Genomic DNA, 72,089 nt, shown 5'->3' with positions numbered 1-72,089 from the left:
ATAGAAAACTTAATTTCTTCTTCCCCTTACAAATGGTAATTCAGTAAAAATATCAATCTTACTTAACTCTAGTTTGTCCAAGGTCATTCCAATAGCATGTGGTAAGTGCCACTTATATCCTCCATGCATAGCACCACTATTGCAATGAGGAAGTTGAGATTTGCAACTATAATTGTAACCCTATAGAGAAGGCCCATCAATTGCACTTGTCATTGGTTGGTCATTCTAATTATAGATGGGGATGGCTCCCATCCAGAGAATCACACTCTTTGACACATTATGTCAGACATAATATTGAAACTTGAGCCCCCATCAAGAAATACGTTGTGAATCGCTTAGCCATTGAGTGTTGTTATGATTACCGTGATGTTGCCATCATAAACTAGTTCTTTTGGACCATCTGGTTGTGCAGCATAGGTAGTCAGCAGAGACTAGCTCCCACTGGACTCAAATCATGAACAAATGGCATTGCATCAATCAAAGCAAGATCCTTTGGGATTGGTATTATCAACTCCACCAGACACAAGCATATTTGCTAGCAAAAGACTGGCACAAGATCCAACAACTGATGTGTTGACAAGTTGATCTACAAATCCTTCAATGCATTCCACAATTTGTAGTTGGAATTTGTTCCATGATTCGTAGCTGGGATTCATAGATGACTCCCCCTCCAAGCTAGGGTTTACTACCACATCTCCTGGCCCACTCAGCCCATCTTGGGGGAGTGTTGGCCCCTGCGCAACCCATCCTAAGAGAGTATTGGCCCACTCAACCCATCCTAGAGGAGTATCGGCACACTCAACTACTCCTAGGAAATAACATTATGCATGTTTGATTGTTATTTATATTGTGTATGTTGGTATTTGAGTAGTGACCCAATTGGAGGCTGCTTACTGCTCCATGACTTGTGCTCAAATATCAGCTTGTGCCTACCAATCCATCAACATCTTATCCTTCTTGCTAGAATGCCTATTGAGAAACTTTGGACCTAGCATAGTATTCATCACCCTTGTCACGACCCAAGCTTCAATAGCATTGTCCATGAAAAACTTGTTTGGCTTGTTAATGGCTACAATATGTACCATATTCACATTGGGAGGAGTAGGCGAGGCCATATGATTTGAGTGCAAAAGTGCTCCTTCTCAAACTAATGTCTCTTAGACATTTCACATTCACTCTTCCTATTACTGATGAGAAGGGCCACAGTAGAAACAAAGAACTTGCTTGGGATACCACCATTGGATGTGTATGGCCGAGGGAAGTAGGGACTCCCCTTAGTAGTGGGTGGCATGTTAGGTGCCACGTTGAGCATCGATACAACAATGAGGGTCGAGATGGTGCTTGGTTCTTTGAGGTGCTAGATGAGCATTTCATTGTTTGGTTGTGTGCATCATAGTCTGAGAGATAGTGCACCAAAGGCAATTGAGTCCACCCATGTCCATGCTTTTGGCGGCACATTGGTGCATTAAATACTTTGCTAGAGCTACAAAGTTGCACCCATGCCATCTTTGAAGAGGCAAACCTTGGCAAGTGACTCCTCTAGAGTCATCTTTTTTTGCCTTCTTCTTTGAGTGTCTCCAATCTTGTCATAGGCCATCTTCAACATCATCCAAATTTTTGTTATCAAAAGCAAAGGAAGACACCTTACTTGATGAGTTTGAATTGCTAGACTCCCCTTTTCAGATTTTATTTCCCTTGTGGATGAAAACTTTCTTAGCCTGTCACACAAATTTGACAATGTGCTCCATTAAAAGATTTGCAATATCTGCAAAAGCTATGACATGTTTTAGTTTTTTGTTAAGACATAGGTGCATAGACACTATCCTCTTTAAATCATTAAATGATTTCTAAAATGGCCTTCTTTAAATCATTAGATGCTTGTTAACACTCATCTATCCAACCAATAAATGATCCTTCTTCATCAACTCGTACATAGGATGAGCCACATCTATGAGATAACAAAGGAACCAACTATGCTAATGTACTTGCCTTAAAAATGTTTGTAGCTATCTTAGATTCTAGCGCAAAATTAATCACTTGATTACCTCAATCTTTTCTAGATCCACTAAAGTTATAGCTCTGAAAATGACATGTTCGAATGGTATGCTACTTTTCCCGACAAAGGCCCACTTTCCCAAGTTTAGACGCGATCTGGAATAGTGGCATTTTGTTAGGCACTTAGTAAAATGGTCTAATTGCTCATTTTTTGTGCCAAATATAAAAAAACACATCTTGAAAGGAGTTCAAGAGGGCCATCAAGTCGTTTTTGAATTTGGATCTAGTTTGGCACTAACATATGCCATCTTTGGGTCCCTTTGATCACCCAAATTAACCTCCACCTAGGTGCTTTCATTCTTCACTTCGATATTATCCATCTCCTCCATAGGAGGAACCTCATCAATATTAAATTCCACTAGGTCTATCTACTCTTCCATGCCATGTGCCACATTGAGTTCCATCTAGGCTTTAAATGATTACATTAGTCTTCTAGGTAGTTTAATAGGGTACGGTGCCATAATCTTTAACATATCAATTTCAAATTTTAGAAATAAGGATGGGTTTGATTGCATAGGAGCACCATCATCATTATCACCAATACATTCTAGCCAATTCAAACCTTTCACATATTCCAACCTTACCACTTAGTTCACTTTGCCTAGAGTTAAGGCTTGAAATTCTCTTTTCTTCTTATCTTACAATGTGGTCATGATTAATTGTGCTTGGATTTTTCTTGACAAAGCCAAGGCCATTCCAAGATCATTGGGCATTACCTAAATATTTACTCTACTATATCCCAATGAAAATTGTGGGAAACATCATCCCCACTACCTAGTTGTCCAACCCTTGAACTAGTTTGGTAAGCTTGACCCTCCTCTGGTCTAATATTTTAATAAACAATCCAATGGTTCCATATTTGTAATCCCCAGTTCTTTTAGGATTGCATCTACTATATATCCACATTAGAACCTCCAATTGAGGACTACTCCCAAAGTATTCTTCCATTGGATCCTTATGCTAACCTTTGGCACCCATGATGGTCTATACTTGGAAATCATTCATGTGTTTTAATTATACTCCTATTGAAGATTCTTGGAACAAATTTCTTGGGATGTTGGAGATGTTGTACCAAATTATGACTACTTATACCTAGGAACTATTGCCAATACTTGCTACAAAATCATGTTGATCTTCTTCTTATGGAGATCTTACCAAAGATCATACTTCATCTCTTTGTCCTTCTAAGATTGGCTCTAGCAAAACTCCCACACAAGCATGTCTTGGCTAACTCTTGGCACTTGAGGATTGAAAATTCTTCTAAGGCTATCTCATCGTTTGGTGCCGATCAATTGTAGAGACATACCACTCTCTTGATGTCCCACTTTATTTCATGCCTATTGTGATGCCAAATATTGATATGTTTGATTGGGCATTAGTATTGCTTTTCTCTATGTTTGATGAGAGTGTGAGTATCAAGTGATAGCCTAGTGGCTCTCACTTATTTCTATTTTCTAAGATATTGTATGGGATTGAGAGGATGAGTGGAATGGATCATTATAAATACCATGTGTATGAATGATAAATACCTTGGTATGGGTGAGAGTTATTTGTGTATGGAATATTATGGGGTTTTTATAAAATAGGAAGACTGAGTCGTATAAAGAGGTGGGTATCATGTCCATGTGTTCCAATAATATAAGAGAGATCACATGCCAAGCATGTGGAAGACATGTGGAGGAGTGTGGAGTCAAGAGGAATCCTTCTAGAATTCTTATGTAGAATAAGGAGGATGTGGACATATGGAAAAGAGAGGGTTTCTATGGGCTCCATGTGGGAGACTCTTGACATTCTTAATATTTTAAGAGTCTTGAGCATCTTTTGATGGGACACAATTTGGATCTTGGTGTTTCCTTTTTATGTTTCATCATGGTGAAGATTCCAGTGTTTTGAGAGACCCAAGGGGAAAACCCGGAGTCTTATCTTTGGGATTTTGTTTGAGGATGCCGGCTTTCCATATGGTCCTTGAAGGATCCTGCGGAGATTTTGGCCGATTTTCTTGAAGGTGTAGCCTTGAGTTGGCATGAGGCCTTGTCGGACTCTACCAAGGAGGACTGGGACCAAGTTGTGGCTACTCTAAAGGAGAGATTTGGATAGTGGAGTCACCAAATGTTTTGATGTTGTAGTTGAACCGGTTCTATCAAGGAGAGGGTGAGATGGTCTTTGCTTTGGCAATCCAATATGAAACTTTATGGACAAAATATGAAAGGGCAGCTTTGTGAGCTATGGCATCTGCATCATCGGGTCTCTCAAGGATAGAGCACTTAAAGATGAACAAATTTGTGATGGCTTTGGAGCCTCGTCTTTGCTCAAAAGTAATGAGTAAAGATCCAATCACACGTGGAGGCACTTTGCATTGTGACCAAGAAAGAAGCTTCTCTATAGTTTGAATCCTCTTTTGTGTCTTTAGCAGCTTCAACTTCTAAGGTGGAGGTAATGGGCACTCCTCATGTACCAAAGTCCTTTGAGTTAGATCATAATATCTCCCAATTGATGGCAAAGTTTGCTGATTTGAAATTGCATTCGGTTAATGCATGACAACCTAGAGTACCCAAGAGTGAGGATAGGCCTTGAGATAAGAGTGGGGTCACTTGCTATTAATGTAATGAAAAAGGTCACTATTGCCCTGAGTGTCGTAGATTGAGAAAGAAAGAAGAAAAACAAGTATCCTTGACACTAGAAGCTTCTTCAAGGGATGAGGAAAGAGAGGTAATGATGGCTAAACAGGGGGGTGGTAAAGCAAAAGAAGAAGAAGAAAGCAAGGAATAACTAGATGAGGAATGTCAGGAAGAGAAACTCCGTAGTAAGAAAAAGAAGGCATATAGAAGGAGAATTAGCCAGTTAGACTTTCCTTTAGGACAAGGCATTGGAAGCTATGACTTGTTGTCTGAATGTAAAGAAAAGGAAGCTCATATCACCTTTGGTCAATTACTTGCTTTGTCTCCAAAACTATGGAAAGAATGGGGAAAGCTAGCAAGCACAAGAGTGTCAGAAGAAAAAGAAGAAAAGTGCCAAAGGTAGATATAGATGTTGGTGATGATGTACCTATGGTTGATGTGATCATTGATGGTCAAGTGATTTCTAATGTTTACATTGATGGAGGTGCATCGATTAATGTCATGAGTGATAAGACCATGATAGATGTTGATTTAAAATACACTAGTACTACCTCTCCTTATCGCATCAAATTGGTTGACAACACTAGGGTAAAGACCTTGGGAGTTGTGAAGAATCTAGAAGTGGTTGCATAAGGAATTTTTGTGCCGACTACTTTTGAAGTGATCCCTACCAAGCCAAATGCAGGTGCCTATCCATTGATTTTGGGAAGGCCTTGGCTATGCAAGGTGAAATGTTGTTCAAAACTGGGATACTGGAGAATTGATTTTGTAGGGAAATGATAAGAAGGTGCGCTACAACATTAGAAGCCACAAAAAGGAAGTTGTCAAGGAGGAGTCTTCAACATCAGAGAGTTTGAGCTTTGACTTAACCAATGAAGAAGAAGAGATAGGGTGTAGCTCCAAGGAGAGTAGCTCAGAGGGAAGATCCCGTAGAGATGCTTCATGTGGAGGATGTACTAAATGATGCCAACGCAATGAAGAGATTTTTGGTGATTCTCTATCAGGTAGTGAGAAGCTCTAGTACTTGGATATGTTAGATGATTTCCCATATCTCTTTGCATCAAGCTATTCACAAGTTTGACCAATCTCTCTTGTGGAGCACCAAGATTGAGTTGAAGCTAAAAAGCAAGCCAGTTGTGCAACGCTTAAGGGGATTGTGGGTGATCCAATCTGAGGCACTAAAGAAAGAGGTAACACAACTACTTGAGGATGGATTCATCTTTCCTGCTGATGATTCAGAATGGATATCTCCTATAGTTGTTACACCAAAGAAAGGAAATAGGTGGCGGGTTTATGTGGACTTTCATCCTTTGAATGCATGCACGAAGAGGGATCATTTTTCTTTTCCATTCCAAGATGAAATACTAGACCAAGTAGTAGGGCATGAGATGTATTCTATATGTGATGGGTATCTAGGTACTTTCAAATTTGTATGCAGGAGGAAGATCAAAAGAAGACATCATTTGTCACACCTTGGAGAGTTTTTGCTTATAGAGTGATGCCTTTTGGGTTGACCAATGCACCAGCTACATTTCAAAGGTTGATGAGTCAAGTGCTTGAGCCTTACTTGGGAAAGTTCATAAGGGTGTTTTTGGACGATTTCTGCATTTATTCTCGATGAATAGATCACATGGAGAAGTTAAAGATGGTCTTAGCTAGGATTGATGAAGCAAAAGTGTGTCTAAATCCTAGCAAGTGTCATTTGGCTCAAACAAAAATAGTCTTGTTGAGGCATATTGTGTATGAAGAAGGCTTGCAAATGGATCCTGACAAGGTTCAAGCAATCATGTCATTGCCAAGTCTTGGTAGTGTGACTGGTGTTCACAAAATTCTAGGAAAGAGCAAGTATTATCAACGCTTTTGTGATGATGTCACAGAGATAGTGCATCCCATGAACTTGTTGACAAGAAAAGGATTTTCTTTCCAATGGCTGAGGAGCAATAGGAATCTTTTCAGCAACTTAAGGAGGCCATGAGTAAGGGTCCAATATTGAGGCCCCCTGATTAGTCTCAAGACTTTTATGTAAATCCAAGTGTATCTTTGCATTCTATTGGTGCTATATTGCCACAAAAAGGAGACGCAGGTAGAATGCAACCCATCTATTATGCCAGCCGACAGCTTACGGAGGTGGAAAAAAGGTATGAAAAAATGGAGCAGCAAGCTCTCTCTTTGGTGTTTTCAGTCAGAAAGTTTTGCTCCTATTTATTACCTCGACCATTTTTATTCCTTACCTCTCAGTCTGTATTAGCATATTTACTTGGCAAGCCTAATCCTGGGTGGAGATTCACAAAATGGTTGTCAGATCTTCAAGAGTTCTCTTTCTCTTTTGTCATTGAAAATACCACTAGGTCCACTATGGCAGATTTGCTTATAGGACGAGAGGATCTAGGAGAAGAAAATAAATGTAAGGAGAACATTAAAGATGAAAGGGAGACACCACCAACACCTTTTGTTTTGTATTTTAATGGGGCTTTTAGTCCTTTACGCCAACAAGGAGTCGGGGGAATGGTCTTGGTGAATTTTGAAGGTCAAGAGGTATGGGCAAGAGGACAAGAGCTTCCAGGTATCACAACTAATAATGTAGATGAGTATAATGCTTTGATTCTTGGTTGGGAGGGTTGTCTTCAAAGTCAAGTTAAAGAATTAGAGTAAGAGGAGATTCTCAGCTTATTATAAAGAAAATGCAAGGGCATTACAAGACAAGAAGTCCTAATTTGAAGGAACTTAATCAGAAGGCTATGGCACTATGTAGTCAGTGTGATTTTTGCAAGTTTGTTCATATAAACAGAAAAGAAAATCAAAGGGCAAATGAGTTAGCTACTCAAGCCATTGTAGTACAACATGGGGGGGTGGTTTCTCTAGTAGACACTGGATGGCCAGAACTGCAAAATGCTCAGCAATATGTGGAAGAAGGCATGTTTCCTCAAGGGTTAACTCCACAGCAAAAACATAGATTGGTAAGGAAGGCTTGCCCCTATACTATTGTTGATGACATTCTTTAGAAATTGGAAAAAGATAAGGTGCTCTGTTGGGTGATATATCCCATGAAAACTAGGAGAATCCTAGAAATGTGTCATGAATGCTCCGGTCATTTTGCTTCAGTTAAGTTTAATGGCTGATGGGAGGGACCATATTGAGTCAAGAAGAAGTTCACCAATGGAACCTATCATCTTGAGGATGTTGATGGCATGGTGATACCTGGACGCACCAATGAGTATCACCTTAAATTCTTCTATCATTGACCACCTTGAGGGCCAGCAAACCCTCTCTATTACTAGAGAGGATCTGCTAGGGGGAAAGATGTGACACCAAAAATTGACATGTTTTATTGGGCATTAGTATTGCTTTTCTCTATGTTTGATGATAGTGTGAGTATCAAGTGATAGCCTAGTGGCTCTCACTTATTTCTATTTTCTAAGATATTGTATGGGATTGAGAGGATGAGTGGAATGGATCATTGTAAATACCATGCGTATGAATGATAAATACATTGGTATAGTAAACTAAGCATGAGGTTGCTAAAATTTTGTAATACTTACAAATTTTATAATAATATATACACATTTCTCTTTTCTCATATTCTCTCAGCATGTGCCACATGGTGAATTTTCTTAGATTGTTGTAATAAAAATTTCATAGTAGACTAGGACCATAAATTTTGTGATAATACAAACATGTTTTTTCTTTTCTCATATTCTCTCAATTAGTGCCAAATTTGGACAGTTGTAATAAAAGTTTTATAGTAGAATAGGCCCAAGACTACCAAAATTTATAGTAATACAAGCATGTTTCTTTTTTATCATATTCTCTCAACAAGTGCCAAATGGTGAATCTGCTTAGACCAGAGTTAGAATAATTTTTTTATAGAAGACTATGATTTTGTAGCAGAGTATGTTGCTATTGGGTTGCTAAGGGATATCTAATAAACCCTTGAATGCACATGATAGTCTATAAAATATGAGTCTCTCTGTGCAATCAATTATTTTACTTTGTGTCAATCTTTGTGCAATCATGAGCATGCTATAAAAGAGATAATGATTGCTATAAAAAGTGTCTAAACTGATCAAATATTGCTAAAAGTGTATTCCAGCCACTGCCATGGTTGGGGTTGCTACTTGCGCTACTAGGTTGGCATATTTTCTATCCCTCCAGGTGGTTAGTGAGAGCTATTTCCATATTTAGCTACTATGCCAGTTTGGAGGCTGGAGGACCTCAAGGCATCATTCAAATTTAGAATTATTGTTTAATGTAAAGGGGCACACAAATTCTTGTTTTGGGTAATGGATTTTTGGGGATGTTTGGTACATCATAAGATAAAATGGTTGATTTACTTCTTACCCAAAATAGCTATAATAAAAGCTCCCAAGACCACCGTGTTGGTATTAAATAGCCTTAAAAATTCTAAAGTAGCTCTCTTGTTGAATAGGCACAATGGTTGTAGAACTATAAGCGAGTGCAGTGGTGGCACATAGAACTAGTATCTTGGTCCCACTATTTTGTAGATTGCCCCATGTCATACACTATATTGCTATCTAGTAAAGGCATGTATGGCATGTGTCATCCATGTTTAAAAATGGCTATATGCCTATGGAGTAAAGAACCTTGTGGAGTAAAGGTGTGGAATGGCACATGTCAAGCTCTACACTATGTTCAAAATGGCTATATGCCCATGGAGTAAAGGTCTAGAGTGCCATGTGTTGAGGTCTACACAATGTTTAGAATCATTATGCCAACAAGCTCAAGTTCATTACATTAGTGTGGCGATAAATACATTAGGAAAGTTCATTACAAATTCAAGGCAAGTTTTGACAAGTCATCTTTGATCATTACATTAGTGTGGTAATCAATAAGCTGGGAAAAACTCAACAAGACTCCTTGAATTTTAAATCACCTACTAGCATGTTGCATCATGGCTCGTAAAATGCCCCAAAATAATCCCACGATTGGCTACAATCAATTGTGCATTGACCCTCCAACTGCCCTAGTAGCCTAGCTTGCATATAACATCGATAGGGAGGTGATCGATGGTTCAGTTCTTTAACTATGTGAGGGTGTTGTAGAAGGTATAGCACCCAACATGTTTTAGGGATCTTTTGAACATGATGCTGACCTCGATTAGTTATAGGTGTTGATATATAGAGCTTTGCATAGGGCAACATGACCTCTTGTGGTGCCGTTAGTGGTCGTGCCCTATGCTCCATGCAGTAAGAGCTCAAACATAGCTCACAAACCCCATTGGTCTCCTTTCCAACTGGCACTATTGTTCGGGATATTCAACCAAAGGGGGGCATTATTTGAAGCTATTTTCAACTCAGTATTAACATTGTTTGCATCATTTGGGTTCTCGACCCCAACACTTGTTAGATATCAATGCTCCACTCTCGTGTAACTACGCGGGAACCAGCTAACTCTACTTGCAAGCCCCCCATATGAGGAGAAGGCATTTGAGTAGCTCGGTTATCTGGTAGGTCCTAGTTTGGACACCAGATGGGGGCCATGTGTGGCTTGATGGCTGGACGGCTTCAGATAGAGTTGGCACACTGCCAACTAGGCTACATGGAAGTGTGGGAAGGCATCCCATGACTGACCGCATTGAGGGTAGATGGAGCATTTCTCGGGGCAGCCCATTCTCGGGTTGCAGGGCTCGTTTGGAGCCCCAGATGATCCCGGATGGCTCTGTTCTGAACGAAAATCCTAGGTTAGTTGCTCTATTCTACGCACCGGTTCTATCGTGTGGTCGGTGGCCTATTTCGGGACCGACCTCCAGTTGGCCGGTTTGGGCAGACTGGGTCGGTCACCCAATTGGGTCTAACCGACTACGACCAGTGGGTATATAAGAGCAAGCCCATGAAGCCCATTAAAAGTGGAATGATTGCAGACCTACCAGAAATTACAGATCTGCCCGATGTATGTGAAGCTTGCATGATGGGCAAGCAGCATCGGCATCCCTTTCCTAAAGAGGCCAGCAGGGCAAAGGCTCCTCTAGAGCTCGTTCACACGGACCTCTGCGGAAAGATGGAGACGGAAGCTTTGGGTGGTTCCTACTACTTCGTGACGCTGATTGACGACTATAGTAGAAGGATATGGATATACTTCCTGAAGACTAAAGATGAGGCTTTTAGTAAGTTCAAAGAATGGCATGTAATGGTCGAGAAAGAAACGGGGAGGAAGGTGAAGAAGTTGAGATCAGATAGAGGTGGTGAGTTCACATCAAGTGAATTCGAAAGTTACTGCAAAAGTCACGGATCAAGAGGCAGAAACCCCCGCCACATACACCATAGCAAAATGGAGTAGCAGAGTGCAAGATGCGCGTCATCTGCGAAATGGGCAGGAGTATGATGAAAGGGAAAGATTTGCCAAAGACTTTCTAGCTGAAGCATGTAACACGGCAGTTTACATTCTGAATCGTAGCTACATGAAGGCTGTGAACGGGATGACTCCACTGTAGAAAAAACTCTAGATCTCTCTCTCAAAACATTACAAAAACACTCTTGAACATAAGGAATCAAAAAACATAATCACTCAAAAGAGGAAGTTAAACGTGCCCCCCTCCCCTCCTCCCTCTCTCTAAAAAAGAAGAAGAAGAAAAAGAAGCTCCCCCACTAGGTTACTATCCCATGGAGTCCGCTTCAAAAAGACACATTGACAGATTATGGGTGATATAGCCAAGGCACACGAGGTGTTTCTTAATAAGATAGGATTCACACATTGGACACCTAGGCTAGGAAATGGTGTTTGAGAGTTGAAGCATTTACAACATGATCAAAACATTATAGCAGCCTCTACCCATTTGATTGGATCAACATGAGATGGGGCTCTCAAACTTTCACTTTTTTGGGGTTGTGCACACCCTACAAAGGTTGAGTGAAAACAAACAGGGCTAACATGAATTTCATCCAATTATTTTGTCAAAACGATCCCCTTTACCCCCCCTTTTGTCCAGCGATGTGTGAATCTACCCTGTTGATCGGATCGACATAATAGAGCTCTCAAACTTTGATTTCTTTTGGGTTGTGCACACCCTACAAAGGCTGAACGGAAATAGATATGGCCGGCATGAATTTCATCCGATTATGAACTTCCACTTTTTCAGGTGGTGCATATCCTACAAAGGCGGAATGAAAACAAACACGATTGACATGGATGTCAACTACATTACGTTGCAGGAAGGGACTCCTTGAACCCTCTTTTTGTGGAGACGTGTGAATCTTGCCTAAAATGCCACTTTTGTTTTGGAGCTAGCTTTGCTATGTGAGAGGCACTTACACCCACCTGGCATCTCATGGGAGAACTCATTCCCCCCACCTTATTTATTATTAACCCTAATTGCTCCAAAAACTAAAATGCATTAATTAGTTTTGCCGTGCACTCCGCGCCTCCCTCAGTATAGGTAAATTGCATTATTTAAGCCTCAATCTCCCTCTTCAGACTTGGGCTCCTCAATCTCCCCTCCCTCTACAACCTTGCACTCCTCGATCTCCCCTCCAAGCTACCGCTGCAAAAGGTTGTTGCAGCCCCCCTCCAAGCTCCTATGCTCTCATTCTGAAGTCCTGTCCTACCTTTTATAGGGACCAGGATGTCGGTGAATGGAAGAATCTAGATGCTCGCAAGTCTATAGATGCTATAATTCGGGCATCCAAGCTTGCCTTAAATACCTTCATTCGAACCGCGCGGCCACTTATCAATCGAGTTTCTGATTTTTTCATGTTGGGGGGACCTATTCGATGCCACCTCAAGTGTGGACTCTCTGGTGGGATGAATTGAAACACAGAGAGTTGGAGAAGGTATGAAGACCCTGACAGAGGGAGGCAAGCGGGGCGTGCCTCAGACCCAAGGACTACAGGTCACTGCGCGAAAACGCAGGGGGGCAGCGGTTGGGAGAGAGGAGAGATCCAAAGGGAACGTGCAAGCAAGAGGGTGGCTCTCAAAGGGAATGGGAGAAAAGGGCATGGAAAAGGCATGCATAGCCTTTTGCACTTAAATTTGAAGAGAGTTTTTTAATGTGTAGGAGGGACGATCTTTTCATTGCACAGATCTCTCCTCTTCTCTTTTCTCATGTCGATCTCAATGTAGCTATGGTGAAACCTCCATTCCTTCCCTCCCTCCCATCATGATTGCCACAGCTTTTTCCCTCCCATTTTTGCTTTCTCCATCCGTCAACGGCTAGGGTCGATGGAAGATCAATCCTAACCATTGGATCTAACTACTTCTTGAATTGTAATGCACATACTAAAAAGTGACCGGCTAAATTCCATGGAATACGAACATCAAATTAAAAACTAAATATTAAAACATAATTATCATTCCAACCGAACACAAACTGACACATCACCATAAAAATGCAAATAACTACACAACAAAAAGGCCACAACTTAAATTTTTTATTTCAGAGTTGTCTGATATATACAAAACCGGCCCAACTGGTAGCAAAATCTTGGCAGTGCCGAAAAAATAATCAGACTTTCAAGCCACCATAGCGACCATCTGAACATCAATTTTTGTTAATGAATTAGACGCAACAATTTTTGAACACGGCGCCATGAAGAGCTGCCACAGGAGAACCGTGATACTTCAAACCAAGAGTGCCACAAGCAGCAGGAGACACCCGACTGAGCTCTTCTAAAATTTTCGCATCATCTTTCCCGGCATATAGCGTGCCATAATCAATTGCAACTTTACGACCATCAGAAAAATCCGCAAAAGCTCCCGATAGACCAAGAACAACGCCAATACTAGAAGACCCATTAGCAACAAAATTACCATCCAAACCCGCAAGATTACCACCAACAGACTACCTTCCACCAGAACCTGCAACATTATCAACTCCATAATCCTGTCCAACAAGATCACCAACAGTAATGGTCAAACCACCATCAGCAGACACCTTAGTTAAAACAGGAGTTGAAGTAGAGATACCTACAAATAAACACATAACAATATATCAACAACAAAATCAACAATTACACACAAAACCTAATTTAAAAAATCAAGAAAGTTTACAAGAAGACACAACGATAGAAACGCCTCCAACACCACCCGAATCACATGAAATAAGGACACCAGAACCAATAATGACGCCAACAGAACCCCCGACATCACCAACTCCACAAATTCCTTTAGCAGATTCAACATCACCTGCGAAAACAAAACAACAAACATTAAAATAGAATGCAAAATCAAAACAAAAACATTACAAAAAACAAGAAAACTCACCTGAAGGCACACCAACAGAACCACCCGCTTCATTACAGGAAACAACACCATCAACCTTATTACTAAAAACCCTCACCTAAAAAGGCACACCAACAGAACCACCCGCTTCATTATAGGAAACAACACCATCAACCTTATTACTAAAAACCCTCACATTCTCCTGCAGGACATTGGCATAATTCTTCAAGTTCCCTAACTTATCATACAAATTTGATAAAATGGACTGAGCAGCAACAAGTTTAATTAGACTACTCTTATCATATTTTTGGTAAGGAGACGCCTTGTGATGTCCAGTCACCAGTTGCCCTACCTCCTCTGGAACCTCCAGCAACCGAAATCATCTCTGAAACTCCCACAACGACAAAAGGACAAACCCCTTGTGAAAAACCAAGACTAAAAGGCGGCCCCTTCGACATCCTCTATCCAGAAACAACAAACTAGGCCTAGGCATCACCACGCGCACAGATGCGAACTTATACAAAACTCTAAATACAAATCCAGCGTCATGTCCATCACCGCAGGCGACGACAGAATCCTCCTACTTAGCACCATTCGAAGACTTAACAACTCCTCCGAAACCTAGCTATGAAATGTCATCTCCATACACCACTCCAACACCTCCCTGTGGCAAACACCCTGAACGAATCACGGCGGACCATAGCTCAGAAGTCGACTGAATGAACACAATGAAACCAAAGAAGAGAAGCAAAACCAAAAAAACCAAATAACCAAAATCCCACCGTCGAAAGCCAGACAATCTAACAGCATACATCCATAATCCGCCGCTAAAACATGCAGCCAATCACAACAAGACACCCAGACTACACATGGCACAAAACAATTGGACAATCACATCAACCACAAAGCACACAACACACGTACACGCTCCACAATAACACACCCAAAAACGTTAAAAAATCCACCAACACAAAAAACGCCACGTGTACTGTCGTAGCCAACATACCGCCACTCGTAACTGCCTCCACGTGTATTGCCAATCAAAAACCTCTCCCGCCTGCCTCTCCTATGCCTCCATGTCTATCGCCGCCCGCCTCCCCTATGCCATTGATGACCGGGAATCGGGTCCAGGAGGAAAACGGGGCACTCGGCAACCTTAAATACCTTCGCGCGGAAACTAATCAATCGAGTTTCTGATTTTTTCATGCAGGGGGGACCTATTCGGTGTCGGACTTTGTGGTGGGACGAATCGAAACGTAGAGAGGAGAGAAGGTATGAGGACGTTGACAGAGTAGGGAAAGGGAGGGGGGACGCGTTTCTCCCTCTTAAAAGAGCGAGCGGGCGAGGGGGAAAGGTGGACCCCTCCCCTTTCCCTTCCATCATAGGCATGGGGAGCATGCCACCGGTCCATCTTAGAAAATCGGCAGCTGTTCCGAGCAGGGTGCATATTACCATTCTGCAGATATGTTAATCCAACGACTGAGATCGCATGAAGTGCGACCCCAGGCTTTGAAGGAGGGAGGCAAGCGGGGCGTGCCGCAGACCCGAGGACTACAAGTCGCTTCGCGAAAATGCAGGGGCGGGGGGGCAAAAGGGAAAGTGGAAGCAAGAGGGCGGTTCTCAAAGGGAATGGGAGTCTGGAAAGGGCACGGAAAAGGCGTGGAAAGCCTTTTTGTGTTGCACTTAAATTCGAAGAGAGTTTCCTTTTTGTTGTGTTATAGAAGGGAAAATCTCTTTTCATTTACACAAATCTCTCTTCACTTCTCTTTTCTCCTGTCGATCTCAATGTTGCAGCTATGGTGAAACCTCCATTCCTTCCCTCCCTCCCATCGTGATTGCCGTAGCTTTTCCCCTCCCATCGTGATTACCATAGCTTTCTCCTTCCTTCTCCCCTTCCTTCCTCGCTTCCCTCCCCTCCCTGCCTCGTAGATTTGCTCTCAGCAGTGCTTTTCTTCTCTTAATTTAGACTGGCGGAAGCCATTTCACTGCAGATCAACGTGACCTCCCGTTCTTGGCGCTTCCGCCTTTCGCATCCCATGCCTGCCTCTGGCTCTCGCTCCCCTGCACGATGCTCTCGACGGATGGATTTTTGAGCTAATTTAACTGTCACTCTGCGACGACATGGATCGCGATCGCTATGGCAGTCCCCTTATGTCGAGGCAGCGAAGCAATAGCAGCAGCGGTTCGGAATCTCCTGGGCATCCGGCTGTTCATCATGTGCGATCGGCTTCTACAGGCCTCAATGCGACCAGGAAAACTCAGAATTACACTGCGAGGGCAGCCGCACAGCGCCTTGCGCAGGCAATGGCGACTCAGCCAAACGAAGATGAGGACGAGGATGATCTTCCCTTCGCTTTTCCCAACAGATTTGCGACGGCAGCACGGCCTCCATCTCCCCAAGTAAGCCTATGCGGATGACTTTTTTGTGAGCATTTGCTAATACCGTGTCTCAGGTGTATCCATCTTCAGAGAAGCTTTTTGGATCTCACTAAACTCATCACCTCTCCGACCCCTAAACTTGAAAGTCTTGCGCTGGGAAATTTCAATAATAGTGATGACGATAACGATGATGATGGTCATGATAAAAGTAGTACTACTAATAGTAGTAGTAATAGTGAGCAATTGTAATAGCGGCATATATACCTTAGTTTGTCATTAGCTTCCGAAAAAGTACTACTAGTAGTAATAGCAAACAATTGTATATACTTTTGTTGTCATCACGCTTCCGGAAAAGCTACCAGTTGCCATTAGAAAAACCTACGTGCGATGTTTTTGACGTCGTTCGTTTATTGGAAAATTATTGATATTTAAACCGAGCTGGTCATAGCTATGCATCTGCAGATGCTCACATATACTGTGAGGGGCAAGGAAAAGAAAATTTAGGTGTCTACAATTGCGCATAAGACAATCAGCGTCACACAGCCACAGAGAGCGAGAAAGAGAGAGAGAGATACGTTAACGTCGTAGTATCACATCCCTGGTAAATTGGGATTCGGGGTGACTATGGATGGAAATAACCTGACTTCAGAAAGCTGAATTGGCAAAAGGTCATTCTGGATTAAACAGAATGGTTTACAAGGCCTTTGTAGGCGATGCCTGCGTTAAGGATAAGCTACGGCGTTGCTCAGCACAGGACAAGAGAATGTACTTTTCTACGGTAATTCGTGTACCCCTTGGATAAACAAAAGTACTCAACATCAGTGTTGAAGAGGTAAAATTGAATGAGATAGCTCCTTCAGATTCAAAGGTTGAATTTTGAAGTATCTATGGCAGTCTGTTAGAGTCTGCCATGTGTCTGATTGCAGGACTTATCAATAAAGCATCACAGAATCTTAAAATTTGATGACAGAGTACTTCTAATTGCAGACGAATCAGTGCTAGATTGGAAAATGGTTTGAAGTAATTCTATAATGATAACACAATGTGTGTGAAACTGGAATGCTCAAATAGCATGGCACCAATTGGGACAGAGTAAAGGCTCTTCGTAGTAGGTGAACTGTTGTCAATGTCTATATCGTAGGAGAACGAGGTCTTGTGGTGTTGAGTTTAGTTGTAGAACATTATTTGACCAGGCAATTCAGGTTCAGCCTCATGCAAAGTAAACTGATTTGGAAAGGGTCATATTCCCCACTGAGCATACCATTCTGTAGTCCCTCCCTCCTGGTGTTATGATGACATAAGCGCCAACTTGGATGCAATTACTATTTTTACCACTTCTTAAAGCACGCCTCCAACTGAAAAGGAGTGGCAAACTTTGTTAGCATGATATGATTTGTATTGGTGCCAGGTGGTCTCTCCGCTATGTGAGGATGAGAATCTGTAGGCACTCAAAATGGGACCTCATCATCTAAGTCAGTACTGATGGGTGGGGCGAGAGTAAACTTGCATGTATGCTACCTGTTTTGTGGTTTGAAGCCTCAAGCTGGTCAAGCAACAAGGTGGCAAACTGTGATGGCTATAAGAGGGTAAATGTAAGCAGCCAGCCGCTCTATCAGGCTCCACCAATATTTATTGACTTCAAGCTAGGATTTTATTATCGCCACCCACCCAAAGTAAGGCAACAATCATTTGAGAAGTAATTGATCTCCAGGCTTGCCCATATTCTTGATGGTCCAAAAACCAATTGTCTTACATGATTTCAATTTTGCTACTTCTTAGCTAAAAGAATTATGCTCACATTCTTCTTCTAATTGTTCTTTTCTCTACAAGGCTTATGCCAAGATTTGTTTTGTAGTGATCGCATCATCTATGGAAGGCTTGACTCAACATATCCATTGGTTGTACTACATTATAGTGTTGATTGTGACTCTTACAAAGGTGAATTTCTCGTGAACACCAAAATAAAATTCTCATAACCACTTGTCACTAGTATGTACCCCCTCGGCATTGAAAAGTATATAAGTCTCGCATCAAGAATGAGTGATGATTGGTAGTCAATGTATAGTTGTTGACAATAATTCAAGTTGGAGACATTAGTAAGGCATATTTCCATAATAAACTTTTACGATCTTTGCTTGAAAATAATTTGCAGCTATTGTAATAAATCTTCATTGATAAAAACATTACCAATTGTTGACCCTATACATGGGCAATCAAACAAGCAATTAGCAAAGCTGCATGTGTGTGTTGTGGTGTAGCTCTGTTGTAATAATATAAGTCTTGTAATAATATAAGTCTATAGGCATTCTTTGGATTACCTTTGGATACTTTTTCCAAATTTCCATAATTGAGGTTCGAAGGAGAGAAGCTAGGCTCCACATACATTTTGCACTCTCTAAGTAGAGTCTATAGACCCTCTCACCAGAGCTCCATGTTCACTTTTTCATATTGGAGACTCCAATTTGTATTAAGATCTTCAAGATCCTTTTGAGGTTAGAGAGAGAAAGCCCACAAAGATGCTTTTGAGGTTAGAGAGAGAAGGCCCATAAGAACATGGGCCTTCTCTCTCTAACCTCATGTTCAATCACTTTAATGTACTATGTAGGTGGTTATAAACTGGTAGAGCTTTATGAGTGTTCTTTCTTCGGACTAATAACGACAGGCTTCAGATCCTCCCAATTGAACATGTATTACTAAGTGGAAAATGAGGAAGGGAGGGGTACAAAGGCAAGTGGAGGGATAAAGAGGAGAGTGAATAGTGAGGAAGCCCCTCTATTTATGGGGGGAGGGTCCCCTTGCCCTCTTAGCATACCTATACTTCTGCCACAACATCTTCATTTAGCCACGTGCCAGCCTGCCCACGAGGGTAGTGGCCCACGCTCAAGCCTCGTTGCGTGCAAAGTAGGGCCAAAGCAGGTGCCCCTCGAGAGCGCCAAATGGATGGGTGAGTTTTTATTTTGATCTTAAAAAAACATCTTCATTTAGCGTAGTGGAAAGACCTTGAGAGTGCAAAGAGAATTCTTGAGTTCTAGACCTCCATTTGAATGAAGTTTTGGGGTACTCCACTTAGGCCTTTTCAATACCTTCCTTACGTGGAGTATATGTATGGAATAATTTGTTGAGATTAAGAGCCTTTAGAATAGGTAGGTGGAAAGTGCATGAGTGACCTAATGGAGGAATGAGGGGAGAGCCATTAGGAGGGCACTGGCATGTTCTATCCTTGCCAGTATTACATCTAAACCCTTGCAATCTTCTTACTGCGACTCCCTTGCAATTGCAATCACTGCTCCTCTCCTACTCACTCTACCCCTTTTCTACTCGACAAACTCCATTTTAAACTATAAAGCCTTTGTAAACCCAAATGCTATCCCAACTCTTCTAAACTTAGATGTACTTTTACCCTAATCTCCAAATCCTACTTTCTAAACCTCGGCAGAGGATATGGAACTTATGCAGATGGATGTCAAGACAGCTTTCTTGCATGGGGATATGCATGAGGAAATTTACATGGTGCAGCCGGAAGGCTTTGAAGAAAAGGACAAAGAGCATTTAGTTTGCAAGTTGAAGAAGAGCCTCTATGGTCTGCCCTTTAGTGGGTCTAAATTTCTAAACCCCCTCTGAAAAATACTTGCTTTCATTTCCCCTTTCCTAACTTCAACCCCTTTTCAACCCGAACCTTTTCTAAACCTTGAAATCCCTTTTTAAATCTTAAACCCCATTTAGACACTTCTTTACTACTCACTGATTCACTTATTCAAGATCAAAAGTGGCACTTAATGGTATATCAAATCATTTTAGTTTGGAAGCCAATAATTTTTTTTCCAAACTAGCTATAGAAAATCTTGAAAATTGCATGCTCAAATTGAATCAAGTGCAATCAACTAAAGGCCAAAGTGCCTACAAGTTCAATAAGGGGCCTTCAACAACGTTTTGATTGCATTGGCAAGGTAAGGTTGAATAGGATGGTTTTGGGCTTCCTTGACAATGTGGATGTTATAGGCATATAATTGGTGAGTGTGCATTGATGAGAAACAAGTTTACCTTTGCACACTTTAGCTCTCTAGGAAGTTCATGGCTATTGACTTTAAATGGAAACATGTGCATGGGTGTCTAGGGTCTCGATCAAGCACTTCGACTTGGTAGCTCTTAAGCTTCCATGTGTTTTTTCCAAAGTGCATGGATAATACATTATCCAAATACATGGATATGAGGCAAGTAGTTTCCACTTTGAAGCCAAATCCGATTGAAATGGCCACCCTAGGCAAGTAGTTTCCACTTTGAAGCCAAATCCAGCAGAAATAACCATAGATTAGGAAGATTGAACTGGGGGAGTTGGCAAGCTCACCTTTTAGCCATGGATCACCTTCCGAGCTTGATGGCAGCTGAGCATTGTGCCATGTGTCCCATGCTGGTCAAAGGCCCTTGGATCCCAAGGAGTGGGCTTCAAAAAGACACATGGAACGATTCATGAGAATTGTTTAACCCCGATTCTTCTCAAAACCTGGATCCATGTGGCCGTTCTCCAAGGGGATGAGAATGGGAATGGGAGTGGGATGGGCATGGCCTGAAAAGGTTGAATCTCCTCATTGGACAAGAGCCCATTTCATCTCTCGATCCCAATGCAGCTGTGCTGAAAGCATCGTTTTTCTTCCTTCCCTCCCTTCCATCGTGATAGTCTCCGAGTTTTCCCCCGGATTTTTGCTTCTTCCATCCTTCCTTGCAGCTCCTAGTCTCGTAGACTTACTCCTGCCTGCTTGTGGATTCGTTTGAGTCGTTTTTTATTAGGCGCAAGCTCAAACAACTGGTTTTCGCTTTGATCTCTGATTTCTCGAACACCCTACAGTCGGGGGAAGGCACTCTCTTTGGGACTTGCTTCGGAGCACGATGCACACGACGGATGGATGGTTGCGCTTTTAACGGTCACTCTGCATTTCCAACTTGGTCATGTTCGCAAGGATTTGACGACATGGATCGCGATCGCTATGGAAGTCCTCTTATGTCGAGGCGGAGAAGCAATAGCAGCAGCGGTTCGGAATCTCCAGGGCATCCGGCCGCTTACCATGTGCGCTCGGATTCTACAAGGAGAAGTCAGAATTACACTGCAAGGGCAAAAGCACAGCGCATTGCGCAGGCAATGGCGGCTAAGTTAAACGAAGTTGAGGACGAGGATGATCTTCCGTTCGCTTTCCCCAACAGATTTGCGACCGCAGCACGGCCTCCATCGCCGCCCCAAGTAAGCTAAGGCGGAGGACTTTTTTGTAAACGTTTGCTAATACGTATGACTTATCTCCAATAATATCGTGTGTCAGGTGTATGTATCTTTAGAGACGCTTTTTGGATCTTACTTCTCCGAATCCTAAACTTCAAAGTCTTGGGCTGGGCAATTCCAATGATAACGATGGCGATAACGATGATGATGGTGATGAGTAATATTTAGTAATAGTAAACAATTGTAGTAGCGGTTAGTTTGTCGTTACGCTTCTGGAATAAGTATTAGTAATAGTAATAGTAAACAATTGTAGCAGCGGTGTATGTTGCAGGTCTTTTCAATAAGGTACAGAGAAAGGTTTGAAGCTTTCTGCAAAGCTTTAGGCTTGATACCTTCTGGTGATATTGATCTACTTAGTTATAAGCCTCATTTTGTAAACAACTCTTGCATTCTCCATAGATCTCCACATTTTCGCCATTCCGAACACACAGTACGTGGACAGCCGAGTTTTTTTGAGATAATTGCTGTATCTATGAGTTCGTTAACCACTACGTGAATCCTTTCACGTAAGTGGATATCCGTTACAGGAGCAGGCAATGAAGAAGGTAGGCAAGTGTCTTCATGGCCTTAATACGATATTTGGTGGCCTTTTTGGGCTTCAGGCTAGCTCTATTCTCACATGAAATAATGAAAGTACTTTAGTTTTCCAAGTCTTTGTCTATGTGCAAAGTTTGGACCCAACAACCCCAAGAGGTTCCAAGCCAAATCGTACTTCTAAAAGCAAAGTATCCCACAGATGGTAAGCATGGTGGTTTTCTCAATGCAGAGGAGAAGTAGAGGCATGGTAAGAGTGTATCTGTTATCGTTGCCACAAGCACAGCCATGATAAGAGATTCATCTAAACCGCCAGATAGCACAACAAGCATAGCCTTGCCATTGGCAGGGTCTTTTTTAGCTCTAGGTCTAGTATTCCCAATCAAAATGGGGGCAGAAACTCAGCAGAAAGGAGGACTAGCAGGGCGCATATCTAATTGTGGTTGAGCCAACGATTACTTTTTACTAAAGAGAACCTCCAGCATGGGATGGGATATGGCGGCACCAACCATATAAAGATGCACGTTCAGTCACGTGTCTGTCATCCAGTGACATGTACCCGCTGAAGAGCGGAGGATATTGTACAAGTTCCAGCAGACTCATGTTCTTCTTCACCTTCAGCAAAATGGATGCCATGGGCATCTATCAACCCGTAGCCATGTGCCTAATCCTAGGGCAGCCACAAGGGCTGCGAAGCCCTGAGAAGGGCAGCAGACAATCAGCAGGCCACTTGGACAGCCACACAGGGATGTCAAACCATCTGAGCAGCAGATCCAGCCACTTAGAAGGTACTGACTACCATTCAGGCAGCCGCACAATATGATGGCATCAGAAGGTGCCAGCACTGAGCAGCAACAGGCACAGCAGCAGACTTCGACGTGGCAGTCAGCGTCACATCAGCCCCAGGTCGGCTGACTGCAACAAGTCGGCCATCTTAGTCTGCAGTTGGCCCCCACAACCAGGTTGGTAATGTCAGCTTGTCTGGTCAAATCTGGGAGAGTGGGGGCCTATAAAAGCAGCCATTCACCCTTGTTCTGGAGCATCAGCGGCGGCAGCAGGTCCTAGCCCTTCAACCTCGAGCAACAGCCTCTACAGCAGCCCCCCCTCCAGTGCTCCCTCAGTGGCTTGAGTTGGTACAGCCTCAGCAAGACTCCGCCATGGAGGATCCCTTTCTGTCAGCTCGCCACAGCCAACCCTAGCTTCAGTGCTTCATTGAGGAATAGCCCAGATGTATGCGGCCCCTTCAGTGAGGGATCTTTACAGATGTATTTTTTGAGCTGTTGGTGATTGCCATGGCCACAAGTAATAATGTAGTACGCAGAATAATCTGCTGTGTGCCAGTCTGTGTGGATCTTATGCGTGCACATGGGTTTGTTTATATCTCTATCCAGTTAACATTCATGTGTCTGCACTCAGTAGACAGCACATGAAAGTAGTGAGAAGATGTTGCAGTCTTCATGCTTGATACAATCACGTTCATTTTGTGACTCTTTCACAAATCAGTCTCTAATTCGAGATGTGCAGCATATATAATGAAGATTTCTAAATGTGCCACTAATAGTGAAGTCTGTGTTTTGTTGACTTGACTGACAAATACTTCTAAATATGCTACTGAAAGAAGAAGCTGGCATTACAATCAAATTTTTGTTTGTGTGGTGTTACATGTACATGTACTGTGTTACAACATAACATGACCATAATCTGATTGGCTTCTATTGTTTTAATGCCGTACTTCCACTGTAGATGTTGTGAAAAATGATGTACTTATTCGTCTGACTCAAAGTGCAAAGTACCTATGCACATCTTTTAACTTTTGTGCCTCAAAAGGGGGTCTTACAATAACTGTCTGTGTGTTAAGAGTTTTGTGAACACCTTATTTGCTTACTTAACTCTTCTTTTGGTGTGTCACAATTCAGTTGGCGAGAAACTCAAGTGATAATTCCACAGGGATGGTGCATTCTACCTCTACCGGACGCCCAGCTGTATCCAAGCCACCTACTGTATCTTTGGCACAACCACATCGGTCTAAAACTCCTACACTTCCAGCCACAATGCAAGCAGCTCCTGGAAGGTATTTCTTTTACTTCTAGTGTATTCTCCAGAATATTATATAACGTGAACTCAGTTTTGAGAAAACTTATTTGTTTCATTAACAGGCGTAGTTGGAACTTTTCCCTGCCCCAAAGCTATTCTGTAACATATGTTACCTTTTGTTATGGTTCCTTTCTGCTATTGAATGCTATTTGTTTTTCCATTAGATCACAGTACTTTCTTTAAGCTGTAATCTGATGTACAAGGTGAACAGATTTTCTATCCCTTCACATGATGATAAGCGCGAGACTGCTTCACTTCATGACAAGGTAAAAGTGCACCAATCTGATGATTACTGGTGTTGTCAGGGGTATACTGTGTGAAAACCTGACTATGCTGTTACTTTGTTTAATGAAGCTGCTTTTAATGAAGCTGTATGTGTTGCTTTTTGAAATTTGATAATTTTCTTCAAGATTGGAAAATTGTTTTATACTTTGATCTATGGGATCTGTGACAGATTGATCAACTTGAGGAGGAGAAAGAAGACCTTACCGATCAGGTGTGAATGATGAAATCTCCATGTTGCACTATGGGCCTTTATTGGATTAAGTGATATACATGGTTTTGTAGCAATGGAAGCCAATTTTTCTTGTTTGCCCTCTATGGGCTTCTAATTGGCTGTTTTTTGAGTCCAGCTACGTGCTGTGGAAGACAAATGTAAAGAAGCTGAGGCTAGGGCAAGACAGCTGGAGAAGCAGGTAAGTGCTGGAGCAAAACATTTGTAGTCCTTATTGAGCATCCTCATTTGGCTGCTAAGGGACATTGTGCGTGCCCTCTCATTTAATAAGGACATACATACATACGTAAGTACGTACGTAAGACAGATATATATATATATAGATGCATGCACGTGTGTGTGTGTGTGTAGCCCACTTTTCTTTAGACTATTCTCATTGTAAAAACTTTTCTTGATATAAATACAGTGGTTTCACAAACAAAAAAAAGTGTGTGCTTGTAGCTGATTGTCCCTTCCTTTGGGACTGTTTTAAAATTTTCCTCTGTCCTTTTGCTTGTTCTATAAAAAATTAATTGGTAAGATTGGATATATTCTAGACTTATGAAGGTATATATATGTTTTTTGTAATATAATGAGAAATGGATTTCACCCAAAAAAAAGTATGTGTGTGCATGTATATCTACATATATCCACATACATGTATATCTACGTACATATACATGTATGTAGATAGACATACATGCATATCTACAAACACCTTCACACACACGTGCGCGCGCACACGCACACGCACACGCACATGCACACTCATGTGCGCACACACTGTGTGTGTAGTATGCGTGTGGTGGTGTTAATGCTCAAATGTACTTGGAAAGCCTCAAAAACCTGTGAACTACATGTTAGGTGGAATCTAAATTGTTGTGAGTGGACAGCTATTTTGTTTTGCTCATGTACTATTGTGAGCATAGTTTATTGACTTGAAGGTTTTGTTGTTTTCTATTGTATTTGAGGAACACATCACATCTCCCACACACTCTTTGGCTATGATATCTCCCACCCCCCCCCTTCAGAGCAAAAAGTGTGAGATCCAACACGTAAGGAGTAGACCGATCCCCCCTCCATCGCAATACTGCAAAGAGCAAGTCCAACTATCCAACACCTTTCGTGTGATAGTGACTTCTCAGTCAGCTTGCGACCGGCAAGGGCAAACCATCACTCATCACCCCCGCAAGGGCAAACCATCACTCGTCACCCCCCTTACTCTGAACTAGGTGGTCAATACAATCAAACCAAAGTAAAAGACAATACATTCATTTTTGGGGGAAAACCCAGGGCAGAGTACCTCTTATTGACTCCAAATACATTCAGTTTAGAGGGACAACTCAAGACTGAGAACCTTTATTGACTCAACATAAACACACCTAGAACTAAGCATCATCTACCACCTCAGGGAGGGATAGATCACGCAATATAGCTGATAAAGCTTGCTGTTCAGGTCCAATAGATGTGGCACAAATGTTCTTGAGCTTGTCCTGGGTCTCCTTGGCTGAAGTGGTGAGGTCAAGTTGATGAAGCAGTTTGTTGGCCAACCTCACACCAATAAATGTTATTGCTTCGTCATTCTGCTCATCCCTAGCTGAGAATGGTGCTGATGGGTCTTCACCACGAGGACGAGGCTCCATAGTATCAATCTGAGGTAGTAAAGCTAGCAAGCTGAACTAGATAACCAGCAAATGAAGAGGCTGGTTTAGGGCTCTAAAATGGGGCAGCAGCTTTAGAAATGTGTGAATAAGCGTGTCCAGCTATTGGTGAATGGCCTCGGAGCTTCCTAAAAGCAAACCTTAATGGAAAAGCAGCAAGAATACACCTGGAAATGTAGAACTGAGTGAACCTGAATCAAAGAGCAGCAAGTAGATGCCTCAAAATGCAAAAATGAGCCAAGAGATGTGCACTAGTGGGTGTGCAAACCACTCCAAGTGCTGTAGCAGGTCCGAATCCTCAAGAAGGTAGCTGTAGGGGCGCCGAATGCAATGATATATCTCGAAATTTGTAAGCGCCTCAACCAGCCCCAAACTACACCGAGATGCTGCAGTAGACGTGTAGATGTACCAAAAAGTCAACAGCAGATCCAAAACTGATGTAGCAGGCCTCTAGAGTATTCCCAAATGTTGCGCAGGTCACTGGTCCAAAAATCGGCTGTTCTAGATGAGCTGGAGGCTAGGAGCAACTGAGAAAATGCTTCTGGAAGAGGCGGTTCTGCAGCAGCTACCCTAAGATGACCCGAAAATGCAAGAGCAGCTCCAAACTAGGTGAAAAAAACCTCCAAAAGTCACGAAATTCTGCAACCAGTGCGTAGGTGGACAGCTCTGCTGCAGCGGCCTGGAAATTCTAGAATTGGTGTTGAAATTCTCAAAAACAGCTTCGAAGATCCACACATGCAGGCGTGCCTTGAACAGTGTGCCGACCAGCAGATAATAGGGCCACCTATAGCTCCAAAAAGACCTGAATAGAAGTGAAAAGAGGAGGGGAATAGAGGCGGCAGGGTTTGAAAATTGTAGACAGGCAGAAACGAAAGTGAAGTGGCTATGGAGGAGGCTGAATGAAGGCAGCAATGAAGGTGGCTGTGCAGAAACCCTAATCGGGTAGGAGCAGCTGAAAGGAGGTGGCAGCTAGAGAGAAATTGGGGTTAGGGTTAGGGTTAGGGCAGAGATGATGTGGCAGGATGGCTATGACAGATTGACCTACTATAATACCATGTGAGAAACATGGTGTGAGTGAGAGAGAGAGATAGGCTAAGGAGTGAAGACATGGTAGACAAATGTAGAATCCATGAAGGCTTTCATTCATTCATCATCACTAAATGAGACAAGTGAAGTACAAGCCTTATAGGCTACACACTTGCATCAAGTGCATATGGGATAAGTCCCATAGTGACACGTGGCACTCACACGTGACTCACATGAACTAGTACTAGATGTCCTAGTACTACACACCAACACATCACATCTCCCCCACTCTTTGACTATGATATCTCGAACACGCACACAATCATGCATACATGCACACACTTCTTTGTTGAGAGGTTTGTACATATAGATCTGTGAAAAGATTTATGCAATATATACATAGCTTCTTCGAGTGCTATCATCTTTTGAGCTTTACAATTATGTGGTACATGGGATGCTTATATTTAAAGTGCCTTTGAATTTGTAGGTCGCAGACTTCGGAGAAGGCATCTCATATGAGGCACGCTCGTTAAAGATGTAAGATATTTCAATGGCGTCCTTACAAATGAAATATTAAAATCTCTCTATTGAGATAGCCAAACTAAGATATGGGGTTGCCATTTTGCAGAAAGGAAGCAGCTCTCAAGAAGCGTGAGGTAAAAATTGTTTTGTTGTCCATTGATTCTTGCTATTGGTCTCTTTCTCAGGGTTCTGTTCTCATCTTTTTCTTGAAGTATGGATTCAAGTGTTAAAAGTTATTTGGAAGAAACTAGTTTATAGTGCCGCCCTATAGGACCAACGGTCATGGAGTCCTTCCTCTACCATTTTTTGTTTAAAAAATTCACCAATTCTTGCGTGTCACCTAAGAAGGTTAGAATTGTCAGTGGCTTACTTTGGGTAGTTCATTTGAAATCCCTAATGAAGGTTTGAAGCGTATCCCCCATCATGCCAAAGAGTCCCTATTCCGAAGTCCACGAAATGGCCCATTGGGTATAAAGATTACGGAGGCCACGCCCCCACCACAGCGAGAGACGACCCGATTGAGGCAGATATGAGATATCCTTAATATCCCATCCGAGGATTGCTGAGGCCCCAAGATCATCTTTGGCTACATTTGTCATTTTTCTCTAGATCTTTTAGTTTTAAATTTTAGGTTTTTGGTATAGCACTCAAGAAAGGCCCTAATGAGCGCTTGCCCCATGGTAGTTTGTATGAGAGACTATTTGAGTATACTTTGTCTCATAGGATGTGAGGCCTCCAGAAGACTTCAATATATTTTTCTTTCTCTTCCTCTGCGTTCCAGCCTACTGCTGGTCTGGGGCGTCTCTCTTGTACCTTCCTCCTCTTTCTTTTCCTTCTTCCCAATCCTCTCGAGCCTCTTTCTCATGCTATGCTATTTTCTCTTTTCATTCTTGTCTACCGCCAAGTTGGTTGGATACCTCGATCTCGTGTGTCACGAGGGCATGAGTTTTGGAACTTGCATGTGGGTAGGACCCTAGCAAAACCAATTGAGCAGGGCCATTGGATGTGGGTGTGCAAAATTTCCCCTAGGGATTTGTGCCTTGGGGGTGAACTAGTGAATTGCTCCAAAGACGGGGCAAAGGGCCCTAAGGTTCTTAAGTTGGGCCATTGGTTGGGCCCTTAAAATTGCCCCTCTAGAGGGGAAAATGGAGGCAAATGAAGAGGGGGACGCCATGTGGCATTGATGGAACTAGCAAGGTTGGCTGTGGAAGGATCTAAGAATTTTCACGTAAGGCGTAGGTGACAATGCGAGCTAAGGGAAGGAATTTTTCGTGCGACGCCGAGGATGAGCAGAAAAGCTTCACGCGAGGGCTGATGGTATTGAGCAGCTTGACAGGTTTTAGAAGCCGGCCATTTGGATAACAGCCTTGGAGTACGGACGCTACGTACGGCCAATCTTTTAGGCGTTAAGGTCCGTACATTGCTCATAGGGCCACGGGCCTTGGGCTGGTCAAGATAGGCATACAAGAGCATGGGCTGGTCACGAGTGTTTGAATGCTGGTCAGATCTTCATGCTCATGGGCTGGTGACTGCGTGGACACAATACATACGGCTACGTACGGATTGCTCTTACCACGGGTATACGGGTTCACTATAAACTGTCCTTGTATGGCCAAGAGAAGATTTGTACGGGCTGCTGCCAACATAGCAGTGTTGAGACGTGGTTCTCCTGCAAGGTATGCATTGGCTTGTGAATGAGCTGGGTATGAGCTTCTGGATTGGTTAAGAGTTCTGCCTCTTAGTGAAGGCTCTTGGCTGTGAGCTGCTTTGGAGAGGCTTAGTTGGCATGGTGGTTCACAATGGATGCTTGCAGTTTAGGTTCTTATTCCCGAGGTTGCGGGCAGACTAGTTATGCTCACCCATTGCTTGGGTATTGCTGTTAGGGGAGTTGTGCAACCCCGCATGGGCTGCTAGCAACAACTCCAAGTTTATGCAGGTGTTTGAAACAGAGATGGATGCCTAATGCCTTTGGGGTGTGAGAGCAGAGCCCATTAGGGTCATTGCTTGGGATACTGATGCCTATTGAGAGTGAGAAATAAATTGAATGCAAGTGAGATTGAATTCAATGTGCATCTTATTTGCCGGTTTCTCCAATCCATAAAGAAATACCGAAAGGGGCGCCAAGGTTTAGAGCCATTCTGTGTCCTTGTTCTTGAGCAAGAGCACTCTAGCTCCTAAGCTTTGGATATATGCTGAAATTTTTAATGTGAAAACATTGGCTGGTTAGTTGTGTATTACTGTCCTCTAGTTGGCCTTGAGGCCGATTTCATGGTTCCGTTGCTGAGACATCACCATCTTTCTTAAGGGGGTGAGCCGTGATTGTCTTTGGTGAAGAATTGCCTATTGTAATTGGATTACATCAAAGAAAAATTCAGCAAATATGTCTCTAATGGATGATGATTGGGATATGGAGGAGTTCCTCTCAGGATGAGCAAGATGCACTGCCAATGAATGCGGGAACTTCTCAGGATTCTCAAAATGCTGATGGACAGCGAGCTGTAAGTGCTCTTGGTGTGAATGAAACACAGCTTGGAGGGTCTAATGATGCTGAGGATGTAGTGGAGGCTGATGCATTGTTTAAAGCACAACTGTTAACTGCAGTGACAGCATTTGCTCATCTCACCCACGCAGGACCCAATGTTTGCTAAGTTTATGCAAACTCCTTTTAAGTCTAAAAAGAAAAAGGGTCATCCACATCTAGGGGAAACTGATGGGGCTCAGAAGCAGCCCGATGGTTCCATGCCATTCTATGGACAAATGCCAAATAGACAGGGTGCTCCATTGCAGCAATCTATTTATGGCCCTGGTGGGGAGTTGCATGCTCAAGGGAATAATTTTCAGAATGCAAATCAGGGACAACAAGATTTCCCCCGATCCTTATTTTGGTGGTGGTTCGGTGTTCCAAGGTATGGCTGGTCAAGCTGTAGATATAGCTGGAATGCTTGGAAATTACCCAATGGGTTCTCAGCCTGGTATGCCGGGTACACAAGGGAATATGTTTGTGGGGTATGCAGCCCGAAATGCATAATATAATGTATGGGAATATTGGCATGCAATCAGGAATGCAAGGTGGAATGCCAAGAATTTTGGAGCTCCCACGGGTATGTTTGGAATGCGTGGGGCTGGTTTGGCAAACCCTCCAATGAGTAGTGGCAGTGTAGGACAGGCTGGAGGTCATGCTATGCATCCTAACACCCAAAAGTAAGGTAAAGGATTACAAGGAAGGTGGGGCAGTAGTGAAGTTTGAGACCTTCAATGGGGCTCAAGATAGGTTGAAGGCTCGAACTTTTGTGCAACAGTTTGATGCAGTGTTCTCAAGAGGGAAATTCACTGAGTCTTCTAAAATGCGAAGGCAGCCACTTTCCTGAAGAGAGATGCTTTACAGTGGTGGACCAATTTGTTGCTATAGAACAAAGCACTGACCAATTGGGTTTAGATCAAAAAGGTATTCTCATCTACTTGGTTGATCACTACGTTGGAAGCATGACACAAGTTAGATGCTGTCAACTGCCATAACTTGAAAGACTATACTAAAAAGTTTTAGGAAGCCCTATTGCCATTTAGCTCTTATTGGCATGTGCCTTTGTCGGAGCAAAGTGGAAGATACAGCTGTGGGCTGCCCAAGGAAATCAGAGACTACTGCACAAAGACAAGGGTAACCAACAAGTCTCAGCTAATTGAAAATGGTATCACAGCTGATTCACCACGGTATAAGAGCAGTAAGTCTGATAGCTCTAAGAAAGCAGGGAATGCTTTCAAGGCTCCATTCAACAAAGAGGAAGAAGCGGGATAGGCCATGCTCTAATTGGCTGTCACGTGAGGAAAGGAAAGCGTTGATGGAGGCCAATAAATGCTTTCACTGCAAGGAAAAGGGGCACGTGGCACGAGAATGCCCAAAACACAAGCTTGAAGGGAAAATGGATGATAGGTATGAGCAGAAAGGCAAGAAGCCTAAGCCTTCTGCAAGATTAATGCTTGATGTTATCAGTCAGCAGCCCAATGGGGATGCTACGGAGTTCTGCAGGGCATGGGGCAAAGTGAGAGATTATATGTCATTGATCGTCTTTGACCCAGAGGCTCGTGCAAACTTTATGTCTCCGGAGTTGGCAGGCAAACTTGGAATCCATGTAGAGGAGATGGGGCCTATGAGCGAGGTGGGCTTGGCTTGTCTGGGTTTAGGACTCTTGTCACCCCTATCATTAGAAAGCTCCGCTTGCACATCTAGAGCTTTGTGGACAGCGATGAATGTTATATTATGCCTCTTGAGGGCTGTGATGTTTTGCTGGGTATGACTTGGTGTCACAGTTGCCACAGGTGTACGGGTGCAAAGGCTTGTGTATGAACTGCCCTTGTATGGCTAGGAGAAGATTTGTATGGGCTGCTGCCAATATGGCAGCCTTGAGATGTGGTTCTTCTGCAGGGTATGCATTGGCTCGTGAATGAGTTTGGTCTAAGCTTCAGGAGTTCAAACATGCCTCTTAGTGAAGGCTTTTGGCTGTGAGCTTCTTTGGAGAGACTTTATTGGCAGGGTGGTTCAGAGTGGATGCTTGTAGTTCAGGTTCTTATTCCCAAGGTTGCGGGCAGACTAGTTATGCTCTCACCCATTGCTTGGGTATTTCAGTGAACCAGTGGACACCTGTGGCAATGAGGGGAGTTGTGCAACCCCGCATGTGCTGCTAGCAACAACTCCAAGTTTTATGCGGTGTTTGAAACAGAGATGGATCCCTATTGCCTTTGGGGGGTGAGAGCAGAGCCCAGCAAGGTTATTGCTTGGGATACTGATGCCTATAGGGAGTGAGAAATGCATTGAATGCAAGTGAGTTTGAGTTCATTGTGTATTTTCTTTGCTGATTTCTCCAATTAATAAAGAAATGCTGAAAGGGGTGCCAAGGTTTGGGGCTGTTCTGTGTCCTTATTCTTGAGCAGGAGCACTCTAGCTCCCAATTTGTGCTTGGGATATTTGCTGAATATTTTAATGTGGAGGCATTGGCTGGTTAGTTGTCTATTACTGTCCTCTAGTTGGCCTTGAGGCTGGTTTCATTGTCTATGTGCTCTGCGCAGTTGGTCTTTGTCGTATGGCATCATGAATGAAAGTCGCCAAACATCTTGGATCTGGGTGCGACAGGCGGTTGGAAAGTTGTCCGAGATCGTCCTTGAAAAGACAACTGTAACGACCTCATATATTAAAGTACATATAGCATCTGAAAGTAAAGTCCTCGTGTCTATCTCTTGTACCTCTGCCCATCTACTCGTTGGTGTGACAAAACACGGAGTTTCCTGATCGATATCCTCAAAGAATGGGGGTTGGATCCATGTGCAGCTTGGTGGTTCGAGGAAGCCCTCCTCTGATATCTGCAAGCAATTATCCCTATAGGCGATGAGCTCTACTAGAAGCTGGCTCGAGGCTAACCGGGTCTTGAATGTGTGTCATTGTACGAGATCCTCCTAGATAACTAAGCAAGCTGGTTAGCCTCATGGTAAGTGAGTGGAACACACACACACGCGCGTGTAGAGAGAGAGAGAGAGAGTTTCGGAAGACCGATGGGTCTATGAGACTGTGAAACCCTGGTACAATCAAGCTGTGAGGGTGGAGCTACTAAACGAGCAACCACACCAATGCATAATGTAAAAATAATGCAGAATGATAGTTGTAAGTACTAAGTACAAAATAGTCATGTCGGTGATCGAACTACAAATCAGTCACATCATGATCATCATCCTCATCCTCATCAGGACATCAGAGGTGGATGAGGCACTGGAGGCAGGAAATCGGCAATAGAGTTCTGTTTGCCACTCGAGGGTGCGGTCCTACGACGTCTCCTGGTCATAGCTCTACGCCTAACAAGGGCTACAGTAACCCTTGTTGGACGGGCTCTGATGGTGAACATGGAGGCGATATCCCTGAGTGTAATCTGTGCGTCTACCCTCTATGTGAGCTGGAGAGAGAGAGAGAGAGAGAGAGAGAGAGAGAGAGAGAGAAAGAGAGAGAGAGATGCAGTTCATAATTTATTTTCTTGGTGCTGTGCTCTTTAGGATGCTTTAAAAGCTGCTACACAAACAAAAGGTGTGAAAGATGATGAAATCTCTGCACTTCGTTTAGAAGTTGAGGTACTTTACAGCTCTTTTTGTAGTGTGATAGGCATGCTTTAATATTTTGCATAGTTTGATTTTTTGTGAGGATAATGAAGTGGAATCTGGGTAATTGGTTCAGGCTGCAAGAGAGGAGGCAAGTGCTGCAATTGAACAAGCTAACAAAGCAGATTCGGAGACACGTTCTTTACGTACTATGACACAACGAATGATCTTGACACAGGAAGACATGGTCGGTCTGTTCTTCTTTCTTTGTTTGGTTTTCACCGAAGACCTCGACGTGGACTTCACATCTAGCATTCAAACCTATCGTGTCCATTTCTGGTCTCTTTGCTCCTGCGGATCTAGATTTTCCCTTCTTAGTTTGGTCTTTCATGTGTAGAGCATGTTGGACTTTATATCTGGTATTTGAACCTTTGATAGTTAACTTTGAAAAGATATTTACTTCTAAAGAGTGAATATTTTTGCTGTTGCTAGGAAGAGGTGGTTTTGAAGCGCTGCTGGCTTGCCAGATATTGGGGTTTGTCTGTGCGATATGGTATCCTTCTTCCCTTGTTGTTGCTTGTGCTTACTTAAGTCGAGGCATTTAAATGTCGTGTTTGGAAGATTTTCTACATATACTTCTACAATTTAAAGTTGTCGATTGGCGGTCCTTTTTCCTGCATTTGATTAAGGGTATTTGAAAGTTAGTGTCTTAGTAGTATTAGGGCATTCAGTGTAGTTACACATCTAAGGTAACAACACAGTAAGCAGTTCTGTAATTGTCAAGCGGTCTTCCAAACTTAGTCACTGTGATCTGGGTTTCACAGTTATGAATCTCTTTTACCAATTCCTATATATATTTAGAGAGATATTGCAGACTTTATGTACATATTCTCTAGATGCACAAATACTATGTTTCAGAAACTGTGATATTCATTCCATTGCAGTACTTCAAAATATTACACATGAACTATTCTCCCAACCTAGAATATCTCTGCTAGGCTTTGGTGAATATTCAGTCGATCTCTTTTATTATAGGGCTTTACAGCTCACTGATACTTTGCAAATGCCCCACTTTAAACATTGAACTCTTGCAGTATTGAATGAGAAGGGTGGGGGCAGAGAGAGAGAGAGAGAGAGTCGTGGGCCAGGATCTAGTAAGGTTTTCATTTAATTTTGTCTGGGTGTGTATTTTTAGGTATACATGCGGAAATTGCAGGTCCAAAACAGGAGTATTGGTCATCCTTTGCACCTCTTCCGCTAGAAGTTGTCTTATCAGCTGGCCAGAAGGCAAAGGAGGACCCTTTGCGAGATGAGCGAAATGGTACCGTAGATATTAACTTTAATGTGGTTTGGATGAATTTCTTTAACCTGGCATGCATTTGCGGAAGTTTAAGAAAAGTGCTTGGTGGTAATGAATGAGGCATGGCACACAAGAAAGTCCTTTTATTGCCTGAAAGCCCTAGGCTAAGTTTATTTGTCTTGCATTTTGCGTGAGATGCTGTAGTAGATATATAATAGCTGCCTTTTGTAGCTAAATAATGCAATATTGTGAACATCGATATGCATTCTTCTTTCCCATAATCTATGATTAGTTTATGAAGGTTTTGAGTTCCACAATAGATCCCCCTTCCCTGTTTTGCCCCTGTAATGCTGATAGTAGATATATAATAGGTAGCTGCATTTGTTGCCATCTGTAGATAAATAATGCAATATTGGTGTTTTATGCTTGCGCATTGACAGGCATTTACTTTTTGCTATAATCTATTATTAGAATTTGAGTAGCAGTTATGCAGTTTTTGCTGGATTAAGGTTGGTCACCTGCCCACCTTTGAGCCCCCAAATGAGGAGTGCATCGGGGGGGTTGACCATAGGACAAAAGGATTAGTCATGGGGTTGCCACATGGGCTGCCATGTGGGCAGCAGACAAAAGGAAGTACCTGGCAGGGGAAAGCCACCATGGAGGACAACAAAGGCATTAAAATGCCACGAGGTTGTCTGCAGATAGAAGGGCCCTGTTTGCGCAGGGATTCCAGCAACGAAAAGAGGATGGAGCAGGGCGCCTGCATGGCGGGTGACATCAGCATGTGTACGGGCTGTCACCACCACTTGGGTACAGACTGGTACGGAAGGCCTGAGTGCACAGTACGGAGAATGGGGAGGTGTATCTAAGGCTAGAAGGAGGCTGAACAGAGGTGAGGTGCAACAGATGGGCAGGTTTTGGGCAGCAAAGTAGACCCACAGCAGATAGGGATAAAGGGCTGCATAGTGTGGGCTAGTGGCTGGATGCCACGTGGCCAAACATTGCACATGCGGAAGTGTAAAACACAAGATAGCAAGAGAGAGAGCTCAGGTCTAAGGCAAGAAACTAAGTTGCATCAGGGAAACTGCCCAAACTGTGTGTGTGTGTGTGTGTGTGTGTGTGTAGAATAGGACACCTCCAATGGGGAGGGAAGGCCCTTATAAGTAATCTGCCAAGTGACCGACCCAGGTTCGGTCAGCCAACCCAGATATAAGGTCGGTTGACCCAACGCAGGTCAGGTCGGCTGACCTGGCCTTGGTCAGCCAACTAACCTGACCAGCGCTTGCTCCAAGACCTGGGTAAACCAGCCCATATTCAGCCTCAAACAGGCCCAAATTCAGAGAAAATCCTACTCCAAGTATAGGTGGGCACACCCACATGGAAGCCCTAAATTTTAACACCCTCGCTGCAGCTCATAGTGTGCACATAGTCTGAACGGCCGCGAATGCTGGAATTAACCTCAGAGGGCACTTGACAACCCAGGATCCCCTAAACATAATGCCACCACGAAAAGTAAAGAGATCTGCTTGGCTGTGATTTCCCATACCAATGTGCATGGAATTCCACGTGAAGAATGCTGAGCTGTAGAACACCACGCCCAAGATCCTCTAGTGAGCACGTCACGCCCAGGAACCCTGAAGAATGATCTAGGCACACATCCTGTCTATAGTTGGTATGGATTTCCAAGTGAAGAATGCTGAGCTGTAGAACACATCATGCCCAAGATCCTCTGGTGAACACGTCACGTCCAGGAACCCCGAACAATGAACTAGGAACACATCCCGTCCATAGTCTTTGCAACTTATACGTGTCATGGGCATCGTCAGCCCGTGGCATGCTGAGCTGCCACATGAGCTGCCCAGTCAGCACACAGCAACCACTTGGATCGCCATGTCAACCTGCTGCCACGTGGACTGCCACGCAAGCAGCAGCCAGCTCAGAGCAGACAGCACAACTCAGGTGCTGCATCAGCAATGACATCAGCAGGCGGGCACCCAGAAGCAGGTCGGTGGACAGGAGCAGCCCAGTCGGTCAGCAATAGGCTGCTGGTCGGTCAGTTTGAGGCCCAAGGGGGCCTATAAAAGCAGCTCCCTTGGCTTTTATTTCTCATCCACTCCTCAGGCCTTAATGCATTCAGAGCAGCGGTAGCCAGGATTCCCCGCAGCAGACCAGCAGGGTGCCTCAGCTTCTGTAGGGATCTAGTGAGGATTCGCCTCCTCTAGTTAGCTTAGTCTTTTCAGTTTTGTAGTTGAGGGTTTCAGCCCCTTTATACAGTTGTATTCAGCCCTTTGGGCATTCATACATTTCAGTTATATATTCCTCTTCGAAGGTCCACTACATTTCTCTCCCTCTGATTCTCAGTATCACTTTGTGTATTGAGTGCATCATCTTGCAGTCACAGTTAGTATTGAGCAGGTTAGAGTGGGGATAGTCTATCTTCTGCTACATTGGTATCGGAGCTTCACATTCTTTCCTGAGACAGAGGGGTTTGTAGGGGTATTTCTTTTTATATTTTGTCCCTACCCTAGACTAGTTAGCTTAGTCTTTTCAGTTCTGCAGTTGAGGGTTTCAGCCCCTCTATACAATTCTATTCAGGCCTTTGGGCATTCATACATTTCAGTTATATATTCCTCTTCGGGTCCACTACATTTCTCTCCCTCTGATTCTCTCACTCACATCCACAGTATCACTATGTGTATTTGGTGCATCATCTTGCAATTGCAGTTAGTATTAAGTAGGAGAGAGAGTTAGGATAGTCTATCTCCCGCTACATTGGTATCAGGGCTTCAGATTCTTTCCTGAGATAGAGGGTTTTTTAGGGGTATCTATTTTTCTGTTTTGTCCCTACCTTGGACTAGTGGTAGTACCATACTCCATTATCCACTCACTCCCTTACTCCATCGTGCATTGGGCCAGCTCCTATCTTCACCTGTAGGTCTTTACACCTTGCGGTGTGCAGTAAAGAGAGGAATTTTTTTTCCGCGAATCAAGAGGCTCAGGTCAATAAGGGACTGCCCCCATCGTTAATGGTCTAGACATGAGCACAACATGAGCACTAGTGAGCAGTCCAACATAGGGGGGAGGGTTCAGTGCCTCAACCACCACCACCGTAGAATCGTGCAGGCACTTCCATGCTTGCCATGACAGCCATGTGGCAGGCTCTGATGCAAATGCAGCAACAACAGTCCGAGGCTCTCTTCACTCACATGACCTAGCTTAAGGAGATGCGGGAAGATCCTAAGGAGGCCGCCAGAGAGCGCGAAAAGCTTGCTTAGGAGGCAAAAGAAGAACATGATCAAGAGGCTCGAGAAGCAAAAGACGGACGTGATTGAGAGGCTCGGGAAGCCAAGGAACTCCGGGACCGCAAGGCTCAGAGGCCAAGGAGCTCCGAGAACGTACCGCTCGAGAAGAGAAGGAAGAACGGGACCGGCAGCTTCTCATTTCTTTGCTCCGACCAGCAGGGGGAGAAAAGGAGAGACTTCCATCCCCAGCCAAGCCTTCCTTTCCGGGGAAACTTAACTTCACACGTTACGATGGTAAGTAGGGACCTTTAGTGTTGTCTTCGTGGTTCAATCACTTCGATTGCCTACGAAGGATGAGCGGTGCATCCTAGCATCCATGCATCTCATAGGTGAGACAGTCACCTGCTGGCTCAAGTGACAGAAGGACCACTATGATGCTAACAAGGAGACACATAGAATTCATGAAAGATCTTCGATCACGGGTCTTGCCACCACAATACTTGGACAAGCTCCAGAGTTAGCTCTATGAGCTACGGCAGGGAGACAGCGAGACGGTGCATGATTATGCCAATAAATTCACTCTAGTGTTAATATAGTTGCAGCTGGAGGACAGTTAGAAGCTGAGTAAATTTCTCCATGGGCTGCCCATAGACATCCAGTGGTATGTCGAAAATTTCAGGCCATGGGATTATGAGTGCGCATACGAGCTTGCTCAGAATTTTGAGCTCATGCACAAGGGTCAAGGATCCAAGGAGGTCAATAGTAAGAAGTCCAGGATCCGACACCAGGTGATGGTGGGAATAGGCAGCAAAAGAAGAGCTGGATGGCAAAGGATAGCAATGGCTATGGTGGGTACTTGGATAAAGCGACACGAGCACTCTATGCCAAAGAGAACCGATGCTTCCATTGTCATGTGTCGGGCCATATTAAGGAAGATTGCCCGCATTACCAGAAGCTTCTCAACGCAGGAGCCGCGTCAAGTGGTTCAGCAACAGTTTCAAAAACCTTAGTAGTCATTGAGGAGCTTGATGACCAGCAGACTACAGGGATAACCACAATAGTCATTTAGGAGCTTGAAGCTCAGGAGAAGGGGGAGCCTCGTCAATTTCCCAATATGTTTCAATTTTATGGACAGGTTGGCGGTCAAAAGGTCCATATCCTGGCAGATTTAGGCAGTTCGTAGGACATCATCTCGACCAAAGCAGCTCAGAAGGCTCAATGGCCTCTTACGCCAACGAAAGCAATGACCTCGAATGGTTCAATTCCAGAGCACTAGATAGAGAGCAACGTGCAGGTAGCTTCAACCACTCCGGAGATCTTAGGGTGGGTACAGAGTTGGCCACTCAGGGTTGCACCTACTTAGGCAACTGATGCCATCTTGGGAGCACGATGGTGGCACCAGTTCGAAGTCCAACCAGAATATCAACACCAAGGCTTGGATGTCAAAATCTCAGGTCATAGGTCCAAGTTCATCTACTAGATTAACAGTGCTCTGCCTCGACATTTGATATCAATCATTCAAGGGACTCGAGACCGGCACCAACGAAACACTAACACATCCCTAGCACTCCTGAAACCTCTGATCTGCAAGGAAACACAAGAACACACCTAACGTGAGGAATCTGAGCAGGCTGCTCACCACTCAACCATGACATCTATGGGATGCGATCTCAAAATAGGAGATGTCCCCTCTGAGCCACGAGCTGAGCTACTGGTACGATCTCCCAACCAGATCCTAACCAGCATGGTGTCCCATACCACCAGGTGGCCCCTAGAGGCCTGGGATCTGATGCTGGGCCTTGAGCTGCGCTGAGATGCAAGCGCGCATCCGCAACTCAATCCAGGATCAGACCTAGCACCTGGGAACGAGACTTGCTCCCATCGGCTCATTGAGAATTGAACCTCTGGGCCCCTTATATAGACTCGGGCCCAATGTGCCAAAAATAGCGAAGAACCCTAACTGGTTCGTACCCTTGTCCTTCAACTCGAGAATCAAGCCTGCCTAGCCCTAAGCCTTCCCAGGCTACCTGAGCTAGCCTTGTGTACCCGTGGACACGTCAGATACCAATCCATGCACTTGACATACTTCCCCTCCTCTAAGAACTCACTCTTGAGTTCGCTAAAAAACCCAGGAATGTCCTCTAGAGGTTCGGTAATGTCTCCCAGAAGTCACATTTACTCATCTTGGCATAGAGGTTATGTTGTCTTAGAATAACTAAGACAATCCAAAGGTGTCCAATGTGATCCTCGAGCATTCGGCTATATATCAAGATGTCATCTAAGAACATGACAACGAATTTGCCCAGAAAATCTCGGAACAAATCGTTCATCATTTGTTGGAAGATAGCAGGAGCATTGGTCAGACCAAAAGATAATACGAGAAACTTGTATTGGCCATAATGCGGTTCTATCTATGTGTTTAGCATAGATACGGATTTGGTAATAACCTGTACGCAAATCAATCTTAGTGAAGTACTTCGCTTCAGTTAAATAGTCTATCAAATCATTGGAACGAGGAAGAGGGTATTGATTCTTAATTGTCACTTTATTTAATCGTTTATAATCTACACATTCTCCACGAACCATCTTTCTTCTTTCTTAAGAGGACAGGTGCACCCCAAGGTGATTTACTTGGGCGAATATAGCCCATATTGGGATAATCTTGTAGCTGTGAAGCTAACTCATCCTCCTTAAGCTAGCTCATCCTATAAGGTGGAATACGAATAGGTTGAGCCCCAGGTACTAAATCTATGCGATGATCTACTGCTCGTTTTGGAGGTAAACCTTCTGGCACTTGAGCATGGAATATATCCATGAAATCATCTAACAACGTTCTCAATTCACGGTGTTCAAACACTTAAATCATTTTTGTTATTAACAGAGACAACAAATGAAGAAAGTGGAATTAAAACACACTGTTACACATCATAATGAGAAGTGTTTATTATATTTTGAAGCTACATCGCAAATACAATAGGTCCCTGAGAAGAGGGAATATTATCACATTGAATACAAAATTGGGTGCCCTTATCCAAAAAAGACAGTGTATGCTCTTTTCATCCAATCTGAATATCGTGGGTTTTAAACCACTCTATTCCGATTAACAAGTCCACATGTTCCATGTGCATAACATAGCACGTAAGAGTAGCTGTGTAGTCTTGAATACGGATAGAAAGTGCGTCGAGCTTACGATCCCAAAACTGCTTTCCAGCTGTAAGCTGCACCTCGTAGGTGTGATCGCTAGGTATCGTGGACAGTCCCATCCTCTGCACAAGTTTGTAATTAAGAAAATTTTGAGAGCTGCCCGAGTCAAAGAGAATGCGAACTCTTTGGTCCCTTACTTCTCCATAAACTCAGAGCAGGTCATGGGAGCCAAATAACGAATTATTAAAAGTGCAATTACAAGAAAGTGGGCAGGTAATGACATTTATAGAAATACCTGTCATCGAAACTTGGTTAGCTCCCTTAGCTTTGGTACCTTGTCCCGCATGGAGCTTCAGGTCCGGCGCTTGCATCGGGTTCTTGCGCGTAGGATAATCATTTCGAGTGTGGTCCGGCTCCTCGCATATGAAGCAACATGCTTCTTTCTTTAACTTCAAGGTGCGTAGGAAACGGGCACGATCATTCTTTGTCTAAGTCGAGTTCTTCTTGGAGGCGTTGTCGATTGACTTCGACTCCCTGGTACCAGTTGTTGACTGGAAGCACTTCCTCGCATGGAGCTTTGGTCCCGGCGCTTGCATCTGGTTCTTGCGCATAGGACAATCATTTCGAGTGTGGCCTCACTCCTCACATATGAAGCAATGTGCTTCTTTCTTTAACTTTAAGATGCGTAGGAAACGGACACGATCATTCTTTATCTGAGTTGAGTTCTTCTTGGAGGCGGCGTTGATTGACTTCGGCTCCTTGGTATCAGTTGTCGACTGGAAGAACTTCCTCTTGTTTTTTTCACTCGTGTCGGCAATAGCGATTCCCTTTGCACTGGCCATGGTATCATCATAGATGCACGCATAGTTCATGGCCTCTTGCAAAGTGGTACACTTGTTATTCTTAATCTGTAGCTTGTACGAGTTAGGCAAACCATCCACAAAGAAACCTAACAAGGTAACTGGGTCCATCTTTGTAGCTCTGGTCTGCAAATCATGAAACCTCTGAAGATAGACCTCAAAAGTCAAATTCAGCTTGGACATATCGAGGGCCTTGAGGTTGCCTACGATATCATAATCTTCCTCCCTCTTCAGAAACTCTTTCTTGAAGACCTCTTCGAATTCAATCCATGTTGTGGGCTTTGGTTGGAGTTCCTTCCACCACAATAAAGCCTTCCTTGACATATACCATACTGCAAGCTGCATTTTCTTTTCATCTGGGTAAGGGTGAAACTGGAAGTATACTTGCCACCTGTGCAACCAAGTGTCAACCACCTCCTTGGTTTTGGATTTTTGATCTCTGGGATAAGGATCTGGAGTGATATTTGGACCTAACACTGAAGCCAAAGCATCCACCTGTGTGAGCGCTTGAACAATGCTAGTCAAAAGTGAGAGTGAAGTTTGAATCCCTTGGAGTTGCTGTGTCAACCCCGTTTGATTCGCATTAACCTGCTCAAACTTTTCATCGAGAGTAGTGGTGAATTCACTAATGGCAGTCTTCGTAATCAAATCATCGTAGAGGCTCTGGTCATCATCTGTCTGATAGCTCATATCTTGATCATCCATCGCAAGTACGGGATCTACGGAATCAGCCATAACTGAAATTTGATCTGATGAAGAAAGTAGACTAGAGAAGAGAAGCAACAGGTGGGCTCGGAGCTAGGAGACAGGAACGAAGTGAAAGCTGGTCAGATAGAAGGTGACGAAAGAAAGGAAAGGTTGGCCGATGAAAAAGGTAGACTGGTACGAGCTGACGATCACCTCAAATCTCTTAACCTGAATACTCCCGCTCTTGGCTGTGCCATACGGACGTCTGCAGCGGGTCGCACAACATATCTGGCTTCCTAACAAGATGGCGTAGAGTAGCTTGAAGCATGCGCATTCCACAGGCTTGGAGTAAGAGACAAAGTGGCCAAGTTATAAGGTGGGTAAGCAGGCTCTTAGAAAGCCCTGCATTCAAAAGCCCACCCTCCAAACTTGGAGGAGATGGTGCTTTTCTTAGCCTCCAGGCCCCCCCGAATAGCACCCGGCCGAGATCGCGATCTGACTCCAGCCTGCTGGGCATCCCTCCGCGATCCTCTTTTGCATGCCAATGCGTTCCCTAAGCAGCCAGCCCGTACACGAGATCCTCTCGGTACGCCTCAGCACTACGCTTGCCTTACGGCTCCCTTCGCACTTCTCTACCCGGACCTCACTGCTTCCTCCTAACTACACCTCTGTCTCTCTCTCTCTCAGCCCTTCACATCTAGCAACGAATTCACCCTTCTCTCACTCTCTCTCTTTCCTTCTTTCCCAGATGAACCAGCTCACACTTGCAGAGCATGAACATGAATTTCGAAATTGAGGCATACCTGGAGAATATCACGTCCAAAAGTACTCGTAACAGAGATTCCTATCTCAGGAGTTGGCTCTGATACCAACTGACACATCCCCAGCACTCCTGAAACCTCTGATCTGCAAACAAACTCAAGAATACACCCAACGTGAGGAAGCTGAGCGGGCTGCTCACCTCTTAACTATGACATCTACGGGATGTGATCCCGAATCAGGAGATGTCTCCTTCGAGCCACGAGCTGAGCTACTGGCACGAACTTCCAACCATATCCTAACCAGCCTAGTGTCCCATACCACTAGGTGGCGCCTAGAGGCCTAGGATCTGCTGCTGGGCCTTGGGCTACGCTAACATGCAGGCGCGCGTCCATGACTCAATCCAAGATCAGACCTAGCATCTGGGAACGAGACTTGCTCCCATCTACGCCTTGAGAACTGAACCTCTGAGCCCCTTATATAGACTCGGTCCCAATGCGCCAAAAATAACAAAGAACCCTAACTGGTTCGTACCCTTGCCACTCAACCCAAAAATCAAGCTTGCCTAGTCCTAAGCCTCCCCAGGCTACCTGGGCTAGTCTTGTGTACCCCAGGACACATCAGATACACATGACATGCCTAGTCAGCACACAACATCCACGTGGGCTGCCACGCAAGCAGCAGCCATCATAGCTCAGGCGCCACATCAGCAAAGTGTCATGTGGCGAGTCAATTGCCATGTAAGCAGGTTGGTGGACAAGAGCAGCCCAGTCGGTCAGTAATAGGCTATTGGTCGGTCAGTTTGAGGCGGCCTTGTTTGACTGCTTATGTCGAAACTCAAGAGGCACATGGGCATATGCAACACATCCAAAGACACGAAAATGTTCCGTTATCTGACCAAGTACTTATCGAATGGGTGTGCCTCTTTGAGAACATTTCAATACCACCTAGGTTGCGGTGTAACATAAGGATAGCTGTCATCCAGCTATTATTTGTGGGCGGTGTACCAACCGCATCTGCAGCTAACAAGTCGGTGACATAAATGCACAACGGTCACCCTGGCATATCACGAGTGGAGCTCGATATCTCAACACTCTCCCTCGAGCTCAATCCCAATTCCTACACACCAAGCAGGTCTCTGAACTTGCGCAGCTTCTCTGCGCCCAATGCCTTCGTGAATATGTCAGCTACCTGATCCTCTGTGCTGACATAAACTAGATCAATAAGACTTAGTAAAACCTTCTCCCGCACATAGTGATAATGCACCTCAATGTGCTTTGTTCTAGCATGATAGACTGGGTTATTTGCCAAGTGTATACTGCTCATGTTGTCACAATAAATGACAATTGGTCCATCTGTAGACTGATGCATATCATAAAGTAGCTTATGCAACCAAGCTACCTCACATGCAGCCATTGCTGCACCCCTGTACTCAGCCTCTGTGCTCGACAAGGCAACTGTAGGCTGTTTCTTGCTGCTCCAAGTGACTGCAGCACTCCCAAAAGAGAACACATATCCACTGGTAGATCGTCTATCAGAAATACTACCAGCCCAATCAGCATCAATGTATCCATGCAACTGTATCTGAACCTGAGCCTCATAAAATAGTCCATACTGCAATGTGGACTTCACATACCTGAGTATGCGTCTAGCCGCATCCAAATGCGGTTTCCTTGGAGTCTGCATAAACTGACTTACCAATTTAACAACATAGCTCAAATCTGGTCTGGTAATAGTCATATAAATCAAACTTCCTACTATGTGTCTGTACATAGTAGGGTCTTTCAAAAGCTCACCTGCATCTGCGCTCAGCTTCACATTTTGCTCCAAAGGAACTGAAATAGGCTTACAGCCTGTCATCCCATATTTGGACAGCATGTCCAATCCATACTGCCTATGTAAGAGCTGTATCCCACTTGGTGATCTAATCACCTCAATGCCCAAGAAATAACGTAGCTCTCTCAAATCCTTCATCTCAAACTTTTGCTTCAATAGCATTTTCATGTGAAGGATATCTTCATCACTATCACCTGTGATGATCAAATCATCAACATAAATGACAAGCAGCATAATACCTTTCTCTGTTTTTCTCACATAAAGTGAGAAATCTGCCTTGGAAATCTGAAAGCCAATAGTGACAAGATACTGTCCTATGTTGTCAGACCATGCTCTAGGTGCTTGCTTCAAGCCATACAAGGCTTTCTTCAACCTGCAAACAAACTCAGGATGAACAGCATGAACATAACTTGGTGGCTGCTTCATAAAGACCTCTTCTTGCAAATCACCATGCAAGAAGGCATTCTTTACATCCATCTGATGTAAAGACCATCCCTTTGATGCAGCCATAGCAATGACTACTCTTACGATTGCCATCCTTGCAATCGGACTGAATGTTTCTTCATAATCAATGCCATATGTCTGTGCATACCCCTTGACAACTAATCTTGCCTTGTATCTGTTCACAGAACCATCTGCATTGTGCTTGACCTTATAAACCCACTTACAGCCAATTGCATTCTTATCTTTAGGCAAAGGCACCAATTCCCATGTAGCATTTGCTTCCAAGGAATCCATTTCTTCATCCTTATAAACCCACTTACAGCCAATTGCATTCTTGTCTTTAGGCAAAGTACCAATTCCCATGTAGCATTTGCTTCCAAGGCATCCATTTCTTCAACCATGGCTTTCTCCCATTTTTCTTTTCCCATGGCTTGCTTAAAAGAAGTGGGTTCTGGTTCATTTATCACTTTGACCATATAGGCGTAGTGAATGGCTGTAAATCCATCATATTTCAGCCTATCCACATGATATCTAGCTCTGGTAGACTTGCGCAAAATAGGCTCACTTTCAGGTGCTCTCAAAACATCCATGGTCTTCCTTACTCCAGGTGTAACAACAGAAGGAATACCCAACTCATCATCAATGCTCTGTTCTGAGCCACTGGATTCACCATCCACATAAGAGTGACCTGCATTCACATCAAACATGGGTTGATCTACCTTCTCTTTTCGTGATACGGGCATACCACTATCTGCATTGCTTTGCGGAGATTCTCCTGATCTCAATCTGCCTGTCCATAGCGAAGTATGTGAACCACTGCTAGAGGACACTGCAGGTCGACTAATATTTTGTGATTGCTGCTGTGAACTCTGTGCAGCATTACCATTTTGTGCATGTACATCATCAATCACATTTACTGGTTTATACCAGCTGCTCATCTCATCAAAAACATCTCTGCTCACTGTAAACTTACGAGTAGAAGGGTTATAACATCTATACCCTTTCTGCTGCAGAGAATAACCAATAAAGATGCACTTCTCAGCTTTTGGATCCAACTTGGACCTCAACTCATCTGGCACATGAACATAGGCAATGCAACAAAAAATTTTCAAATGAGAAATATCTGGTTTCCTATCAATATACATCTCCTCTGGCGTCATGTCATGTATTGCTGCAGTGGGAGTCCTGTTCATTATGTAAACTGCTATAGCAACTGCTTCAGCCCAATAATAATCTGGAAGGTCTTTTTCATTTAGCATGGCCCGAGATACCTCTCCAATATGCCTGTTTTTCCTTTTGCAAGTCCATTTTGCTGTGGGGTATGACTGCATGAATATTGCTGCTTTATGCCATGCTCATGCAGGAATCTTGCAAACTCATTTGAGAGGTACTCTCTCTCTCCATCTGACCTTAGGCATTTTATTTGCAGGCCTGTTTCTTTTTCAACCATAGCTTTAAAAGCTTTGAAGTGCCCAAACACTTCACTTTTCTTTTTCATAAAATACACCCAAACTTTTTTGCTGTAGTCATCAATAAAAGTGACAAAATAATGACAGCCTCCAATAGATGCAGCTTTAGTAGTCCACACATCGGAGTGGATTAATTCCAATGGCTTCTTACTCTCTTGAACATGCCTAGGAAATGGTTTCCTTGCCTGTTTTCCAAATTGACAAGCTTCACATATCTTATGCATTTCTGCAACCTTGAATTTAGGCAATCCTGCAACAATATTTTGGGCGTGCATTGATTTAAGTCGTACATTAACATGACCAATGCGTTTATGCCAGATATCAATATCTGCAACTACATCGGTCCCATGTGCAAACATTGCTGCACTCAATTCAGGCATGTCCGCATCCAACGTAAACATCCTGTCCTTCTTCTTTTCTTTTGCTATCAAGCGACCATTATTTGTCATATTCTCAACAAAGCATCCATGAGGATTAAACCTGACCTGCAAGCCCTGCGCAACCATTTGACCAACAGAAACTAGGTTCTTGGTGATGTTCGGGACATGAAATACATCAGACAGGTATTTCTTTTTCCCATCCTGCATAGACAAAGGAATTTTACCAATTTGCACAATAGGATGTGCAGTATCATCACCAGTCTCCACAAATCCTAGTCTTTTCATTTTCCTTGCATCCTGCATCCATTTTGCATGACCTGTCATGTGGTTTGACGCACCTGAGTTAACATACCACACATCATTGCTTTCTTCTGTACTTGTCACAGAATTGGTCATGTGCTGCACCATAAACAGATGCTCATTTTTGTCATCACCCTGTCTACTAGAAGATGCATAATTCCCTTGCTACAATTTTCCATTCATGATGTCATTCTGCTTTTTGTAGCAGTCTTTAGCCATATGATCCATTTTACCACAATAGTAGCATTCAACATTGCTGTTTGCATTTTGACCTCTCTGCCATTCACCACGACCTCTTTGGCTCCCCCTGCCTCTAGAGTTACCACGTCCTCCTCCAAAGGACTGGTTTTCTTGAGTTTGTTGCATATTCTGATTTCTACCACGGCCTCCAGATCGGCCTCCTCTGCCTTTGCCTCTGCCTCTTCCAGCATTTGAGTAGACAGTTTCTTTTGAAGTTCCTCATGAAGAAGATGCACCACCATTTCTCTGCTCTTCAAAAATTAGAAGAGCAAACAACTCCTCAAAATCAGGAAATTTTTCACGGACGGCAATGGATGTCCGGAACTGTGCATAATCCTTTCCTAGACTATTCAAGGTCACAGAAACTAGATCATCATCTTCCACAGGCGACCCAATGGAAGCAAGTGCATCTGCAATTTTCTTCACCTTCATGTGGTAGTCATTTATGCTCATATTTTCTCTCTGCACATTGTGCAACTCCTGCTTGAGCTGCATTTTCCTAGCTTGCGTATTTGTGCTGTACATTTTTGCCAAAGTATCCCATGCCTCCTTTGGCGTACTTGCATCCTGAATATGCACAATCATAGAATTCGAAATACTGATAGACAGCCAGTACATAACTTTTCTGGCTCTCTCATGCCATCCTTTAAATGCCTGCATTTCCTGTTGATTGGGAATATCAGGAAGAACTGGTTCTTCTTCATTTCCTGTAATGAACTCCCAATAGCCTTTTCCCATAAGGAAATTCGTCATTCTAAACTTCCATGCTTGGAAGTTGTTCTTGTCAAGCTTTTCAGTGACAATCTGTGAAAGAGAATCAGACGCCATTACAGAACACTGTAAAAAATTATGTCACTGCAAAAAACACAGCTTCTGCCTCACACGGGCAAATCTGCAAAACTGACGAAAGTGGTATTTTGACCACACAGTCACTTCCTAGTGACGATTTTGCATCAACAGGCAATAAGGATGATTATGTAACTCCCAGTATCTCTGTGCACAGGCATACGATGCAATTTCTACGGCAACTTTTCACCGATCTACAGAGCAGTGGTCGCACAGCAAAAACAAGGCCTTTTTCTGAGTGCCTGCGAAGAACTTCCGCCTTCAAAATGGGTCCCAAAACGGCCTCGAATCAGAAAAATAAAGTCACTAAGGGCTTCGCCCATCTCCCGCAGCATATAATGCCCTCTCGCCACACCGCGAAGGGCGTCTCAATCTGAGACAGTGCACTCTTGCACTTCCGGTTGTGCTACTTGCAGAGATTTGCTCCCAAACTCGAAAAAGGAAAGCAACATTAGTCCTCTTACCAGGACACTGCGAACTTGGTTTACTTTCTTGAGCTCCTTACCATGAACCAGGCTCTGATACCATGTGAAGATAGTGGGAGAAGGAGTCTCACTTGCGGCTTTCTCACATACACAATGGGGGAATACACACAAAGGTGGAGGCTGAAAACAGTTTTCCTCTTCTTAGTTGTGTAAGCCAAAAGAACTCTAGTACAAAGAAATAGAAGAATCCTATATGTGGGTCTCAAACCAAACTCAGCTAACTAAGGTGGCATACTAACTGAGCTACGAACTAGAGTACATAAGGATAGCTGTCATCTAGCTATTATTCGTGGGCGGTGTATCAACCGCATCTGCAGCTAACAGTCGGTGACATAAATGCACAACGGTCACCCTGGCATATCACGAGTGGAGCTCAATATCTCAACACAAATTCGATGCCGTCTGAAGTAGTAGCTCCAACTCGACTAGTCCTATCTACTCAGATGATCCACCGCCATAACAAATCGGTCGGTGTCCATCATAAATACAAATACATGTTATACCATTGGCGTATAACATAATAATAATGTTTTAATGTCTACTAATCATAGGTTAGTGATTTCTCTTGTCATGACACTCCCTCCTGCTTGAATGGGCAGAAGTCCTCTTCTGGATCCCCTCTTGTCTCTTTCTCTTGCGTACGCTTCTCTTTTACTTCTGCATTTGCATCTCCTCTTCATAATCTGCAAATAATCTTCTCCTGGTAGTACACGATCTCTTCTGAATCCGAACTTAAATCTCATCTTCAAGTTCTGGTTCCTCTTGATGCTGAATATTCAAAATCCAGAAGTACCACTGCAATGCCTCTTCAGTATCTCTTCATGCTCAGAATCCTCTTATGAATACTTAGCTGCTGAAATCTCTTTACAGTAACCTGCTCAATAAGCTTAAACACATTCTCAACAAATTGGTCAGTATTAAAACGATTCTCTCACCCAAATGTTTTCATTGAACTAGGTAGACCTTGGCTATGGATGATTTTGCGATGGAGAGCTACTTAGTCTATAGAAACTATAGACCTTCAATCCCTTTTTCCAACTCTTCTATTTCAGCCCTATTTATCTTATCAAATGCTCTACACGGAGGAGAAAAATATTTATTCTCTGTCCATACTCTACAATGAATATGCCTACTCTCTATTCAGTTCACACATCCATACACCAGTGTTGGCTGAATGGATAGCATTTACTCTTGGTTCTATGTTCATCGTAGAGTCTTGGGATGAGGAGGTAGAAGCCGCACCCTCCTGCTTGGATGCTTTGCCTTTCCCTTTTACAGAATTGGTTTTGACAATTTTTGCTAATAGAGTAGAACATTTATGCCATGGATGCCCTGGCTTATGTTTCTTACATCCGAAACATTTTCCCTCCTTAATTAGCTTTTTCTTCTCATCGTGAGTCATGAAAGGAAATGGTATCCATCTAGGACGTGATTGGCTGTTAACATTTTGTACAATAGTTTTCTCATTTCCTTTGTTGAAGGGTTTACACGGATTCAATTTCCTCTCGGCTATTTCAGCCAGCTTAGTGAGGTCCTTAAGTGTGGTGGGGACAAACATTTCAACCTCGTACCTTACTTTTGGGCTGCTAAATACTTCTTTCTGCTATCTTTCTCACTCTTTTCGGGTAACTCTAGAGAGAGTTTTCAAAATCTGGCTGTAAAATCTGCATTATTCTCATTATCGAACTGCCTAAACCTCTCCCAACGAAAGGTTAGGTTCTCTTCATGCCTCGGTGGCATGAAAGTGGCTTTCAGTTGCTCCACGAACTTAGCCCATTCATGAATAGGCTCTTTTTCTGTTTGTGACAAGGACCACCACATTAGAGCATCCTTCTGCAGATGCAATGTGGCAAGAGCAAGCTTCTCTTGCTTGGTCTTGTTTTGATGGGCAAAGTATAGCTCAAAATGACGAATCCAATTGAGGATTTTGTCAGACTCCCTTGCCCCATCATATTTGGGGAACTCAATTCTCTCTCGCGGTTGGAATTTGGACCTCTTAGAAGGGGTACTCAACTCTTCATCCCTGAAGTTTAAAGTCCTCTTAGTCCCTAATCTTGTCATAATGGACTACTCAATCATATTGCTAAGATGGAAAATCAGCTTATCAACAGGAGTCTCCTCTCTTCCTCTTGCACTTGGATTATAATCCATGTGTACTGGGTTTTGAGTTGAAGGCGTGAACTCACCACCTTATTCTTGGTTGGTCTCATTTCTTCTTTCATTACGAAAGGAGAACTCCCTATCAAGAGGTTCTTGAAGGAGAGATTGCTGTAAATCTATTTGTGGGTTATCATACTCAAGATGTGTATAACTCTCACCTAATCCATCCTCTTCAAGAGGGGGTGAAGGTGTTCTTTCTCTCTCTCCTTGGGGTAATGGAGGAAAAGGAATAAGTTCATTGTTATATGTCCCTTCCCCTTCCATTCTTAATACAAGAGAGAAAATGTCTTGCTGTAATTTCAAAAAAGAGAGGTTTATTTTACAGCAAAAGTCAAGTGTTGTAGAGTTGGTGGTACTTATCTGACTCCTGCTTCGTTTGTGTTGAGAAGACACTTAAAATGACCTCCTTTCCCTTCTCTTTCAAGCTTTTCTTCTTGTATTTCTGCTGTAAACTGGTACGCTCCGTTTGGGCTACTTGTTTTGAGCGGATTGGAGCTCTAGATACCGTTATAGGGGGTACCTGATGGGCGGATCACCCCCTTAAAGTCTTATTCCGATCGGACTTTCCGTTGGGGAGAATGGGGGATCCCTCTTCCTCACGATTTAAGGCTTTTAAGGGTACATTCACATGGGGGGAGGGGGCAAATTCACCCCATGAGGACACCCCGTTCACCGTTTAAGACCAGGAATTTTCAGAAAAATCCCTTGTCTTAGAACCTCAGAGATCGGTCGGTCGTGATCCTCGTCCGCAACTTCTCTTGTGACTTCAGTCGTCCACAACTGTCGCCCTCTTCTCGTCCCGCTCGTGGATCGTCACCGCTCTGATACCAAATGTGAAAATCCACACTTTTAGAGAATGTAAATGTGTGCAATGCATGCAGAATTTGAATGCCGATTGGCCCTCCAATGGAGAAGAGTACCCTCGTGAGAGTACTTGTTTCTATTTCGACCTACATGCAAGGTGGGAGAGAGATGACGGATGAATGCCATGTGGTAGAGAGAATGCAACGTGAGATTCACAATGAAAGGGTGATACCCTTTCATTAATGTCCCTTGAGATCACTCAAGTTCCATCTTCCCATTTACACCTACCCTTAGCCTATGGCCCATGCATCTACCATTGGCGTATAACATAATAATAATGTTTTAATGTCTACTAATCACATATTAGTGATTTCTCTTGTCATGACAAGGACGACAGAGGCAGTGGTAAGGTGACTCCAGTTAGACCCGGGAGGATGGCTGACTAAGAGGGAGAGGTGAGAGGAAGGATGAGGAGTAGAGTAGGCCTTTGCGAGTCACCTCCAATGGTTGTGACCTGAGTGATGCCTCTGGTGACAAGTCCGTACTATCAAAGGAAGAGATCAACATCAAACTTCTTGTTGTAGACGCTCTGGATGTGGACCCTACGGATATAGTAGAGGTAGGTGTTGCTGATGTGGAATTCTTGTGGACCCCTGTGCTATCGACCCCAAGTCCGCTTCGGTTAAAACATTTATTGACCTCCTTGAGCTTTAATTACTTCTGATGAGCCTTGTCTTCCTTCTTGTTTTCTTTCTCTCTCTCTCTCTCTCTCTCTCTCTCTCTCTCCTTTGCCCATCTTAGATCCATGTTGACTCATTTATTGTTTTGTTGTTTGTTGTTTTTTGTAGGTGGCACCTAAGTTGGAGAGCACCCCATGTTGCAAAACAGCCCCCTCCTAGAAGAGTCATGATGAGGGGCAACACAATGAGTGGCGGCAGTAGGGGCTGCACAAAGAGCACCAGCCGGCAGAGGGGAGGCTGTAGGCAGCGAGGGGGAAGCTATGGGGCGGTAGAAGGGGTCATGCAGAGGGGTGAAGCTACCGCGCGGGGGGGGGGCAGGTTGTAGGCGGCGAGAGGGGGTTCAGTAGCCGATGGATGGAGAGGCTGAAGCTGGTGGAAGGGAGAGAGGAAGCCGATGGGAGGTAGGCTGTCCACCGGATATATTCTTGGGCTAAGTTGTAGAGCAGGGCAGGCCAAGGGGCTGCTGATTGGGGGGAGGCTGTAGGCATGAAGGGGGGTTGCAGGTCGCGGGAGCAGCTAAAGGGGCTGCAAGGTGAGGGAGCCCATAGATAGGGCGCTGCGAGGCTAGGCTGAGAGATGGCGAGGGTGGGCTGAGGGCTAGCAATGCTAGGCGGGGCTAGTTTGAGGGCTGGCGAGGCTAGGGTGAGGGATTGAAAAGGTGGCAAGGCTAGGAGGGGGTAGGCTGGGGTTGGTGAGGGTAGGTTGAGGGCTGGTGAGGCTAGGCGAGGGTAGGCTGAGGGATGGCGGGGGTTTGTTGAGGGCTGGAGAGACTATTTATTGAGAGGAGGATATCTCCTTGCCTAAAGAACACTTCGTGATGCCATCGTATATCATCTCATATGGGCTATCTCCCTCTGTAGTGACCTCATGTGCATAGGATGATGTATCTGGGGGGAAATAGCACACGGCAATGAAGATCAATCGTACATCTTGTAACTGGGCTCGTATCCACATATGTCGTGCACGCTCCTCTCTCTGTATCATTGATATAAGCGGTCTCAGATGTGATTTGAAGAGAACTGCCACTTCCTAGTGCCTCGTATCTTGCTGTCTCTCCTCATCTCTCTCCTATAGGCTCACTCCCACGGGTATCCTATCACTGTGGGGAGCCCCCTCTCTAGACTCTCATGTTTCTCAGTGTAGAAAATCACGTCTCTCTCGGTGTAGGTCTCTGAGAAACCCCTTGGCTCAAGCCACAGGTTGCCATTACAATTCCACATTACCATCTTCAAACTATTTTGTGCTCTCATCTCATGAGTCAGACATTGTCATGAACTGTTCACTTCCCTTTCTTCCCTTTCTTCTCTATCTGCCCTCTCTTGGAAGATCAGTTTGCCATCTGGGTAGGCTGCCCATTTCTCTTCCTATCTTGCTGCCGTTACCCGCACTCTCATCTCCCTCCTATGGTCTTGCTGAAGCAGTATGAGATCATCATCCTGGTGCCCTTAAGTGTAAGAAAATCCTGGTGCCCTTCAGTGCTGCCCTCATGCTTATGAGGGTAGATCTATCTGTGGCTGTCCGTAGTTTCACTACCATGGGCCTTGCCGGTGCATCTGCTTTACCCACCCTCTAAGTTTCAGATATGAGCTCCTTTTTCGGTGCTACTGTGCCCTTTTTAACCACTTCTTTGCATGTTCCTTTTGTGATTTGCTGTGTGAACTCAGCATGTTTTCCTTGCATGGTTGCTTGCAAATTTGCCAGGTCTTTCTTTAGCTTCTCATTCTCAGATTACAGCTCATCAATGATCTTGCATCTCACTTTTGGCGTCCGCTTGGTGTCCATGAGTTGCTGTATTTCAGTAGACATGGCTTGCATTTTTTCTTTAAGGCAAGTCCTTTTTCCTTCCCATGCTATTTTCTCCTATTTCCCATTCCTCTCTTTTGGCTTCTCTTTCCTCCATTCTTCTTGTATCTTTTATCCTTGTCTCTTCACTTCAGATAATAGTTTGACCACTTGTGATTTTCAGCTAGCTGTGTCACATATGTAGCTTCCAGTTTTCTATTTTTCCAATCAAGACCAAACAGTTTTTGTTAAGGTGGGTGATGACATTAGAGCTGGCCTTAGGTGGTGTCCCTGCCAAATATGCTGTCACAGCACTTTCTAGAGCTTTCTTCCCGCATGTATGATCCACACATCTTCCTGAGGCCTTAGAGAGGCCTGGGTAGCCCACAACACAGCTAGCAAGGTCCAAGGGGAGCCGAGGTGCAGCCTAGAGGCTGGGGGTAGCTATGGCGCAGCCAAGGATGCTGCAGGTGACTATGGCGCAGCAAAGAAGCTGCCTGTGGAAGTGGCACAGCACCCCCTTCAGAATGACGAGGTGTTGCACCCTACTAGGGCCTGGTGCACCTGATGCGGCACTAATAGCTGACCCCCAAGATCGCGACAGCTTCACATGCCAGCAGCTCTAGACGCGACCACAATTGCCGTGACAGAAACAGCTTGAGCACCGCTGTGACAATCGAAGAGAGAACAACCAGCTTTTCTTAATAAAGCTTTCACGATGGAAGAGGGACAGCAGATACAAGAGAGTATGAAAGAGACAAACTCATACAAGCCACTGTGGGTTGAAGGAAAGGGCTCGCTAAGGGCCTTGCTGAGTGCTCGAAGTATATATCCGGGGGCCATGGTGGCTTCCGGATACACGTAGAAGTCATGGTGCTCTGAGTACATATTTAGGGGACATGGTGGCTCTGTGAGCCACGAAGATGCACGTATCTGCGTCTGTCAAGCCATCTCTCACATGGTCTCCGTGATCTTTGTGTCTGCGATGGGTCATATCAAGAGTGATTTCGTGTAGTTTTCATCACCTTGTGTGGTATCCTACTAGTAGCCATCTTCTCAACTTTGGTGAGGTAAGCCATGAATTGGCACAATGCTTCCCCCTCTAAGATATCATACCTATTTCAGCCAATAAGATGGGGATAGGGTGTCTGTGCCTTAACCCTTAACTTCCCTATAACAAGAAATCTTTATGTATAGTTTCTATTCTTGCCTAGTATATCCTAGTCAGAGCGGGTGCTTAAGCATGGCACCTATAGACGATTATTGTCTGCACAAGCATTGTGTACATAAACTTTCTAATTTCCTAATTCCACAGATGCGCCTTCCTGAGCTATATAGAGCTTTCGACCCCCCAGAATCCTTCTTTCCACGCATGCATTCCATTTGTAGTGGTCCGTGAAATCGAGTCCCAAATATTTAAATGAGTTGACTATTTCCAGGGGCGCCCCTCCAAATATGACATCCACTGGTTTGTTGCGTGTCCCAGTGACCATTACCATTGTCTTGTCCATATTGACCTGCATCCTTGAGTGTTTACAGAAATTTCTTAGCACATCCAAATGTGCTTGCAAGCTCTTCTTATTCTTTGCGAAGACTGCTACATTATTTGCGTAGATAAGCATTAACAAAGTGTACCCTGCAATTTGAACCCCTTCCTTGATGTTCATTCTCTTCCATGCGTCCAACTCATCGATAAAAAGATGAAGAGTGTCAACAAGAGGGGGCAGCCTTGTTTGACCCGTATGTCACTCCTTATTGCAGCTTTCCCCTTGGAGAATGACCCATCCACTAGTGGCTGTGCTAACTCAGCTAATACCTTTTCATAGAGTTGGTATATGAGAGAGAGAGAGAGAGAGAGAGAGAGAGAGAGAGAGGCATGCTCGTTTACATGACCTTTGAGCCTTTTTTTTCTTGTTCTCAGGTGGTTTTGGATTTAAGTCAGAAAAGAGGATAAAGTCATTTAGAGATTTGAATGATATCAGTGGCGAAGGAAACATTGAAAGTATGCTTTCTGTGGAGAAGGGCTTGCGTGAGCTAGCGTCCTTGAAGGTTCATATTGGCCTCCATTTTGTATCGCTATCATCAATGTTAATGTGCAATTGAGTACTTTTGGCAACGGTCTTGAAAGAAGGTGCACCTGGTATATAAGATAATCTTTTTTTGATTTTGTGGTAAGGTTGAAGATGCTGTCATTCTTGCCATGGCCCAGCAAAGGCGTCCAAGCCCCATTCGAGTTGGTCAGGCTTACCTAGGTGGGGATTTTGTTTTTTCGAGCCTAAGAAAAGGCTAGTTCTGAAGAACATCTGGAGTGAAACTTATATCGGCATGCTTTGTATTGAGTCAAACTTATATTGGTGTGCTTTGTATTGAGTTTCCTTTATGTTTTTATAACAGAATGAGTGATCTGAGCTGTTGGTCTTAGGATAAAATAGCTGCTTTGTTTACCTCCTGCAATGTCTTTCAAGTGCATCAGTATATGGTTGCTCCTACAAAGATTTATCCTCATGCTGTAAACTGGAATGCTGTCTTTGAATAAAGATTTGTAAGATAGAGTAAATCTATACAATAATAATCATGGAGGTTGAGATCACTTACCAAAAGGAATCTAACTGGAGAATTTCAGAGTCTTTTGAGCTTGGCTAAAGAACCGTTTACAGGATTCGTGCCTAGCTATAGAAGCATATGAGGAACTTATTTGCTTGTGTCATTGCACAAATCCTCTTGACCTAATTGGTTGTGTTCATGTGGTCTTTTGGTTGATATCCATATTGAAGGCATTTATGAGTGAATAATTTCCTTCTCTGTTCATATCCAGTAAACAGAACCCTTAAAATTTTATTTTTCCATTGGATCAGTTTTGTCATATCCTTCACTTTGTAACCTTGTATCTCTGGAGGAGTACACTTGAGAGTAGCAGTAATGTTACAATAGTTTGATGGCACTTACGTGAGATATCGATATCCTTATTACATTCTTTTACAGTATCGCTCAGAGAAGAAGACTAGAGAGCAAGTGCCTTTCATAGGTTTTATGTATGCCAGCCTGAATACGTTTTGTTTTGGTCAGATTTTTAAAGGTTTTGTTAGTTAGGATGTTTGAACAATGATTTTAGTTTTTGAGCATGTGAGTGGGGCGTACACTCTTATTTATATGGCTATATACCATAATATGCGGTTTTTGTGGCACGAAACATTGAAAGGGATCTCTCCGTGCTTATGCAGGCTCTTTCTTTATATGGGCTAGCTGCTGGCCTTCATGTGAACAGAAATCTTGCCTTTTGCCCTTGCACTCAAAAGACTGGCATTGTCGTGTTTGGCCATGGGAAATTCTCCTGCCCACTCAGCTAGTACGCCATCTTGGTTATCCTCTTGGGTGGACGATTACTCATCGTCAACAGATTGATTGGGTCCTTGCCAAATGTAAGAAAAAGCTTGAATATCGGAACTTGGCTACTTGGCCTCTACATATTAGGCTCTTTGCTCCATCTATCTTGGTGGCATATATTCAATTTTATTTGCCTTTGATCTTATTTACCAAGGCAGATCTTACTTCCTTTATGTCCACTGTTATGGAAATTTTTTGGCGTTCAAAGCAACTCTTGCTCATAAGGGAAAAATGATGCTTCAATTTTTGCATGAAGATCACCCTTGGGCTGCTATGATGCTTTTTTGCTTCTACAAATCACCACCCCTACTTTTGGTTATTGGAGGCCTACTTAGTGGGATTTTCTGTTGGGATCTATTGAAGGCAAAGTCAGAGGTTGCCCTCTTGTCTCTTAAATGTTTTTGGATTGGAAACATGCTCTCTCGCATTTGGCTTGGCATGGCTGTGACTCCTTGCAGGGCAATTCTTTGAGAGCTAAAAGCATTCACTGATCCCCAGTTTTTTTCCCACCGTTGGCTTTGTAGGAGCCTACACAATCATATCTCCTTAAATCAAAAGGTATCTCATCTATGGCTGATGTCATTCATGATGACGGGATTCTCTTATCCTTTCCATTTGCTGCTGGAAAATACTGGTTAGGGATGCATTATCGCCCTATATAGTAGGCTATTACTCGTATGCTCCACTCTTTTCACTTGGTACCGCCTCTAGAACTTCAAGACATGCTTTTGGATTGGACTCTTCTTCCACTAAACTCGTCCATTTGTCCTTTGAAGTTGTCTCATATTACAATGTCCTCTTTATATAAAGTTATATTCCCCCCCTCCTCCCCTTTCCCTCCTCCTCCCCTCCACTGCGTCCCTCCCTCCTAATTGCTCCGGGCTTCAATTCAAGCAAATAAGATTTGGAGATTGGATCGTCTAGTCAAAATGGTGGCGACGAAGCTTGAGGCAGATTTGGCATTCCAAGCTCCCTCTCCGACCACAGGTCTTTTTTTGGCGCATTCTATTGGGGGGTTTTCCTTCTAGACACCTGCTCTCATGCCAACGTATTGCTCCAACTGTTTGCTGTCGTTGTTTGGCACCTAGGGAGTCTGTGTCTCATTTTTTCTGGCGTTGCCTTGACACATGTGACTTCATTGGCATTCTTTCAACAAAGATTGTGTTTGTGTTTTCCTCATACTACTTTTGGCAGGTTCTTCTGGCTTTTTGGGATTTATCCTCGCCGACTGGAGTTCGACTTGTTCTTTTCCTAAGTTTGTTATAGGCACTTTGGACTCTGAGGAAAGATAGAAACCATACAAGTCTCAATGGGCTGGAGTAAAGGTGCGCTAGGGCCCTTGCGGAGTACTAATCTAATCTATGCTGCTCTACTGAGCTCATAGCAAAATCACAATCAATCAAATACAAACTGAATCAAATCAATCTTGGAGTTGGGACTTAGAAACTGAAGCCCGGCACTGTGGTGGCTCTCTGGTGAGCTATGAAGATATCTTGGATCTGTTTCTGTCGGGCTTTCTCACGTTTGGACATGGAAACATATATATAGAAGAGCAATGTAAGAGCTTGTACACACCAATGCTCAGCTATTGAAGCAAAAGTACCAACACACACACACCACACACACACCTGCCTCAACCTCCGAGTAAGAACCCCATTGGTAGGTAGGGCAGTTTTTGCTCTCCCTCTCCTCTCATCCTACAACCCCTCTCTCAGACTGCTGCCCCTCCTCCTTGCTCTCCTCTCCAACCTCTCCTTCTTGCTCTCCTCAGCCCTTGCCTTCTCCTCTCCTTCTTGTTGTCCTCTCAGGCCTTGTTGTATGACATATGTATTAATAATAATTATATATATTTTATTACTTTAAAAACCGAAACTCCATTTCCTCCATTTCTTCTAGTGACCGAAACACCATTTCCCCACCGTTTTCATGTCCCCGTTTCCGAAACTCGTGGGAACTATGGCCTTCCGAAAGTCTATGAAGCAAGTGTAGACTTTCTAGTGTCCGAACTTCGCCGCCTCAATGATAGCCCTCAAAGTGAAGATGTGATCTAGAGTGGAATGCTGCCCTAGAATCATGCTTGCCCTAGTGCCCACTGCCCCCATTCCTCTATATGACTCCTGATCTCCCTCTCTAGTACCGATCCATAAATCTTGGCCAATGTGTGGCCAATCATGAGGATGCAGTATCTATGGGGTCTCTTGCCTTGTGTATCGGTACAAAAGTGGTGGTGCTCCAAGCCAGGGGAAGCCATGGCATACATTATGGTTGAACATCTGTGCTAAAAATGGGGCTAAGACCTCTTGCCCATGTGCAAAATGCTCAGTCCGTAGGCCCTCATGGAGAGAGAGAGAGAGAGAGAGAGAGAGAGAGAGAGATGAATTAGGATATGATATTATTAATGTCTGTTGGAGACCCAATAGGATCTATAGAACAAATGTGACTCGTAAGTCCATGAATAAATTACTTGTTGCGGCTCTAAAAACGTGACTCGTAAGTCCATGAATAAATTACATGTCGCAGCTCTAAAAAAGCATCCTTGAGCATGAGTGCAAGGATGTCTGCTCGGTCGTAGACTCTACTCTGATGTGTCAATACGTCCTTGATGTAAGCTCTTATCTTTTTTGATGGTTGGTCAATTAGGATGTGCCAAGTTTGTGTGTGTGCGCATGTTTATTTCATATTTCGGCTTGATGTGTTGATGTAATCGACAGCTAAGGAGTATGTGGCATTCGTCCTTTATTTGCCATGATGGGCATAGGCTGAGATGAAAAATGATATGATATTATTTATGTCCGTTGCAGACCCAATAGGATTATATGACGAATGTGACTCGTGAGTCCATGAATAAAGTACATGGAGCAGCTCTAAAAATAGCTGTCAGTTCATGTGTTTGCATCCCTAACGAGTGTGTGCACTCGGTCCTAGACTTTATTGCAATGCGTCGAACCTCCGTTTTGTTGGTAAATAGAGACACACTTGCATGCAACTATCGAACAAGCTGAGTGAATAAAAAGAAGAGAATCCCGAATTTGAGACAACCCAAGTCGAGACATATTTTAATGGAAAGCTTACAATCACAGAGCTCTCAAACCTCACACTAGCATATGCTCATCCCTACGGGGATTGTCGCATTTGCTTACAAAAGAACGTAGCACTCAGTTACACAGTTTCGCTCCAAACAAACACTCGAAGGTACAAGAACAAGCTACACAATGTGCCCACACATGCACCGAACTATTTTAAACATATTCGGTTATATTGATGTCGATGGAGAGGTACTAGAGGTTGTGGAGAGAAAGAGAAGAATTGCCAGTAGCCTAAAACCAATTTCTAGTCTCGCGGTGCTCCGTCCAAACGTTATAGATGCCTGCTCACAGAGCCCAAAGGTTCCGAATTTCATGGTAGAGGCGAGCTGTGAATGTCAGAGGGTCACAAGGGTGGTAGAATCGACTACGTAACACGTTGCATGAAATAATGGCATATGGCACTTTTTCTCCCCTCTATCAACCTTAGCACCACCCGTTGGAGGTTTACCATACTAACAAATCCTAACAAACCTGCCATAAACCGAGAAGGGGTTGCAAGTATAAAAAAAAGAAAATAGAGGAAAGTCCAATGCCATAGATGACTCATACCACTACTAGCTGAAAGTATATGTCACTCTTAAAAAGTATAATCATTCTCGTTCTCCAGGTCAATTACCTCCGTCTGTGCATAGGTTGCAAAGTTGTCTCCTTGACACTCCTCATGTTCTTCTACTATGCAAGCCTTCTTATTCTATTCCTTTTTCTTCACATCAAATGCTCTTTTGTAGCATTACTTTTCAATGTGTCCTCTGCCACAATACTCACAAACCAAGTCTTTCTTCTTATCTTTTTCTTTATCCTTGATTGTAAAAGCCGGCTTACTGGTATTGGCCATATTAATCTGTGCCCTTCCTCTCCTGACTCAAGAGCATGGACACAACGTCATGGAAATCAAGTGTAAATCATAGATGCTAGATCTCCCCTTAGCTTGGACTATGCACTGACAAATAGCAACAACTCTTGACGATCAGACAATACGTTGCTTCATCGTGTGCTTTGACGCTTCCCGATGAACAACGATAACACGTCACGTAACCACTGCACCGCTCTGATGCGAAGAGTCGTGGAGAGGTGGAGAAGAGTCACCAGCAGCCTAAAACAATATGAATTTGTACGATTGGATATATTCTAGTCTTACAAAGGTATGTATATAAAACAGCTGCCACTGTGTGACAATTTTGTGTCATAGCATCCAGCCTAGTCACTGTTTGTGAAAGCATGCAGAGTACAGAAATACTAGCGGCCTTTCAAGGATTGGAAGGCATGCTTTACTAATGCTGTGTATCAGGACTATACATGATTCCGCTGAACTGGGAAACATCATACTGAAGATCGGGCTGCATGTGACACAGATATGTCAGGCATCTAACAGCCTGCTGATAGAGAGTGACATCAAAGGGCTCAATGAAACTGGTTTGGAGTCCTCAAATTGAAATCTAGATGGGATCATGTAATATTGTTGTTTTTGTTGAAAAAGAAGACGTCACATAGGGTGAAGAGTCGCACCTCACAGTGGTGTTGCTTGGCATTAACTTGGAGCCCTGTCTCAATTTGAAATAGGTGGGACGATGTTTGAAGCGGGCATGGCCATCTGTAAGCATGGGAATGGTGAATTTGCAGGAATCCTGGTGTCTGAATAATTGAATTTAGCGTTTCTCTATGTCGATGACAGCCAAGTTTGCCATATTTACACTTGTTACAGGTAATCTTAGGTAGTCCGGTGCATCTCTTGCCACATTAGACATAGGTATGGGGAATCTAGGGAGTATTGGTACAGGGGGAGGTGGTCAAGGGATATGCCTCCGGAGCAGAACCATCTGCTGGCACATGCATACCTGCATAGACGGTGAGAGATCGCTTGCCTACATTGATGATATCTATGTATAGGGGTCTTTGCTGCAAAGTTTGCCAATATGTTATCATGTAGAGTGCTGCTCGTCTGTCCAGTCATGTGTGAGAGATCATGACCTGTAACCACTTAAATCTAGCTCACTTATCAGCCTCTTGAAAGCCCAGCTAGCCCTTGCATACAACACTGCTGGTCTGACCAAAGAGTTAAAAACTAGGGGTTATGTGATGATACGCTGAATAGTGTTTGGAGGCACTGTCTGTGAATCTTGCCAATGAAGTGCGTCCTCCAGTGAGATAAGCTGTGGCAGCTGGAGAGAGCGATGATTTTATTAGCATTTGCTAGAGACTATAGGACATAATAATTAGAGATGAAGTTGTACAGGTGATTGTGCTATGCAGATCAATAAGGGATTCTGAAGTCTATGTTTTGTTATTATCGGTATGAGGTTTGGATCGGTAGCAAGCTCCAATAATAAGGAAAGAAAGGCTTGAATGAATTTAAGTGCCAAAACTGATAGACCATGCATCCCCATAGTAGAATGAGACGTGATTACATTACATCCATCTTAGCAAAGCTATTCACATTACATTTTATTTCCTCGCTTTCTAAAGTCCCCTCATATTTGTTTTTAAAGTACATAGATGTGACCTCTTTAAAACATAAGATATCTATATTTTTCCACATACTGAATGGTAATGTGTTATTTTTAATCTATTTTGCAGATTCTGCTTCTCTGAGGGCTATCGATAGTTCAAGACTCTCAGAATCTTTTGGTATGCAAATATGCTTAAGTTGGACTTTGGGAAGAGTCAGCAAAATTACAGTTTGTTGCTCCGTTGATTTATTTATTGTTTGATATGGAATGCACTTGTCTTTTGTAGAGTTGAGCACAGATGAGGTGGAAGATGTGCAGTTCAAGCAAGTAATTTGTTTATCCTTGGTTACCTAAGCGATCTGTGATCAGCATGTCTTTAAAAATGGGCAATTAATCTGTGCTTTAGGCTTGTCTGTGTTTTTGAGAGCTTCTAATTGAATTTCTTACATGGCAGGCGTGGCTTATATACTTTTGGCGCCGAGCAAAGAATAGTGGTGTTGAGAAAGATATAGCGGATGAGCGTCTGCAACATTGGATCAATTTTAACAGCCAGAGTGCTACGTTTCAGGATGCCGTTGATGGTACGCTGAGACCTTCTTGACTTGGTGTGGAGTGCATTTGCTGCCTGTTAAGGGGTATGGAAAATTTTTGTGTCTAGCGACAGTGTCATTCCTGTCTAAACAGAATCATTTCAGGGTTTCTTTTATATATAGGAGGGTTATAAAAAATAATCCAAAAATTTGGAGCTGCACTTGCAAGAATAAATAGTTCTCTAGTTTTAGCATGAAGAAATCATAAAAAATGTTTAAATTTAATAATCATGATGCAATATTGTCTAACTCATTCCACATATGGGTGTGGTAAACAGTATAAAAGATATTGTTTGTAACTTCTCCATTACTCTAAAAGGGCGCTAGTTATAGATGAGTGGTTTGCCCATGTTACTTAAAGTGTTTCTTTGTATTCAAAAAAATTCAAAGTTTCAAAGTGGTTTATCCGAGCGTGTTTTTCAAGAGATTTAAGAAATTGTATTTCTTTAGGAAACATGGTTTTTACACTTTATTTTCACTAGAACTAGATTCCTTTATCATAAAAATATACAAAATTATCACACATTCAATTTTACATAACATATAATTTATTATTTATAGACATCTTTTGTATCTTTAAAAGTGCTGAAAAATAATTCCTTTAAGAAATATCCCTTAGAATCACTCTCAATGTTATAATATTATATATAATTACTTATTAAACTCATTTATATCAATATGGCAAGAGCTTTTTAGTGGATGAATAGCATAAATAACAAGATATTTATGGATATGTTTCTAAAGAAGTTTAAATTACTATAAATAAGTATTAACTTGGGCTTATATATCACTCTCATAAAATACATGTAATATTTAATACTATATATGCGAGATTTTTCAAAATATAACCCCATAAATGTGCTCAAATGGGGTTTTTCGATCAATTTGAGTAGTTGAATGAGTATATTTGAACATTGGATATGAAAGTTATGCCAATTTTAAAAGTGCTGTCCATGGTAGTTTTACTAGCGAAACTACCTTGGAAGACCTGCTTCAAAGGGGTTTCGCTAGCGAAACTACCTTAATGGCTTGCTTCAATGAGGTTTCTTTGGAGAAACCCTTTCGTGAGGTTGGGTTGAGAGAGGGTTTTCAATGTCACCCTCTATTAAGTAAAAGTTAAAGAAGATCATAAGGGAATTTTCATAAAGAAGTCTACTCAAAATGTGGGTTTCTTCAAAAGCCATCCCATTATGTTACTCACCATTCACAAAGATTCATATAAAGATTTGTGTATAAAATATGCATTGCTATAATACTTTGCATATTTCTAAGTGAAACTATGTTTTGTTCTTATCTATTTTTGCCATGTTTTTACATAGTTGGAAGCTTTTTTTTTTCCCTTCGCTCGGACACTCGGAAGATTTTGCTTAGAAAATGCTCATCCTCCATTTGATGATCCAGATAGGTCATCCTAAGGGATGGTTTATAGTCGTATGGAACACTACAGATACTAATGCTGGATGCATCAGAGTCTTAAGTGGTGTGGACTTCTGAACCATTACCAATTGGCTCATAATTGTAATAGTTGGATAAAGGTCAAAATGTGATTGGCATAGGTAAACCTTGTCACTTTACTATGAGCCAAATAAGTTCTAGCTGAAAACTCTAGTAGCTTGATACTATGTGGTATCTTGCCTTACCTATCGTTCAATGTGTCTGAAAAGATATACCCAAGGGGCTGCTTTTGCCCAAAGGATATTGGGTAAGGTGACGGGAAACTCACCTAGTGATTTTCAGTCTTCTTGCGAGAAAGTTATATTAGTGCTATTGGTTTCATTATCTACCAAGTGCACTAATTCCTCTCTTATAGCTGCAGGTATACAAGTGGATTCTAAGGGATGACATTCAGATACTACCCTACAGATAATATAGAGAATCAGCAATGAATTGATTACAGCAATGAACTGATTCTGGAAAGAATCAGAATCTGAACATACAATTGGAAGTTGAATGTAACTTCCTCAAACTTCGGATAAGAATGGAGTAAGTGAACCCGAGTGTGTTCAAAAGATTCTCGAGCTGATACTTCTCCTTTTTCCATGCATGGTAAAAGTCCAGATTCCAAATTCCTTTGAAGGAATACCTCACAAACTACAAATTGGAATCGGACGTTGGACTGAGAAGTATAGTCGGATAATCATGATTCGACTTTCCTACCTTGATTTATGCCAACATAAATCTATTTAAGGATGGAAGAATGTTATGTCCATAATTGGACTAACAAAGGCCTACTTTAACCAAAGCCAATGCCATGCTAACTACGGATTAGGATTAGATCTAAGGTTAGAGCATGGCCTAACCCGGGATTAGAGTAATGTAGGGATGTGACCAAAGAATGTTATGTCCATGATTGGACTAACAAAGGCCTACTTTAACCAAAGCCAAAAGGCCAGGCTAACTATGGATTAAGGTTAGAGCATGGCCTAACCCGGGATTAGAATAATGTAGGGATGTAGGGAGTCTGCCCTTCACCTCCGGAGTGCCGACAGAAACTCAGTACGAAGACTTTGTATAAATGGATGCTCAAGTATGTGTGGGTGTGTGGATTTGTATGTGTGAGAGCATATTTTTATACTATGGTCTACACCCACTGTTGGGCGCTGATGACGTCAGTGGGGATGTCATAGTAGCTAGTCCTTGCTATGCATGATGGAGTTTATGGTTTTCAACCTTGTGAGTGACTATCATGAGATTGAAACTGCACTATGTTGTGTTTTTAGAGGATGAGTTTGGGAATGTTCCTGGATTCATCTAGGTATATGCTTTTGCCGTATTAGTGGACATGCAAATTTCACCTTGTGAAGTTTTCGTCCAAGTTGCGGCCTGCTGGTATTGTGATAATTCTTTCTATCTTAAATGGTGCGTTGCCCTATCAGCTAGATTTAGTTTTAGATGCTCGTTGGGAAGAGACTAAAATGAAAATGTTTAGACTTCACAAACAGTTGTAGCTTGAATGAAGAGATTTTGGACTACCTTTTGATTAGCCTTCTCCTTTAGTGCTAGCCTCTATCATGGCTGAGTCTGCCTTCAACTTCCGAGTGCCGACAGAAACTCAGTACGAAGACTTTGTATAAATGGATGCTCAAGTATGTGTGGGTGTGTGGATTTGTTTGTGTGAGAGCATATTTTTATACTATGGTCTACACCCATTGTTGGGCGCTGATGACGTCAGTGGGGATGTCATAGTAGCTAGTCCCTACTATGCATGATGGAGTTTATGGTTTTCAACCTTGTGAGTGACTATCATGAGATTGAAACTGCACTATGTTGTGTTTTTAGAGGATGAGTTTGGGAATGTTTCTGGATTCATCTAGGTATGTGACCAAAGCTAGCATGGATGAGGTCGAGATCCCGTAGATTGAGTTAGCTAGAGCATGGTTGAGCCAAACATGGCAAAGTGTGGTCCATAAAGTATAAGTTACTTTGGGCATGCATGCTAAAGTTAAGGGGCAAAGATAGCCTATAAGTATAGGCCAAGGGCTCATTCCCAGGGGTACAAGGAGTGCACTCTTTAGGACGTGGATCTTCTGGCTTGGGAGCAGCATCTAGAGGAAAGGGCATCTGGTACGGGAAGCATGTCTAGACTTCAAGGCTTCTATGGACTTTGGTTTGACTAGATCTAGTTAGGGGATGTTCACCATCCATTTTGTAGTCGTGTTTGATGTGACATCTCTACTTCTATGCAGCTTTCCGTCTTTCTTCCATTTGTATATCCTCCCTTAGCCCCCTTCCCACCCCCCTGCCAAAAAAAAATGTTTTCCCTTTTCCTGTCTCTGTTTCCAATTTCCCCCCCGCAGCTTCTCCTTCCCCTTCCATTCCCACTTGTCCAGACCTCTTTCTTATGTTATGGTCTTGCAGTTTATCTGATAGTGTTGCTAGTTCTATTCTATTTTCGAAATCATTCTGTGATGTCTCCCTACGATGTGACTTCAGTGTTTAAGATGTATGAATCTCAAAAGGAAAGGAAAGGAAAGAAGTGTCCCAAACACTCGAGAGAGAGATTAAAGGATTTAAGAGCAGAAACTTTTAGGGAGTTTTGAGATTATTATTATTTTTTTCATGCATGTTCTTTAGTCTATTTGGAAACGAAATGATGCTCAATCCTTCTGTTTCTTTAGTATACCATGGTCTACCTCCATTCTTGAACAAACTTTAATAAGAAGCTACGTGGTGTGCTTGTATACGAAAACACTGTCTAAAGATCTTCTGTGTATGTTTGCAACAGTGGAGCGGGGATTGATTGAGCTAAGGAAGTTTGGCATTGAGAATCAACTATGGGAGGCTTCTCGGAAAGAAATGCAGGAAGCAGCTATCATGAAAGCTACATCAATTCCAGATTCAGAGGGCATTACATCCTAAAGATATGTGAATGTACAGAGCATACCATTGTTTACGGACTGGCCAGAACATCAAAACACAGGGTGATGCTTTGGAAGAATGCAGCCTTCTGTTGACAACTTTGTTCCTCTTCAGTGCTCTTCCTCGAGATTACCTCAGTTTTTAGGATATTTTTTGCTTATGCCGGCACATGATTAATTTTTGAACCAAAATCAATGAGGTTCAAGGGCCGCAAAAGTTAAAGCAGAGAGACTTCCTTTGCATGGCTTTATTTTGTAGTCAAAGGAGTTGATGCTATGAGCGTGGACTTAGCATGTATAATAATATAATGTCCAGTTTTGGTGCTTGAATGAAAAAATATTCCCACCAACAGGATCATGCCAATGTAGCAGCTTTGTGAAGGTCAGCTCTTTTATTGAATTGCCATGAAATTATGGTCTTTTGGCATCGGAAAACTAAGGTATGCTCAGGCTGCTCCTGAAATGCATGAGAAAGTGTAGATTTTGTTTTAGCTGCTCATGTCCTGCCTTCCAGTTCTGATTGTATTGTGTAGGGTTTTTCAACTTGAGAACGTTTATTTTGGTACAGGTCATGTTGGTGGATGGAGGCTGTTGGAGTAATGTGCTACGAGACTTGTTCAGAAGCAAGACACCAGGTGAGAGAGTTTCCCATAAGGTCTGACAAGTAAATCAGGGATTAGAAATGTTCCTGATTTCAGAGAGACTAAACAACTGAGCACTGTTTGAGCTTCAGCATGTAGGAGAATCATCTGAGTATGGATATGAGGTGTACGGTGCCTCACCATATTTGTTAATGAGATTCCCTTGTTTAATAAATGCGACTAGAGTTGAGACAGTTGGATTGGTAACAAGGTCAGTTGACTGTACAATCATTTTTTATAGCAGAGCTGTGATAATTTACTTCTTGTCATCTAGATATATGCTTCTGCGGTATTAGTGGACATGCAATTTCACCTTGTAAAGTTTTCATCCATGTTGTGGCGTGCGGATATTGTGATAAATTCTATCTTAATTGGTGCATTGCTCTATCAGCTAGATTGTTCAAGCATCATCTTGCTTAGACGCTCGTTTGGGACTTACTAAGATGAAATCGTTGTAACTTGAATGAAGAGAATGTGGACTACTTTTTTATTAGCCTTCTTCTTTAGTGCTAGCCTTTGTCATGGCTGAGTCTGGCCTTCATCTCTGGAGTGTCGATAGAAACTCAGTACGAAGACCTTCTATAAATGAATGCTCTAGTATGTGTGGGTGTGTGGATTTGTATGTCTGAGAGCATATGTCTACACCCACTATTGGGCACGGATGATGTCAGTGGGTATGTCATATTAGCTAGTCCTTGCTATGCGTGTTGGAGTTCATGGTTTTCAACCTTATGAGTGACTGAAACTTCACTATGTTTTTAGAGGATGAGTTTGGATGCCCTTGGATTCATCAAGATATATAACCTGTAGAAAGCATTGATCAGTTTATTATTCGAAAATTGCATGGAAGATGGTCACTAAAGATTTCGAAAGCATGACAATGCACAAATTAACACAACTGCATCATATGGTATGATTGCATATTTTGGCATTAAATTCATAGTTGACATTGTCTTTTTGAGCACAAATTAACACGATTGCATCATATGGTATAATTGCATATTTTGGCAGTTGACATTGTCTTTTTGAGCCGAGTGCAAAAATTGTTGTTCGTCATATGCCAATGTAATGCCGCTCTATGTTCACCATGCACTTTTATATGTAAGGGGTTGGGTTGGCTTTGAAATATGTCTCTTACTAAAATGTGGTGCCAATCATTGAGAATTCCGTTCTAAACATTAGGCAAATTATCACACTTGATATCCATCTCAAGTGCTAGAATGCTTAGATGAATACCACAATGTTAGTCACAAAAAAATAGAAGCACAAGAAGCTAGTAGAGAGATAAGAGTCTATTTAAGAAATCAACAGTTGCACCTTAAGAAAGGAATCGTGAAATTGCACATTGGTTTCAATCGAGTTCCACCTTAAGGATTTTGGTCATACAAAGGTTTTGAAATGTTCTCTCATGCTCCTCGTTATGAAAAGTTAGATACAGATTTTTTCTTTAATCCTCCTTATTATGAAAAGTTAAATACAAGGTTTTGATTTTTTCTCTTGTGCTCCTTGTTATGAAAAGTTAGATTCTTAATAGTGATTACATTCACCTTTCTTTGTTTGCTTTTGTGTTTTTTGTTTGCAACTTAGGAACTAGCCCCGAGACTCATGTGGGTACTCTTGTTTCAACCTTAGGTGTTTGATTAGGACTATAGCTAAATGTTTTTCTCTCAATTTTTTATGGTGGTGGTGGGTATGCGGCAGAATGTTCATATCTCGCGAAAATGTCGTGTCTAATTTAAATGTTACTAGGGTTTTTGTTTATATATAGGGGTTATGAAATTTGTTCCAAAAGTAGTGGTATTTTGTTGTATCTTGGATGTGAACACGCCATATTCTTGCTAAGGTAAAAAGTACTTGTAAAGTGTGTTTGAAATTTTAACTAGTGTTGTTTTTTTTTTTAAGTTAACACTTGCAAAATTAAATATTTCTATATCGTTAGCGTAACATAATGAAAGAAATGCTATAGAATTTTATTCATGATATGATTATTCTCCAATGATTACTTATAAGGTATGCATGTGTACATGGCTTGCACATGTAAGAAAAGAAAGAAAGATCTATTAACGTCTGCAGAAGACCTAATCGGGTGGAGAGAGAGAGAGAGAGAGTTGGTTTTTGTTGTGGATGAAGAGAGGTGAAGACGTGGAGCTCAACTGAATGAGATTGCAAGAATGAAGCCAACATGACTAACTCAACCACCAAATGTAC

General features: G+C 43.0%; 1 protein-coding gene across 2 annotated transcripts; it reads left to right on the top strand.

Annotated features, from left to right (window-relative positions):
* The first annotated feature begins 15,566 nt into the window (after window positions 1-15,566).
* LOC147883448 (coiled-coil domain-containing protein SCD2-like) lies at window positions 15,567-70,222 on the top strand. 2 transcript variants are annotated; one of them, XM_087399351.1, is made up of 18 exons: window positions 15,567-16,244; window positions 23,943-24,097; window positions 24,332-24,386; window positions 24,575-24,616; window positions 24,753-24,815; window positions 27,788-27,837; window positions 27,929-27,956; window positions 33,856-33,930; window positions 34,034-34,144; window positions 34,390-34,450; window positions 35,093-35,218; window positions 57,297-57,424; window positions 57,552-57,627; window positions 64,420-64,470; window positions 64,579-64,619; window positions 64,747-64,873; window positions 69,108-69,622; window positions 69,809-70,222. In XM_087399351.1, exons 1-17 carry the CDS (start codon window positions 15,966-15,968, stop codon window positions 69,239-69,241), a joined length of 1,602 nt encoding a protein of 533 aa, XP_087255477.1. In that variant the 5' UTR covers window positions 15,567-15,965; the 3' UTR covers window positions 69,242-69,622; window positions 69,809-70,222. The 2 variants fall into 2 exon arrangements, with proteins under 2 accessions (XP_087255477.1, XP_087255476.1); XM_087399350.1 differs by having other exon boundaries at window positions 69,108-69,680.
* The last annotated feature ends 1,867 nt before the right edge of the window (window positions 70,223-72,089 follow it).

The sequence above is a fragment of the Dipteris shenzhenensis genome, chromosome 28 (assembly GCF_047967505.1).
Source record: "Dipteris shenzhenensis isolate YYH24624 ecotype China chromosome 28, Dip_SZ_1.0, whole genome shotgun sequence".
In the NCBI taxonomy this organism is placed as follows: domain Eukaryota; kingdom Viridiplantae; phylum Streptophyta; class Polypodiopsida; order Gleicheniales; family Dipteridaceae; genus Dipteris; species Dipteris shenzhenensis.
The sequence above is the reverse complement of the archived record's forward strand: the minus strand, read 5'-3'. Positions and strand labels throughout refer to the sequence as shown.

Bases quoted from the DNA above. Each gene is read 5' to 3' on its own strand.
- LOC147883448 (XM_087399351.1), top strand. From the start codon at position 15,966: ATGGATCGCGATCGCTATGGCAGTCCCCTTATGTCGAGGCAGCGAAGC. The intron at 24,816-27,787 runs GTAAGTGCTGGA...TTGAATTTGTAG, and splicing joins CAAGACAGCTGGAGAAGCAG to GTCGCAGACTTCGGAGAAGG. The intron at 64,620-64,746 runs GTAATTTGTTTA...CTTACATGGCAG, and splicing joins AAGATGTGCAGTTCAAGCAA to GCGTGGCTTATATACTTTTG.